The 72,089-nt window shown below is 39.3% G+C and overlaps 1 pseudogene; it reads left to right on the top strand.

Moving 5' to 3' along the window:
- Positions 1-67,794: 67,794 nt before the first annotated feature.
- On the top strand, positions 67,795-71,839 carry LOC115501965 (annotated as a pseudogene).
- Positions 71,840-72,089: the final 250 nt, after the last annotated feature.

Genomic DNA, 72,089 nt, shown 5'->3' with positions numbered 1-72,089 from the left:
TTATATTACTATCTATAATAAACATTCATATACCCATCACGGACTTAATAATTATTAATTTTTGGCCACATTAGCTTAATTTTTTTAAGTATTTTATGGTAAAATAGAGACATCAAATTATTTCTCCTCCGTGTATTTCATTAGATATCTCTAAAAATAGAACATTTCCTGCATAATCACAATAACACCGTCACGCCTACAAACTAACAATAACTTCTTAATATATTATAGATAGTGCACAGAGTCCTATCGTGAGTTGATGCCCATATTAAACAATACACCATTGCCTTCACTATTTCTTACTGCATTGTCTTTGTTCTCAGCGTCCTCTCTCTGGGAAATGACACATTTGACAAAATCATAGTTGGAGGAAGGAAAAGGCAAGGTCATTAAACAAATATCAAAGTTATTCCTAGCATTCTGTTTTGCAATATATCTGATGTCAAAGTACAGGGGAAGGAAAAATCTCTTCCTCTACCCATCGTGGGTCCTCCAGCTGGTGCCCTGTACATTGGACTGACAAAGAGAAAAACACACAGAAGTTTATAAACAAGTGTGTCACATATGTAAAACATGGGAGTCCCTGTTTGGTTATAGCTTCAGTTTATATTGCTTCTTAGCAAAGGAACAATCAATGTCTACAGAAGTGACAAGAACAAAAGACAAGGGCCTTGAGTCTCTGAGGACAAACAGTGAAGGCAAATATATGGGAGACTAACAGTCGATTAAAGCTTGTTAGTAAAGTTTGTTAGGTAGATTCCTCTGGGGCCACTTCTAGATTGATAAGGGTCTAAAGGTGTCTCCTGGGACTAACTTTTATCTTTACTGCTAGATGGGGATGGAGGATGGGGCCACACATTTGTAATGTATATCCTGCTTTTATTTAAATGAGGGAAGGCACAGTGATTTTCTTTTTTTTTTTAATATGTGAAATATATTGTCAAATTGGTTTCCATACAACACCCAGTGCTCATCCCAACAGATGTCCTCCTCAATACCCATCACCAACCCTCCCCTCCCTCCCACCCCCCATCAACCCTCAGTTTGTTCTCAGTTTTTAACAGTCTCTTATGCTTTGGCTCTCTCCCACTCTAACCTCTTTTTTTTTTTTTTCCTTCCCCTCCTCCATGGGTTTCTGTTAAGTTTCTCAGGATCCACATAAGAGTGAACACATATGGTATCTGTCCTTCTATGTATGGCTTATTTCACTTAGCATCACACTCTCCAGTTCCATCCATGTTGCTACAAAGGGCCATATTTCATTCTTTCTCATTGCCATGTAGTACTCCATTGTGTATATAAACCACTATTTCTTTATCCATTCATCCGTTGATGGACATTTAGGCTCTTTCCATAATTTGGCTATTGTTGAGAGTGCTGCTATACACATTGGGGTACAAGTGCCCCTATGCATCAGTACTCCTGTATCCCTTGGGTAAATTCCTAGCAGTGCTATTGCTGGGTCATAGGGTAGGTCTATTTTTAATTTTCTGAGGAACCTCCACACTGCTTTCCAGAGTGGCTGCACCAGTTTGCATTCCCACCAACAGTGCAAGAGGGTTCCCCTTTCTCCACATCCTCTCTAACATCTATAGTCTCCTGATTTGTTCATTTTGGCCACTCTGACTGGCGTGAGGTGATATCTGAGTGTGGTTTTGATTTGTATTTCCCTAAGGAGGAGCAACATTGAGCATCTTTCCATGTGCCTCTTGGCCACCTGGATGTCTTCTTTAGAGAAGTGTCTATTCATGTTTTCTGCCCATTTCTTCACTGGGTTATTTGTTTTTCGGGTGTGGAGTTTGGTGAGCTCTTTATAGATTTTGGATATTAGCCCTTTGTCCGATATGTCATTTGCAAATATCTTTTCCCATTCCGTTGGTTGCCTTTTAGTTTTGTTGGTTGTTCCCTTTGCTGTGCAGAAGCTTTTTATCTTCATGAGGTCCCAATAGTTCATTTTTGCTTTTAATTCCCTTGCCTTTGGGGATGTGTCAAGTAAGAAATTGCTACGGCTGAGGTCAGAGAGGTCTTTTCCTGCTTTCTCCTCTAGGGTTTTGATGGTTTCCTGTCTCACATTCAGGTCCTTTATCCATTTTGAGTTTATTTTTGTGAATGGTGTGAGAAAATGGTCTAGTTTCAACCTTCTGCATGTTGCTGTCCAGTTCTCCCAGCACCATTTGTTAAAGAGGCTGTCTTTTTTCCATTGGATGTTCTTTCCTGCTTTGTCAAAGATTAGTTGGCCATAAGTTTGTGGGTCTAGTTCTGGGGTTTCTATTCTATTCCATTGGTCTATGTGTCTGTTTTTGTGCCAATACCATGCTGTCTTGATGATTACAGCTTTGTAGTAGAGGCTAAAGTCTGGGATTGTGATGCCTCCTGCTTTGGTCTTCTTCTTCAAAATTACTTTGGCTATTCGGGGCCTTTTGTGGTTCCATATGCATTTTGGGATTGCTTGTTCTAGTTTCGAGAAGAATGCTGGTGCAATTTTTCTTGGGATTGCATTGAATGTGTAGATAGCTTTGGGTAGTATTGACATTTTGACAATATTTATTCTTCCAATCCATGAGAATGGAATGTTTTTCCATTTCGTTATATCTTCTTCAATTTTCGTCATAAGCTTTCTATAGTTTTCAGCATACAGATCTTTTACATCTTTGGTTAGATTTATTCCTAGGTATTTTATGCTTCTTGGTGCAATTGTGAATGGGATCAGTTTCTTTATTTGTCTTTTTGTTGCTTCATTATTAGTGTATAAGAATGCAACTGATTTCTGTACATTGAGTTTGTATCCTGAGACTTTGCTGAATTCATGTATCAGTTATAGCAGACTTTTGGTGGAGTCTATTGGGTTTTCCATGTATAATATCATGTCATCTGCAAAAAGTGAAAGCTTGACTTCATCTTTGCCAATTTTGATGCCTTTGATTTCCTTTTGTTGCCTGATTGCTGATGCTAGAACTTCCAGCACTATGTTAAACAACAGCGGTGAGAGTGGACATCCCTGTCGTGTTCCTGATCTCAGGGAAAAAGCTCTCAGTTTTTCCCCGTTGAGGATGATGTTAGCTGTGAGCTTTTCATAAATGGCTTTTATGATGTTAAGTATGTTCCTTCTATCCCGACTTTCTCAAGGCTTTTTATTAAGAAAGGATGCTGAATTTTGTCAAATGCTTTTTCTGCATCGATTGACAGGATCATACGGTTCTTTTCTTTTCTTTTATTAATGTGATGTATCACGTTGATTGATTTGCGAATGTTGAACCAGCCCTGCAGCCCAGGAATGAATCCCACTTGCTCATGGTGAATAATTCTTTTTATATGCTGTTGAATTCGATTTGCTAGTATCTTATTGAGAATTTTTGCATCCATATTCATCAGGGATATTGGCCTGTAGTTCTCTTTTTTTACTGGGTCTCTGTCTGGTTTAGGAATCAAAGTAATACTGGCTTCATAGAATGAGCATGGAAGTTTTTCTTCCCCTTTGATTTTTTGGAATAGCTTGAGAAAGATAGGTATTATCTCTGCTTTAAACGTCTGGTAGAACTCCCCTGGGAAGCCATCTGGTCCTGGACTGTTATTTGTTGGGAGACTTTTGACAACTGATTCAATTTCCTCACTGCTTATGGGTCTGTTCAAGCTTTCTCTTTCCTCTTGATTGAGTTTTAGAAGTGTATGGGTGTTTAGGAATTTGTCCATTTCTTCCAGGTTGTCCAGTTTGTTGGCATATAGCTTTTCATAGTATTCCCTGATAATTGCTTGTATCTCTGAGGGATTGGTTGTAATAATTCCATTTTCATTCATGATTTTATCTATTTGGGTCATCTCTCTTTTGTTTTTGAGAAGCCTGGCTAGAGCTTTATCGATTTTGTTTATTTTTTCAAAAAACCAACTCTTGGTTTCATTGATCTACTCTAGTTTTTTTAGATCCTATATTGTTTATTTCTGCTCTGATCTTTATTATTTCTTTTCTTCTGCTGGGTTTACGGTGTCTGCTGTTCTGCTTCTATTTCCTTTAGGTGTTCTGTTAGATTTTGTATTTGGGATTTTTCTTGTTTCTTGAGATAGGCCTGGATTGCAATGTATTTTCCTCTCAGGACTGCCTTCTCTGCATCCCAAAGCATTTGGATTGTTGTATTTTCATTTTCGTTTGTTTCCATATATTTTTAAATTTCTTCCCTAATTGCATGGTTGACCCATTCATTCTTTAGTAGGGTGTTCATTAACCTCCATGCCTTTGGAGGTTTTCCAAACTTTTTCCTGTGGTTGATTTCAAGCTTCATAGCATTGTGGTCTGAAAGTATGCATGGTATGATCTCAATTCTTGTATACTTATGAAGGACTGTTTTGTGACCCAGTATGTGATCTATCTTGGAGAATGTTCCATGTGTACTCGAGAAGAAAGTATATTCTGTTACTTTGGGATGCAGAGTTCTAAATATATATTCAAGTCCATCTGATCCAATGTATCATTCAGGGCCCTTGTTTCTTTATTGGCCATGTGTCTAGATGATCTATCCATTTCTGTAAGTGGGGCGTTAACGTCCCCTGCAATTACCACATTCTTATCAATAAGGTTGCTTATGTTTGTGAGTAATTTTTTTGTATATTTGGGGGCTCCAGTATTCGGCGCATAGACATTTATAATTGTTAGCTCTTCCTGATGGATAGGCCCTGTAATTATTATATAATGCCCTTCTTCATCTCTTGTTACAGCCTTTAATTTAAAGTCTAGTTTGTCTGATATAAGTATGGCTACTCCAGCTCTCTTTTGACTTCCAATAGCATGATAAATAGTTCTCCATCCCCTCACTTTCAATTTGAAGGTGTCCTCAGGTCTAAAATATCTCTTGTAGACAGCAAATAGATGGGTCTTGTTTTTTTTTTTTTTTTTTTTATCCATTCTGATACCCTGTATCTTTTTGTTGGCGCATTTAGTCCATTTACGTTCAGTGTTATTATAGAAAGATATGGGTTTAGAGTCATTGTGATGTCCGTAGGTTTCATGCTTGTAGCGATGTCTCTGGTACTTTGTCTCACAGGATCCCCCTTAGGATCTCTTGTAGGGCTGGTTTAGTGGTGATGAAATCCTTCAGTTTTTGTTTGTTTGGGAAGACCTTTATCTCTCCTTCTATTCTAAATGACAGATTTGCTGGATAGAGGATTCTCAGCTGGATAGAGGATTTTTTTCTGTTCATCACATTGAAGATTTCCTGCCATTCCTTTCTGGCCTACCAAGTTTCAGTAGAGAGATCCATCACGAGTCTTACTGGTCTCCCTTTATATGTTAGAGCACATTTATCCCTAGCTGCTTTCAGAATTTTCTCTTTATCCTTGTATTTTGCCAGTTTCACTATGATATGTCATGCAGAAGATCGATTCAAGTTACATCTGAAGGGAGTTCTCTGTGCCTTTTGGATTTCAATGCCTTTTTCCTTCCCCAGATCAGGGAAGTTCTCAGCTATTATTTCTTCATGTACACCTTCAGCACCTTTCCCTCTCTCTTCCTCCTCCGGAATACCAATTATGCGTAGACTATTTCTCTTTAGTGCATCACTTAGTTCTCTAATTTTCCCCTCATACTCCTGGATTTTTTTATCTCTCTTTTTCTCAGCTTCTTCTTTTTCCATAATTTTATCTTTCAGTTCACCTATTCTCTCCTCTGCCTCTTCAATCTGAGCTGTGGTCATTTCCATTTTATTTTGCAGCTCATTTATAGCATATTTTAGCTCCTCCTGGCTGTTCCTTAGTCCCTTGATCTCTGTAGCAATAGATTCTCTGCTGTCCTCTATACTGTTTTCAAGCCCAGCGATTAATTTTATGACTATTATTCTAAATTCACTTTCTGTTATATTGTTTAAATCCTTTTTGATCAGTTTGTTAGCTGTTGTTATTTCCTGGAGATTCTTTTGAGGGGAATTCTTCTGTTTTGTCATTTTGGATAGTCCCTAGAGTGGTGCAGAACTGCAGGGCACTTCCCCTGTGCTGTCTTGAATAACTTGCATTGGTGGGCGGGGCCGCAGTCAGACCTGATGTCTGTCCCCCCACCACTGGGGCCACAGTCAGACTGGTGTGTACCTTCTCTTCCCCTCACCTACAGGCGGGATTCACTGTGGGGTGGCATGGCCCATCTGGGCTACTTGCACACTGCCAGGCTTGTGGTGCTGGGGATCTGGCGTATTAGCTGGGGTGGATCGGCAAGGTGCACAGGGGCGGGAGGGGCAGGCTCATTTCGCTTTTCCTTTGGTGATCCGATTCGGGAGGGGCCCTGCAGCACCGGGAGTTAGTCAGACCCGCTACTGGAGGGATGGATCCACAGAAGCACAGCCTTGGGTGTTTGCGCAGTGCAAGCAAGTTCCCTGACAGGAACTGGTTCCCTTTGGGATTTTGGCTGGGGGATGGGCGAGGGAGATGGCGCTGGTGAGTGCCTTTGTTCCCCACCAAGCTGAGCTCTGTCGTCTGGGGCTCAGCAACTCTCCCTCCCGTTGTCCTCCAGCCCTCCTGCTTTCTGAGCAGAGCTGTTAGCTTATAACCTTCCAGATGTTAAGTCCCACTTGCTGTCTGAACACACTCCATCCGGCCCCTCTGGTTTTGCCAGCCAGACTCGGGGACTCTGCTTTGCCGGCGGGCTGCCCCTCCACCCCAGCTCCCTCCTGCCGGTCCTTGTAGCGCGCACCGCCTCTGAGCCCTCCGACCCTCTTCCATGGGCCTCTCGTCTACTTTTGGTTTTGGAGAATCTGTTCTGCTAGTCTTCTGGCAGTTTTCTGGGTTATTTAGGCAGGTGTGGATGGAATCTAAGTGATCAGCAGGACTCGGTGAGCCCAGCGTCCTCCTACGCCGCCATCTTCCTCCCAGAGTGCTTTTCTTACATTTACTACTTCTTAATTGCCTTTAGCTCAAAATAATTCTTTTTTTTTTAATTTTTTTTTCTAACGTTTATTTATTTTTAAGGCAGAGAGAGACAGCATGAACAGGGGAGGGTCAGAGAGAGGGAGACACAGAATCTGAAACAGGCTCCGGGCTCTGAGCTGTCAGCACAGAACCCGACGCAGGGCTTGAACACACAAACCATGAGATCATGACCTGAGCCGAAATCGGACGCTTAACCGACTGAGCCACCCAAGCGCCCTAGCTCAAAATAATTCTTAAGTCAAGGAGGTGTATTTTCAGATGGCATGTTCTGGTGTCTTCAAAAGCATCCTGACATGGGTCACAAAAAAAAAAAAACCCATTTCTAACACCATTTTTCTGCCTTACCAGATATATCTATAAGACCAGAAAAGATTCAAAGCCCTACCATGGATTCATCATGCCATTATTTGTTTATTTTTTAACATTTATTTATTTTTGAGAGAAAGCGTGCGTGCACATGAGGGTGGGGAAGAAGCAGAGAGAGAGTAGGATAGAGGATCCAAAGTGGGCTCTGTGCTGACCGTGGATGTGGGGCTCGAATTCAGGAACCACAAGAACATGACCTGAGCCGAAGCCAGACGCCTAACCAAATGAGCCAGCCAGGTGCCCCCATCATGCCTTTATTTAAGGAGGCTATACCTGCACCAGTATTACAAATTGTGCTTTTGCTAGGTGTTCCATAGGTTTCTAAGCCGTAGCATATTACACCAGCGTGAGATTCAGGTAAGCCTTTCTTTTTGTAAAGTTGGAGAAGGCAGATGGTGAAAAGGAAAGCAGACTGACCTTGCCTGTGGGTGCTTTCTCAGGTAGATAGCAGTTTTAGGAAGTAGTACCCAGGGAAACTGAGGATTTGGAGGCCAATTCTGTAGGAGTTTACTAAATGCTCAACAATATATTTGTCTCCTCTAAAGACGCGTTCTGTAGGAAGGTAACTGCCAATGTCTGTTGGGACTACCAAATGTCTGCCTGCTTTAGGTTGATGTTTCTCCTTTATGATGTGTGTGAATCACCATTTGTAAGGCAGAAAGCCACACACACTTGTGGCTCCCTCATAATTCTGGAAAGTAGTTTGTATGAGCTATCACCTCCTTTCAGTATTTGTGTGTGTGTGTGTGTGTGTGTGTGTGTGTGTAAATATACCTGATAGAAAAAACAAACAAACAAACAAACAAACAAAACAGATAGTTTCATCTAGGTGGTCTCTTCACAGACCCAAAGCCCTGTCAATTTCCAGAATGCATGTTTCCTATTTACAATGTTTATTTTCTACATTGTTTATTGTTACATTCACTGTAACACATATATTTTTCACGATAATATTAATTTTGGCAACATTTCAGTTAAACTCTTTCTAATTTGAAATACCTGATTCATACCTTGCCACTATAATTTTTCATGTCATTTTTAAGATGTTATCCATTCCTCTCCAAATTATTGGCCTCATTAAATTGTAGAAATATCTTTAAAATATCATACGAATCTTTCTCAATAAGTCATGAAATTTAGCCTCAAAATCATACATTTAGGATGAAACCAAGAAATTATACTGTATTGGAGCTAAGAACAGGTACTGTGATAGATGTTTATTTAAATACCACGTCCACCACTAAATAGCTCTGTGAATGCAGGTGAGTGATAAGACCTTTTTGAATTTTAGTTTCATCCATAGTGTGTAGTTTCAGCCATAGTGTGTAGCTAACCACACACATTAGTTTCAGCCATAGTGTGTAGCCGATCACACATATCACTTGTTTTTTTGGAGGGTCAAATGAGTACTTAGCATGTAAAGTGCCTAGCACTGTACCTGATGAATACTAAGCACTCTTTAGATGGTAGATAATAATTATATAACATTGCAGATTCTTGCTCTACCCTACTTTACCTCACTAATAAAATGATTAAGGGGGCGCCTGGGTGGCGCAGTCGGTTAAGCGTCCGACTTCAGCCAGGTCACGATCTCGCGGTCTGTGAGTTCGAGCCCCGCGTCAGGCTCTGGGCTGATGGCTCGGAGCCTGGAGCCTGTTTCCGATTCTGTGTCTCCCTCTCTCTCTGCCCCTCCCCCATTCATGCTCTGTCTCTCTCTGTCCCAAAAATAAATAAACGTTGAAAAAAAAATTTTTAAATGGTTAAGAACAGGTCATTTCATGACATTCTTGGATCTCTTTTTACTGTTTCCAGTAATAGGAACTCCCTGTTGAATGAAGTTGTACAGCATAAAATTAAATCTGTTAATATCTGAATACTTTTGCCAGAATATAAGTGTGTTTCTAACAGGTTTTCAGTAGACATTCACATTCTTAGTTGTGGAAACAGATTGTGTTCTTTCCATCGTGATAGCAGAGTCATTCTAGAACTTAATTCTCTTCATTTCTGTTCTATTCTCATTCTGCTATGCTTCAATATCTTTCGGAATGGACAAGATGAAATACTTACCATAAAGGCAATGCATTAAAAAATAAAGTTGCAAAGACCCAAAGAGAAAAGTAGGGTGAATTGTCCTTCCTGCCCGTGGCTACCATTTCATCTTACAGCTCTGTTTCCACAGATATTTTCCTAAAATACCAATTTGACCACTTTCCTGTTTTAAAGCCTTTGATGACCCTTCTGTGCCTGCAGGAGAAAGTCAACTCCCTGGGAAGACTCCAAGGCCTTTCACATGCCAACCTTCTTTTTCAGACTCTACCCAACATCCAAGGTACTGCTTCCGAGAATTCTGGACCTCATGAAAGAATACGTATTCAAAATTGGGGATTGGCACCAGACTTAATATGCCCAACCCTCCTGCTTTTCAGGCATCAGATCCCTTTCTGTCTATCCTGAGATTCTCTCAGCCTTTAGGTAATTTGACACATGATTGTGTAAGATGTGAAGGAGACAAACCTATTTCAGAATCTGACCTGAGCATGAAAACTTTCTCCTGAAATTTAGACCTATCATTGCCTCTCTTTCTAATTACTAAATCTGAAGATGCTTACATAGTTTTCTTGCAATTAATCTTTTATTATCCCTATATCTAATAAAAGGGAAGTGATGAAGGTGAATGGGACAGATATGTGCAGTTTTTCTGGTTTGGTAAATAAAAAATTGAATCTTACAGATTTAGGAAACATACCCTCAAATGTCTTTGCCTTCTCATGGAGACTGTGCATTTGCTCATGCAGTAGTATTTTCCTGGAAAGCCTTCTCCCCTCTTTTCCTGTAGAAATCCTGACAATCTTTCAAATCCTATTCAAGTATAATCTCTTTCACAATAATATCTTGATAATAATCATCTTCTACCTGTGTGCAATTAATCACAACTTCTTCTGTTTTCTCATAGTATTTTGATGATACCTCTGTTATATAGCACATAACTTGTGGAATTCACTTTCTAGCTCTGTTCTCATCCATTGCACTAAACAGGAGCTTCTTGAGGGCAAGGACAGAGTTTTTTTCATCTCTATCCCTAAGAGAATTGTTTTTCAGTGCAAGCCAATGGGCAACAATGGAGGTTGTGAAGAGGTTACTTATAGAGGCTGTGGAAGAAAACTGCACACTTAGCTCATGTTAAATTGTCTGACACTTAAGAAGGATATGTCAGGAAAGTACACAAAGCCATATTGTGCATGTGCCAAGGCTGTTCACTGGATGAACTGCTAAAGCAAGAAAGCCAGGTTTATCCAGAGATGAGCTACAATCTATACTATAACATCAACTATGGAACAAATAACCTTCGGCCATCTGCAACCACTGGGACAGCCTGGCCTACCCATATCTCTCCCCAAGAGCTCACTAATCCCCAGAAGAGAGCCCAGGGTCTAGGCAAATGACTGTATGAGGCAGAAAGAGACAGTGAAGACTTCGCAGACAGAGTGGATTCCTTTCTCCCTGGACTCTGCCAACATTTGCATCTGTGAGATTGGGTGTGTGGTCACTCTTTTGCTCAAAGAACTGGGATAGTTTGCAGTGCTTGGCAGAATGATTGCTTTATTCTAAGCATTACCACTGGACACACCTGCTTATAAGTCCTCTCTCGTCACTATCACATTCATTTTTCTAACCCTTCATAATATAAATTTGTGTACCACAGGAGAATTTTTTTTCTAATACTGGAGGAAAGAAAATGAAACATACCTGTTGTGTGTTAAGGTTCTCCAGAGAAATAGAAACAATAGGATGTGTATACATGAGAGAGAGATTTATTATAAGGAATTGGCTCACATGATTATGGAGGCTGGCAAGTCCAACTGCAGTGTGGGCCAGCAGCCCAGAGGTTGAAAAGAGCTGACGGTACAGTTCTGGTCTGAAGGAATTCTGCTGAAGAATTCCCTCTTCCTTGGAAAGGCTGGCCTTATTTGTTTTATTTAGGCCTTCAACTGATCGGATGAGGTCCATCCACATTATGGAGAATAAGATACCTCCTCAAAGTTCATTGATTTAAATGTTAATCTCATCCAAAAGTACCCCCCAAGTTGACATAAAATTGACCACCCCATGCTGAGTACTTATGTGAAAGACGCCTCTAGACTTTTTGTCATTTCATTTGATTTTCATGACAACACTATGAAATATGTATCTTACTCTCATTTCATCAGTGAGAAATGGAGGCTTACATGGCTTAACTCTCTTACTAAAGAAATAACTACAAGTGTATTGTAGGCTCCATTTATCTGCTTAAAGGTCTGTATTTTCCCCCACAGTGATAATAAGTACAATATATTGAGAGAAATCTTACTATCCTGACACTTTTTACTGTAGGAAAAATATCCTCATTCTTTTATTTTTTGTGGGGAGGAGAGCATTCCCTGTTCTTTGTTTTTTCTCTCTAGAAACCAGGTTGTGGGAAGCAGCAGATATGCAATCTCCCAGCCTCACCATTATATACTGGATTAAATATTGGGACTATTGTGTTATTTAGCTGGTAATTATCCTAAAATGGCGTATAAGATAGAACACTTTGTGGGCAATCCTTTCTCTTCTGCTTGGGTAGGATTCACTGAACAATTATCCAAAGGAGTGAGGTCCACAAGCTAGAGATTGGGCAAGTCCTGGAAATCACAGCAATTAGGTATAATCTACATTTCACGTGAATCCATTGTATAATTGCTTGGTTAAACCTTGGCCTTTAGTTTTATATAAAATCTTCCATTACCTTGGGGTGCCTGAGTGGCTCAGTGAACTGTTTGAGTTCAGTTCAGGTCATGATCTCATGGTCTGTGGGTTGGAGCCTCGCCCTGGGCTCTGTGCTGACAGCTCAGAGCCTGGAGCCTGCTTAGGACTCTGTGTCTCCCTATCTCTCTGCCCCTCCACTCCCTTGCTCATGTGTTGTTTTTTCTCTCCCTCTCAAAAATAAATAAATGTAAAAAAAAAAATCTTGCATTACCTTTAGTTTGTTGTAAGCTATTAAGGCCAGTGCCGTGTATTCCAAATGGATCAGTGTTAGAACTACAGCTGCTTGATATTGGCAGCTCAAACTAATGAAAGATTGCCAAGGAGAGGGTAAATCTCAGAGGCTGAGTAGACGTTCATAGCATAATTACACCAAACCACATTGAGGATCAACTTTCACTACCCTATTTGGAAGGTTTTCATTTTCTTTTAAAAAGATGGAAGCTTTCTTATATCTTTTATATTACTACGCACCTGTTTTACTGTAGCTTGGGAAATAAAAATCCTACCTTTTTGTTCTCATATCATATTGTTGGTCTAAAAAAAATGATCAATGATAGACTTCCAGGGAAGATGACAGAATAGGAGAATCTTAAGGTCATCTCATCCCATGTATACACCTAGATAACACCTACATCAGTATAAATACCCCAGAAAATGACCTGAAGACTGGTAGAACAGACTCCACAGCTAAATGTAGAGATGAAGCCATATTGAAGAGGGTAGGAAGGGTGGAGACAAGGTTGGGAACTAAATGGACATGCAGGGGTGTCCATGGGAGGAAAGGATGTTGGGGGCACAGAGAGGGGAAAGAAACACACTAACTTTGAAAACCAGAAGGGTGTAATTTTGTGAGTTGTTACAATTGGTGGGATGTAACACTTGGAAATTTAAAACTCAGTGGTCTCAGTTTTGGGAACCAGAGGGTGATAGGAAACTGAATCCCTGCCTTAAAGAGACAACATAATAAACAGTCCTGCTGAGATACAGTATAGAAGCAGCAGTTTGAAAAATACCTGGAGTATGCTGGAGGGAGATTTGTTTGCTAATCTCAGCAAGTGCTGGAAGGGAAGAGATCACTGGAAGACTTCTCCATGAACAAAGATGCTGGTGGGCATCATTTCCCTTCCCCACCCTCCAGCCTAGATAGGGGACAACTATGGGAGCTAGGACAGTGCCAGTAGGCAATATTTGCTCCCTAACTTGCTAACAGTATGCGCCACTCACACATTCTCCTTTAGATGCATCTCCTCCAGCCAAGCCTCAACTCCAGGTCTCCTCCCACAGCAGACTATGTAAACTTTGCAAACACCATGAATTCTGTCCCCATACTCTTCTGTGGATCCATCCCCTACAACACGCATCCTTGTCAGGAGTGTTGGGTGGCTGCAGGCCCCATCTTGCAGCAGACTGGCCCAGACCTTGCTGTCACCATGCACATCACCCCATGTTCTCCTGTGTACACAGCTCCTCTAACACATCCTTGGCTGGATCCCATCCAAAGTGGTGTGACAAGCCTGGCAGGGTGCAAGAAGCCCCAACAGGGTCTAGCACCACTCCAAAGTCATTCTTGCCCCGGGGACATAGAAGATATCCACACACCCCTGTTTGACTGTGGCCCCAGCAGTGGGCTGAGGGCAGACATCTCATCTGACTGTAGGCACCAGCCACCAATGAAACATTTTCAGGGGACAACACAGGGAAGGTGCGATGCAGTTTGGTGTTACTGCAACTCTGGAAAATGCCTGGTCTAGCCCACCTCAAGACCAAGGTAGCTCCAAACTGGCCCACTAACAACACAGGAACCAAACTGTCCACAACAGGCAAAGACAGCCATCACAGATGAATAGACTGAAGGCAAAAATGGCTTAGCTGCAGCAGTAGGGTGCATGCAACACACATAGGAGGCACCCTTGAAGTGCCAGGTACTGATGAACAGAGGACGTTAGGCACTACAGGAGCTCTTCTTCATAAGGACACTACTTTTAAGAGTGCAATATGTAGCTGACTTTCCTAACACATAGAAACAGACACAGAGAGTTAGACAAAATGAGGAGACAGAGGAATATGTCTCAGATGAAAGAATAGGACAAAAATCACAGTGAGAGAGCTAAACAAAATGGAGATAAGTAATATGCCTGGTAGAGAACTTAAAGTGATGGCCATAGAGATGCTCACTGGATTTGAGAAGTGAGTAGAGGACATCAGTGAGACCCTAAACAAAGATAGAAGACATAAAGAGTCAATCAGAGATGAAGAACTCAATCACTGCAATTAAAAATAAACTAGAGGGAATAAGTAGCAGACTAGAATAAGCAGAACAATCAATGACCTGGAGGAGAAAGTAATGAAAAATATCAAGATGAACAGAAGAGGAAAACATAATAATAACAAGTGAAAACAGACTTAGGGAACTCAGCAACACCACCAAGCGTGATAACATTCACATTACAGGGAGTGAGCCCAAGGAGGTCCACATCAAGATACATAGTCATTAAAATGACAAAAAGCAATGATAAAGAGAATGTTAAAAGCAGCAAGTAGAAAGAAAACGGTTACATACAAAGGAAACCTCATAAGGCTACCAGCAAATTTTTCAGCAGAAACTTTGCAGGCCTGAAGGGAGTGGTATGATATAAGTGCTGAAAGGGAAAGATCTGCAGCCAAAAATACTCTATCCAGCAAGGCTGTCATTTAAAATAGAAGGAGAGATAAAGAATTTCCCCAAACAAAATTTAAAGGAATTCATCACAACTAAACTAGCCCTACAAGAAATGCTAAAGGTGACACTTTGAGTGGAATGGAAAGATTACAATAAGTAAGAGTAAGAAATGAAGGAAACACAAAGGCAGTAAAATTAAGTATATCTGTAAAAATGGTCAATAATAACTTGTCTCTGCCTTGTAATTTCCCAGGACTCATAGGAATAATAGCATAGACAGCAATAATTTCTACCTCAAATTTGGCTTTTAACTTGTCTATTTTCTTCTTCCTTATACAATTCTGACTGCTAAGCATAGCCTTATAGTCATTTTTAATTCGTGTCATTAGAATATCATTAGATTTGTGAAAAAAAGTCATGCATAGACATAAGAAATTTGCATCATCATTCCAATGTCTTTTAAATACCTAAAAATGTTCTCTTATCAGATAGAAATGACATGGAAAATCATTCAGAATGGAATAAAATATTAGACTAGGTTAGTTGAATCCAAGCAAGTTTACATTAGCAATGTTGGTGGAAGCTACAGACAAATCTGACCTTGTGATTAGGTAATGTAAGTAAGTGAATCTTGGGGTCAGGGCTGTAGATTACCCCATCCAAATGACATATGTCTAAGTGTCTGTTGACTTAGATGGGGTGCCTGGGTAGCTCACTTGGTTGGGTGTCTGACTCTTGATTTTGGCTTAGGTCATGATCCCAGGGTCATGGGATTGATTTCCGTGTCAGGCTCCATACTCAGCATGGAGTCTGCTTAAGATTCTCTCTTTCCCCATCTGCCCTTCACCCTGACATGTTTGTATGCAGTCTCTCTCTCTCTCTCTCTAAAAAATAAAAATTAAATTAAAAAAAAAGTTTCTGTTGATTTAGAGACTGTAGGAAGGAATTCAAAATGCAATCTAGAATGTGGGCAAATTTGCCCAATATTTGCAGCTTTGCATCTCCTGTTCCAATTAAATATCTGGTTGATATACAATCTCAGCCAGGCATGATGATAATACCAATGGCATATCTCATTAGTGTGTACAGAGTTGCCCATTTATATTTAGACTTAAATACAGAGGGGGTAAAGTAAATTAAACCAGTACTATCAATATTTTTGTTTTAAGTTTAGAAACTATCTGTACATATGCAGCATTTTAATAATTTATTTGGTACTTTAGAGAGTAATTTGGTATACTAGCCTTGGGATTACACTTTAAAATGTGTAAATGAAAAAAAAAAGAGAGAGAGACAAACCAGAAAACTCTATAGTTAAGAGTTAAAAACCATAACTTATAGTTTAACTATATAGTTTGTTCTCTGTTAACTATAGAGAACAAACATGATTGCTGGAGGGGAAGTGGGTGGGGGCATGGGTGAAATAGCTGATAGGAATTAAGGAGGGCACTTGTTGTGATGAGCACTGAATGTTGTATGTAAGTGATGAAGCACTAAATTCTACACCCGAAACTAGTATTACATTGTATGTTAACTAAATGGAACTTAAATAAAAACTTGAAGAAAAAAAAGAAAGAATAAAGAAACTGTGTTAAATGAGCAATTTCTTAGTATATTTAATATAACTTAAAGATTCACATTTCAAATATATAAAAATTTACAATATTGAATTTATAGATTATAGGCATGCTTTGAAAGCTTGTTTTTATTAGATGCTTAAAACACTTAAAATGGAAATGGAATATATTGAATGTATGAAAACAGCTTAAATGATTACAATATTAACTAAGTACTTAAAAATCCTTAATTGTTGAAATTTGTGGATTTATAAATAGTATAATAAGGTTTAAAAACTTAAGTCTATGAAAGAGGTAAGTTTTGAATTTGCAAATGTAATAAAAAAAAATACTGAACTAAAAGCCAAATTGACCCCTGGAATAATCTTTTCACAAAAAGCTACCTTCAAAGACACCAGAAAACTCTTACTGACTTTTTATTAAAGATATTAGTCTCATCTTTTCATAGAACACAGTTTCCCTAACATGTTGTTAGGATGATGAACATTAAGATTATCTTTTTCTCACTCCTTTATTTTGAAACCTGACCTTTGGCTTCCTTCAAAATCTCTATTTCTGGGCTTTGGGTATGAACATGGCTATTTAAGTCACATACTCACCCTTTTAATACTAAAAATAATACAAAAGCAATGGGAGAATAAAACCAACCCTGCAAATTCCATTTTTAGCGAAACTCTGAGACATAAAAAATCTGCATACTCCAAAATACAAGTAAAGCTTTCAAAATCAATTGAGTTTGGCAGTAGCCTCAGGAAAGAAAATGAAGAAGTGGAATGAATTTCAAAACAACCCAGTGGGGGCAGACCTTAGAATGTTCCAGCAATAACACTGTCTTGATGCTGAGAGGCCTGCTCAGAAGTACAAATACTGCAAACTTCTTTAGTAATGAGTGAAACAGCTGGGGGCAATAGGCCTGTTGGTAGACGACTTCCTGGAACCAGGTTCATTAGGGAATTGAACAAGTGAGAGTCAATAGCCACCATATTTATATGAAGCAATGGTCTCTGAGGTGACAGTGGAATGGTGAATTGGGTTATCAATAATCGACACAGTAAGTTATTGGGGTGGCATCTTCAAGGTAACATGGCAGGAAAGCATGTAAACCAAAGATTTTATATCCAATCATATTGTTTTTCAAACCTAAAAGAAGATGGTTTAACATGCAATACTTCAAGAAATACTATGGCTGTCGAATTTTCTTAGGGAAACTTACAGAGGATAAATTTTAACCATCCAACATGTGATTGAGGAAAATGTAAAAAATGAACTTGCAAGGAACATTGAATATATTCAACTCTAGAACTGAAGCTAAAAGAAATATGAAGGGTAGAATTATAGATAAGAATGTAAATAGTATACACCCTGAAAATACAGTTATAAAAAAATTGGTGGGGAAGGGAATGGGGTAGAATAAATTCTGAGGTAGAGTAAGTTCAGTAATTACCTTATATACGTTCACTAGGAGTCAGTGCATATATTGGGACACCTTGGTGGCTAGTTGGCTAAACGTCCGACTTTGGCTCAGGTCATGATCTCGTGGTTCATGGGTTCAAGCCCCGTGTTGGACTCTGTGCTGACAGCTCAGAGCCTGAAGCCTGCTTCGGATTGTGTGTGTGTGTCTCTCTCTCTGACCCTCCCCCACTCACTCTCTGTCTCTCTCTCTCTCTTTCAAAATAAATAACATTTAAAAAAAAGTTAGAAATCAGGGCATATAATTTAAGACTGACAAATCAAATAATAAAATTATAAGCATTTTAAATAGCAGATATGCTAAAAAGATAACATTGACTAGTATTGGAAGTAGAGAAGAGATAGGAAAGAAAAAAGAAAAAAAAACCAGCAGTAAAGTCATTATTTCTCATTTTAGTACACTAATTGAACAAGAAAAAGCAATTATGATGTATACTCAAAACTAAAAGGATAAGATAAATGTTTAAAGTGAGAATATAAATAGGTGGTCAACTTCATTACTTATGAGAGAAATGCAAATTTAAATCATTATGCAATGCAACTACATACTCACAAGAATGGTTAAAATGAACAAGGCAATGCCTATTTTAGGCAATACCTAAAATTGGTGAGGCTGGAGAGTGATTAGAACTCTCATCATTGTTGGTGGGAATGTAAACTGGCATAGCCATTTTGGCAAAACCTGCAGCATATACTAATGTGCACAGAAGCACCTCTGTGATTTAGCATTTGCACTCTTGGATACATATACCCAAGAGAAATGCATGGTCTGCTCCCCAGATGAAACCTATAAGGATGTTTATAGCAGCACGATTCAAGACCAGACCTGGAAACTACTCAAACATTCATGACCCATAGAACGGTTATATGGCATATTCTCTTCAACACCAAACTACACAGCAACTAGAATGAACAACTTACAAGTAGACACGACAATGACAAATCTTATAGGGATAAGTTTGAGCCAAGGAAGTCCCACATAAAAAAGTACAAACTGTATTTTTCTATTTATATGAAATATAAAATAAGATTAAAGGGATAATCTTGACAGAGTGGTAACTGCAAAAGGACAAATCAAGGACTCCTGGGTGTCACTCATGTTTGATTCTTGATAATTAAACGGGAGTGTGTTCACTTGAAAGTTCATCAGGCTTAGGATTTTGTACTTTTCCAGGTATGTATGTTACACTTCATTAACAAATATAACAACAAATAGAAGGAATTTAATGCAGTAAATTGACTATGCAGGTGATAGAGGAGTTAAAAAACTCATCAAACTCTGGCAACTCAGAGATCAGCAGCAACATAAAGCAACTACCCCTCCAAAGCTGGAGGAACAAAGGTGACGTTTTTGGAGTCCAGTTATGAACTTCAGTCCTCTTCCTGTGTCTGGCCAGCTGAGTCCAGTTTTATCAGGAATCCTATCAGGTCAGTTCAGTAAGACTCCCCTCACCCTTGATATCTGATCAAATTCCTCATGCCTCACCCTTGATATCTAAGTCCTTGGTCTGACTTTAGCAAAAATCCTGTTAGTCCAGTTGAACAAGAATTCCCCCTACTCTTGATTCTAATCAAGTTCCCTTTAGTACTTTTCCATTCACTGACCCCTTCACTCTGCTTGTTGGCTCTAAATGTCCAGCTATCTTTGCTGTATTTGGAGTTGAGCTCAGTTTTTTACTGAAGTCTCTCTCCTACTGCAGTAGCTTGAATAAAATGTGTCCTGCTATTTTATACACATGTCTGGTGTATACTTTTCTATACTATACTCTATGGACGGGGGTCTTCCTATAGAAGGAGAAACTGTAGCAGCCATGTTTGGAGACCCAGAAGAAATGAAGCCACGGCCAGAGCTGCCTGCAGTAGGTAGAGAGAGCTGTAGGAGAGGAACAAAAATCTTTCTCCTACCTATCTTAGGTCTTCCAGCTGTGCTCCCTCACCTTTTTAAGGGTTTTATTTTTAAGTAATCTGTACACCCAACATGGGGCTTGAATTTGCAACTCCAAGATCAAGAGTCGCATGCTTTACGGACTTAGCCAGCAAGGCATCCCCAGTTGGGGCCTCTTAAATTAGACTGGCCAGGGGTGCCTGGGTGGCTCAGTTGGTTAAGCATCTGACTTTGGCTCAGGTCATGATCTCACAATTTGTGCCTTGTTTTAGGCTTTTCTCGTGTTTGCTGTTTTCTAATGGCCTTTAGCTCAGCATAACTCATATGCCAAAGAGTCAGCATGTCTGGACTTCTCTGCTGCTGCTCTGGGCATATAGGTCTGCCTGCCTGTGCCCTAGTTGTGGACAGGGGGCTGGAACAGCCTGGGGCTTTGGTATGTTTGCTGCTACAGGCCAATCTGACTTTGTGGTGCTCAGATTGTGGAGGAGTGTGATTGCTGCTGCTGTTAACAGATTGGACCATCTGCTGGTGCCCGATTGTAGAGCAGGGGCTGGCATGGTTGGGACTTTGTTACTATTGGTCTGGGATGAGTGGACGACCCACCAGTATCTAGATGCTGGAGTAGGGGATGGGGCTCCCCACTAGGTCTCTGTTGGGCTTTGCCTTTCCTGGTCCTTTGGAGCTCTTTTGGGACAACACCCATTGGTGCTCCTGGGTTTTAGGTCTCTCTGATACTTAGTCTGGGTATATATGAGATTAAAACAACAACACAGTGAATTTACTGTGTTGTCATTCCTCAAGTCCTGAGGTCCTCCTTGATGAGGTTTTAGGGTGATGGTGGGGTTCATGGGGTTCAGAGCTGATGGCCAAGGAAGAATTCTTGAAGATGTCTTTGGTGCAAAAAAAGGTGATTTATTAAAGCAGGGACAGGACCCATGGGCAGGAAGAGTTGCACTGCAAGTGTGGGGGTGACAGTTTTATGGAGTCTGGGGAGATAAAATCAAGAGGGAGTTTCCAAAGAGACTTTCACATGCTAAAGACTTACTGAAGGCCTAGCTATTGTCAAGCTAAGATTGTTTTTCCTCTAGCAAAACATTAACAGTAAGACTGTAGGGAGTTCCCGGGTGCCTGGGTGGCTCAGTTGGTTAAGCCGCTGACTTCAGTTTAACCATTTGTTTCCTTTGTCCCCAGACAGCCAGGAGTGTCTGAGGAATGTCACATACACCCTACCTGGGTGGGGGGTGGGGGGTGGGGTGTGGGGTGTGTGTGTGTTAGCTTGTATTTTGCCCTCAGCCTGTCCCATGCTCTGCTCCTTCATCACTCCTTAGCGGGTTTACCTTCTACAAAGTTTTCAGTGTTTTTACCATTGTATAATTTCTAGGTAATTAGATGTATTTAAAGAAGAGCAAAAGTGAATCTCTACCATCTTGTTCTGGAACCAGAAACACAATTCTTATTTTGAACATATATGGAAGTATTTTAAACATTAGATCAAATCCAGCAATATATAAATTATATGTTAGGTATAATCCCAAGAATGTAGTGTTGTTAAAAATTTTTTTTTATTACGTTTCTTTATTTTTGAGAGGCAGAGAGAAACAGAGTGCGAGTAGGAGAGGGGCAGAGAGAGAGGGAGACACAGAATCCGAAGCAGGCTCCAGGCTCTGAGCTGTCCACACAAAGCCCAATGAGGGGCCCGAATTCACTAACCGTGAGATGGACGCTCAACCGCTCAACTGACTGAGCCACCCAGATGCCCCAGTGTTGTTTTAATGTTAGAAAATCAACTGATGTAATTCACCTGCTAATAAATTCAAAGAGAAAAATCACAATCTTATCTTATCAATACAGACAGATATGCTAAAATGTAACAATCCTTCAGTATACAAATAATTATCAAACTAGAATTTACTTATCCTGAAAAAACTCTATTAAAGAACCTAGAACAGTCATATTTAATAAATACTGAAAAATTTCCCATCGAAGTCAAGACAAAACAAAGAGGCATACACTCAGTACTTTTATTAAATACTGACAGTTCTAGTCAGCAAAATGGGCAAGACAAAGAAGTAAGAGACATAGGGATAAGAGATTAAGATAGAATATTACTCCTTGGAGGGGCGCCTGGGTGGCTCAGTCGGTTAAGTGTCTGACTTCAGCTCAGGTCATGATCTCGCGGTCCGTGAGTTTGAGCCCTGCGTCCGGCTCTGTGCTGACCACTCAGACCCTGGAGCCTGTTTCGGATTCTGTGTCTCCCTCTCTCTCTGACCCTCCCTCATTCATGCTCTGTCTCTCTCTGTCTCAAAAATAAATAAACGCTAAAAAAAAAAAAAAAAAAGAATATTACTCCTTGGAGACCATCTAATTGTATATATGGAAGTTTTTAAATCTACAAAGAAAATGTTAGGACTATTAATAGAATTTGTCAATATTGCTGAATACAAAATCAATATCTAAAAATTAAGTATATTTCTGTATAATAAGAAAAATCAGAAAACAAATTTTGAAAAAGGATACCTTGTAATATAAAAGCATCACAATATATGATGAGCCTGGGGAAATAATCTAACAAAAGATGTGCAAGAACTCCATGGGTATGATTATAAAATTTTTTTGAAGGATTGAAGGACATTAAAGAAACTTATTTGAATGAAGTTATGTATCATATTCATGATTTAAAATACTTAATAATGCAAGACTATACCTTCAGGGATCATTCCTATAGTTTGTAAAATACTTAATATTGCAAAAAGTTCAATTTTTCCCAAATTGATCTATAAATTCAATGTAATGAGTGTATATATTGACAGTATAAACATGGAAGGGATATAAACAGCTAAGGTTATTTTGAAGAAGAACTAAAATTGGAAGTCTTATTCTGTCATCAGATATCATTACTTATTAAAAAATTATGGTCATTGTGATAAGGTGGTGTTACTGCAATGGTAGAGAACTTGAAAAATGAGATAGAATTGAAAACCCAGAAGCAAGAGTGCCTGGGTGGGTCAGTTGGTTAAGCATCCGACTTCGGCTCAAGTCATGCTCTCACAGTTCGTGAGCCCGATCCCCACATCGGGCTCTGTGCTGATAACTCAGAGCCTGGAACCTGCTTAGGATTCTGTGTCTCCCTCTCTCTCTGCCCCTCCCCCACTCGCACTCTGTCTCCGTCTTCCTCTTTCTCAAAAATAAACATAAAAAAAAAATTAACAAACTCAGAAGCAGATTCCTGCATACATAAACACTTGATTTATGAGAAACTTGGCACTGCAGAATTGGTCTGTTAAATAAATAGTACTGAAACAATTGTATATCCATAAAAAAATGAAATAAAATTGAATCCCCACATGGCACCATACCAAAATTTAATTGTAGGAGGATTATCGACCCAAATTTGACAAGCAAAACTGGAAAGCTTTTAGAAGGTAATGTAAAAGCAAATCTTCATGATCTCAGCATTGGGAAAGTTTTCTTAAACAGGAAACACTAACCATTAATGTTAAAATTGATAAATTAAGCTACATTAAAATGAAGACCTTCTGATAATCAAAAACACTATAAAGACAGTAAAAAGAAAAAAAAAAGACAGAGAATTAGACAAAATATTTGAAGACTTATAACTGGCAAAAGAACTGTACCTTGAAGGTATAATGGCCTCCTATGAATTAACAAGGAAAAAACAAGTTGATTAAGAATGGGTTCATATTGGGACAATTCCTTTACAAAAAAGAAATGCAAATGATCAATGAACACATGAAAAGATGTCATCTCATTATTAGAAAAACACAAGTTAAAACCACAGAGAGATATTGTTGTATATACACTAGATTGCAAACAGAAAATCTGGCAATAATATGTTGACTGAGAAAGTGGACCAATTAGAACCTTCATACACTATTGATGGGAATGTAATTTCAAATAACCACTTTGGAAAACCGATTTGCATTACCTAGTCAAGTTTAAGGTGCACATATCCATTGACTCAGCAATTTCACTCTTCCATATATACCCTGGAGAAGTGTGTGCACATGTGTACTAGTATACATAAATAACAATGTTCATAACGGTAGAGAACATAATGGCCTGTAAACTGGAAACAACCCAAATGCTTATTCATTGTATACTCATACAATGAGAGTGAATTACAGCCACAGGAAATGTGGGTGAATCTTATAAACATAATGCTGAGCAAAAGAAGCAAGACACTATTGAATACAAAGAGACTGTTTCCATTTAAGTAAAGTACAAAATCAGTTAACACTAAACTATGGATGTTGGGATTGTTACTGTGGTAGGCATAATAATGTCCCCTTCCTCCAAAGGTGTTCACAATCTAATCTCAGGATCTGTGAATATGTTACTTTATATGGAAAAGGGACTATGCAGAAGTTATTAAGATTATAGACCTTGAAATGACCCTGAATTATTCTGGTGGACTCAGTGTAATCACAAGTGTCCTTTACAGCAAGAATTAAGAGTGAGAGAAGATGTGACATGGAAGAAGGGTCGGAGAGACACTACATTACTTATTTTGAAGATGGAGAAAGGGAGCCACAGCCAAGGAATTTGGGTAGCTTCTAGAAGCTGGAAAAAAAAAAAAAAACACAAGGAAATGAATTCTCCCTTAGAAACTCCAGAAAGAAACACAGCCCTGCTGACACCTTGATTTTAGCCTGGCAAGACTGGTGTTGAACTTATAACTTACAGAACTCTAAAATAATAAATTTGTATTGTTTCAAGCTCCCAAGTTGAACAATAGTAATAGGAAACAAAGCAGGTATATACGTGGTGAAATTATAAATAAAGATAAGAAAATGGCTGCCATAAGTCATGATAGAGATCACCTCTGAGAGGTTTGTTGAAAGGGTGATGTGAATAGGAAAGGGCCCATGGAAGATGAGGTGGGGGTGCTGGCAATGTTGTCTTTCTTAACCTGAGTTGTTAGTTGCCTAGGACTTTGCTTTCTAACTATTCTTTATACTTTATACATTTATATCTTGTGCCCTTTTACATCTTTGGGTTATGCATCACTTTTTTTTCTTTTTTTCTTTCTTTTTTTTTTTTTTTTTTTTTTTAGAAAAGGCAAAAATAGTTCTCTACCTTCACAGGTAAGGGATAAGCTTCTTTTAAAAGGAAAATGATTTCTGATGTGGAAAATATTGAGGACACTTCCCAGGGGACAACTGAGAAGCCAGACATTATTATCATTCTCTACGCTTCTACGGAAAAGGATAAGTGAAGGCCATCAATCAGTTTACCCAAATGGGCTTCTAGGCTTCTTGGATATCCATTGCTGCTCAGTGTTTCTTGTTCTGTAAGCCCTCTAGCTAGTATTTCAGCATATATAGATAGGGTTGATGCCGCCATCTGGCTAAACAGAGCTCAGAACGGTCCTATTCCCACTTCTTTAAAAAAGGTTTTGGCTGGTCCTTGTGATTGCAACCCATTTTCACTTTAAACAGATTCCAGTTTGTGAGATGCTTAGTTTACATAATGGTCTGCGTCAGTAGTTAAAATTCACTCATTCATTCCAATAATCTTTTCTTTGGTATCCTCTGGGTTCCAGGTACCATGCTAAGCTCTGGGATATAGAGACAAGTAAATGATAGTACTTTGCTCATGGGAATTCTTGAGCCATAGGGAAAGGTGTAAATAGATAAATGGGCATGTGAAAATTACCCCATGAGCAAGACGCTATGGGGACACAGGAAGAAGTGACTAATGTTTCCAGGGAGACTAAGAAAGCCTTCCTGTAGGAGATAAATGGAGCTAAAGAATCAGTGTGGGTTGAGTAAGAAGACTTAGTAGGGAAGAAGTTGTCTCAGGCAAAGGGAGAGCTTGTGAGAAATCAATGATGTAAGAAGGATCATGGCCTATTCAGGGACCTGCTTTAATTCTGTTGGCCAGATGGGACTGAAAGAACTGGAGGAGACCACAGAATACAGGTACAGAGTCTGGGCATCATGTTTGAAATCAAGGTGTCAGTGACAAAACACTAGCCACTAGGGCATACTGGTTAGAAGGAAAAGCTTGGAGCATATGATCAGAATCTAAAGTCAACAGTAGGGATGTTGCCAAGCAAATATATATAAATATCAGAGTCAGATAACCAGTTAGACACAGAGCCTTTTCCTCAGTGGTGATTTTCTAGCTATTTATGTAGCTCCCTTTACTTTTCCTTAGTTTATTCACTCAATAAATATTGATGGAATGCTTTGTATACATTAGGCAGTAGGCAGTGGGTATACAGTGGTGAATGAAGCATTGAAAGTATACTATGTGACCTCGCTATTCATTTTGTACAGCTGTGGGAATTGCCACTCAGCAGAAAAGGCTAGTGATGGGTTTGAGCCCTGAGGATGGGATAGGTGTGCCAAATCGGCTACTTCTCTGGTCCAGACCATACCATTTCTTGCTTGACTGCTATTCTCTCTGCTTCTCCTCTTGTCTGACCCCCTAACAAGAGTAATTTTTTTTTCAGCCATTGAGTTAAGCCCCATTATTTCTCTGCTCAAAACCCTCCTTACAGTGCTCTCAGAAGGTCTTACATAAATTTAGAACCCCCTCACTTTTCTGACTTCATCAGTCACTTTGCTTCAGTGGTTAGCAACTTTCTAGGTGCAGATCAGATCCCATTATTTTCCTGCTTGCAGTTTTTGATCACTTACTATAACATACTATGAGTCAGCTTGGGCTGCCATAACAAAGTACCATAGACTGGGTGGCCGAAATGTATTTTCAGCAGAAATTTTATTTCTCACCATTCTGGAGGCTAGAATTCCCAGATCAAGGTGCTAATTGATTCAGTTCCTGGTCAAAGCCCTCTTCCTGGCTTGGAGATAGCTGCTTTCTTGTGAAGTCTTCACATGGTCTTTCCTCTGTAGAGTGGAGAGGAAGAGGGAGAGATCTCTTTCTGTTCTTAGAAGACCATCTGTTCTATTGGATTAGGGCCCCACCCTTAGACCTCATTTACCCTTACTTACCTCTAATGACTCTAGCTCCAAATACAGTCACATTGACGATTAGAGTTTTGACACATGAATTTGGAGGGGACACAATTTAGTCCCTAGCATGTGCAGAATAAAATCGAGCCTTGAAGCCTGGGAGCCTTGCACTATCTGGTTCCTGCTTGCATCTCCAATCCCATATCTTATCTCTCCCTCACTGTTATACAGGGGTATAACACTAGGTATACTGGAGAAATTCATGGCACACTCTAGAACTGTCACCAAGAAGACACTGTACCTGCATTTATTCAATTCAGATCTTCCTCTGAAGGAGTCTACTCACAGTGATAACATCTGATGCCTCCAATCACACTCTAAGGCCAACCTGTCCTCAGACACAGGCTGAATCTGTTATGGCATGGTGGTGCTTTCTGTCCTTGGCAGTTATTCCTGCTAAATGTACAAGTAAGCCAGCGAATGCCTGGCCAACAGAAGGGTCTCCCGGGAATGACAAATAATTTCAACCGTGCCCTATATTCCAGTAGGGATTACATATCAAGAGCCATAAAAATACTCATGCACTCTGACCCACTTTGGTAATTCCACAACTGGAGTTTTGTCTCAGAGGAGTGATTTAAAATAAGAAATAGAGCTATATGTATGAAGATGTTGATAGCACATAATTTGAAACTGCCAAAAATGAAAGAGTGTTAAACTATAAATACCCTAATTTTAAGGAATAAAGAAATGCATATAAATTACAAAATATTAATATGTTGGAATATTTTAGTTATTAGAAACATGACTGTCATGAAATGCCTGGAAAACACTTTTGAAACAAGTTTAGGTAAATAAAAAAAATAGAGCTCAAAATTAACCTACATTATAATTCAACTGTATATACATTCAAAATGACAATAATTTGTACTAGCTGCAATTTCTTGAGTGTTTCTTTACTAGATGCTATTCTAAGCACCTTACCTCATCTTTTATCCTTCCAAAAATCTTTCAAAATAAACATTATTGTCTCTAAAAAACAAATAAGAGGCTCAGAGAACTGAGTTTAATTTAATAAGCAAGCAGGAGAATAGATTTTGAATCCTGATTTGTTTGACTTAAAATCATATGCATTCCCTTCCCTAAGGGTACTTTTCCAAATTTGGAAAGGACAAACAAGGAAAAAACAAGAACATGAAGAATCTCATTGTCACATAAAGGTGGCATGATTAAAAGACAAAATTTTATTTTTATATTTCATTATATTTTTATTACATTTTGAAATTGACTTAATTCTTTTTGTAAAAGGAACCCAATACACAGTCTGGGTCCTCACTCAAAATAGTAAGAGTGATATGTACGAATTGCCTGAAACATGCCAGGTTCAATGCATGTTCTCCTCAGCTCCATTTACATTTGAATTCCCATAACAACGAGTGACCAAGAGTAATAAGTTGTAGGCATTATTGTAGGAGTACAAACCTTCTTCTGAAGACAAACCAGACTATAGCTCTAAGTTCTGTCATGCAAGCTTTCTACAGAGACATTCTCTGAGGATTTTTTTCTACATATCAAGCCAGAAGAAGGAAGGATTACTCACTCCTCTTCAGACCAACAGAAGGGGGCTTCAGCAGGATTATTTGGAAACATTAGGGGTCTCTACAAGAACAGGAAAAGGACATTTCCCTCCTCTGTTGGATGACTAATGAGCTGCAAAAACTCCTGGACCCATCTTAGTGAGGCCTGGTGTACAGATTTGCAAGGAAGTTCTTAGGAGAGCTTGGTATGTGTGCCCTGGAATCTGGGAGCATCCATGAACCTAGAAACTGCTGCTTCTTTCTCTACTAGAGAACAGAAGGCAATGGGGAGCTGCCTACATATCTACCATCTTGCACTGCAAGTTTACATTTGTTCCCCTTAGGTTAAATGGACATCAAAGAATGCTAACTGGATTATTGGTGATCTTATAAGTAGCCTGTCCCAGAGGGATGCCTGCTAAGGTGAAGGGACCCTGTGAGTCCCACCACTATGGGCAATTCCTGAGGGGGAGTGACATTATAAGAGTATAGGCAGACAGCATGTTGCCCATGTCAGGGTCTGAGCAGAGCCTCTTAAAGAACTCATGAATGCTGGCATCCCCAGAGCAAGAAAGTCAAGAGAGAGCATGTCAGAAGCCAAAATGCCTTCTACAACCCAGCCTTGAAAGTCATATGTCATCATTTATACAATATCCTTATAAAAGTCAGCTGTATTTTATGTGGTAGGGGATTGCACATGTGTGTGAATACCAGGAGATGAGAATCATTGAAGAGAGAGATAGTGTTAAGACAGAGCTAAAATCCAAAGAGGAGAGAGGCTTTGAATAGGACATATGATTGAACATGTAATTTAGACCATACTGGACTTTTTAATACCCTAAAGTGAGCATACTTATGAAAATGGACTTATAACTGGAAAAACTATGGGAATAATTGCAACTTGTGTTAGGTCATTTTCTAAGACTAGAAGTAGTAGCACTTTGACATTTGGCTCCTGAATATGTGTGGAATCTCCCCCAGGTATCACAGTAACTTTATCTAACGTATAAACGACATGGTCATGCTCATGGTAATGGTATAATATTTGCTACTAAGTTATGCAATTACAGTGTTTCTAGGCTTCATATGGGATGAGGCTACAGTCTTCTAAAGTTCAGCACCAGTAAATAAAAAGAGAATATGGAATTTCTCTTGTCTGGATTGGGACCTCTCTATTATATGATGATTGCCCAGATGTGGAGCGTGGGGTATTCAGGACAAGAAGTCCTTATGAGCCCTGAGAACTAGTTTTAAAAAATAAATAATTAAAGGGAGGACCATCCCAAGGCCAAGAGTTAGCAGCAAAGTAGGAAGTTAAGAATTCAGTTGGCTAAGCCTATTGTAGGTTGTCACCTGTAGGCTAGATGATTCCTTAGCTCCTAGCTTGTGCATGTGGTTATATTTCCTTTGGAATCTTGATTCTCTTTTCTGCAAGCCTCAGAAACATGTGCACTCCAAGGAAATAGGCTTTTACATTATTAAACACTTAACATCACTAACCAAAGAAGAAAGCAGGGATATTTGCCTTACATTTGTGTAACTACAGGAAATACATTAGCAAATATATTTGGCTCCACCTCAGAGGTGAGTCAAGATTCAACACTTCTCATGTTTCTTGGGCTCCCATTCTGTGTAAGCTACCATTTTCCTCCAAGGAATTCTTGGATAGGTCTTGCAGCTTCCCTTTTGGTCTTCAGAGTCCAACTGGCACACAAATCCGGAAGGGCCCTTTTAAAACACATCCAGGCCAAGTCACCACTTTGCTCAAAAACCTCCAATGGACTTCCTTCTTCTTTAGTAAAATTGTGTCTTTAAAGTACCATTATTTTGGAATAGAATAGAAACCCCAGAACTAGACCCACAAACGTATGGCCAACTCATCTTTGACAAAGCAGGAAAGAACATCCAATGGAAAAAAGACAGTCTCTTTAACAAATGGTGCTGGGAGAACTGGACAGCAACATGCAGAAGGTTGAAACTAGACCATTTTCTCACACCATTTACAAAAATAAACTCAAAATGGATAAAGGACCTGAATGTGAGACAGGAAACCATCAAAACCCTAGAGGAGAAAGCAGGAAAAGACCTCTCTGACCTCAGCCGTAGCAATTTCTTACTCAACACATCCCCAAAGGCAAGGGAATTAAAAGCAAAAGTGAATTACTGGGACCTTATGAAGATAAAAAGCTTCTGCACAGCAAAGGAAACAACCAACAAAACTAAAAGACAACCAACGGAATGGGAAAAGATATTTGCAAATGACATATTGGACAAAGGGCTAGTATCCAAAATCTATAAAGAGCTCACCAAACTCCACACCCGAAAAACAAATAACCCAGTGAAGAAATGGGCAGAAAACATGAATAGACACTTCTCTAAAGAAGACATCCAGATGGCCAACAGGCACATGAAAAGATGCTCAACGTCGCTCCTTATCAGGGAAATACAAATCAAAACCACACTCAGATATCACCTCACGCCAGTCAGAGTGGCCAAAATGAACAAATCAGGAGACTATAGATGCTGGCGAGGATGTGGAGAAAGGGGAACCCTCTTGCACTGTTGGTGGGAATGCAAATTGGTGCAGCCACTCTGGAAAGCAGTGTGGAGGTTCCTCAGAAAATTAAAAATAGACCTACCCTATGACCCAGCAATAGCACTGCTAGGAATTTACCCAAGGGATACAGGAGTACTGATGCATAGGGGCACTTGTACCCCAATGTGTATAGCAGCACTCTCAACAATAGCCAAATTATGGAAAGAGCCTAAATGTCCATCAATGGATGAATGGATAAAGAAATTGTGGTTTATATACACAATGGAGTACTACATGGCAATGAGAAAGAACGAAATATGGCCCTTTGTAGCAACGTGGATGGAACTGGAGAGTGTGATGCTAAGTGAAATAAGCCATACAGAGAAAGAGAGATACCATATGTTTTCACTCTTATGTGGATCCTGAGAAACTTAACAGAAACCCATGGGGGAGGGGAAGGGGAAAAAAAAAAAGAGGTTAGAGAGGGAGAGAGCCAAAGCATAAGAGACTCTTAAAAACTGAGAATAAACTGAGGATTGATGGGGGGTGGGAGGGAGGGGAGGGTGGGTTATGGGTATTGAGGAGGGCACCTTTTGGGATGAGCACTGGGTGTTGTATGGAAACCAATATGACAATAAATTTCATATATTGGAAAAAAAAACAATAAAGTACCATTATTTGATCCAGAAATCCATATACCCAAAAGATTTGAAAGTAAAAACTTAAATATTTATACATCCATGTTAATAGCAGCCTTATTCATAATACCCAGAAAGTGGAAGCAACCAAGTAACCTTTGGCATATGAATGGGTAACCAAAATGTGCTATACACATATAACAAAAATAGTATTCAGCCTTAAAAAGAAGGGAAATCAAATAAAAAGGGGAGGGGGCAAAGGGTGGTGCCTGGGTGGCTCAATCAGTTAAGTGTCCAACTCTTGATTTTGACTCAGGTCATGATCTCATGGTTTGTGAGATCAAACCTCTCTGATGGGCTCTATGCTGGCAGTGCAGAGCCTGCTTGGGATTCTCTCTCTCCCTCTCTCCCTGCCCCTCCCCTGCTCGTGCACACACACACTCTCTCAAAATAAAAAAATAAACATAAAAGAAAAGAAGGGAAATTCTGACATATGCTATAGCATGTATAAACTTTGAAGACATTATGCTAGGTGAAATAAACTAGTCAAAAAAGGAAAATAAATAACCATTCTCTAGCCAGAAAACAAAGTTCCTTCTTACCAGAGGCTTACCAAGTAAGCCTCTATCAACAGCTTTCAAGAAGCCAATGGTTTGAAGTTAATATTTTGTTAACATGTGACTTTTATGGTTGCAATGCCTCCCCAATGTTCAGGAATATGTAAAACTTGGAAATTGGGCAGAAAGCTGTTTGCATGGTATTTTAATTTATGACAAACCAACTGAAGGGTCCTCAGGCTCTTAGAATATAATTCAGGTTGACTTGGAAACTCTTTTTATAATTCTATCAAATTATAGGTTAATTTATAGAAAACTGATGAGGTGAAATATTATTCTTTGTGTTCAGAGAAAAGATTACCCTACAGGTTTGGGTTCATTGCCTTGTAGTTCGTTAATCAATTTTGTTTCCAATTTGACAATTTTATGTTTAGAATTCCTTCTTTCACTTACTAATCCACTTTCTCATATTCTCCCAGAACCTGCATTGTTACCCAGCTGGTTTCCTCATTAATGAATTGATTAAAACATTGATATGGGTTTATTATTTATATAAAAGTGTGTTTATAACATCTTTTTCTAATACATAAATGTTTATTAATATTTCTTCCAAGAGCTATCTTAGATTTCTTTAGGCATAGCTTTTTATTATATATCACAAAAGGGAAATATAAGTGAAAGCAATGAGTTAGAAGTTTCCAGATCCTCTTTCTAGTCACAGGCTAACTCTTCTAATACACTTTCCAGCTCAGAGACATCAATGTTTGTGTTTTTCCACAGGTAATGGTGATGTAACATTTTGTTTTTTCTATGTTACTTATTTATTTGTTTTGAGAGAGAGTGAGAGTGAGAGCATGGAGAGAGGGGCAGAGAGAGAAGGTGAGAGAGAATCCCAAGCAGGCTCCATGCTGACATGGGGCTCAAAACCATGAACTGTGAGATCATGACCTGAGCCAAAATCAAGAGTCAGATGCTTAACTGACTGAGTCACCCAGTCCCCCCACCACTTTTTAAAAATATTTTTTTGTATGTGTGTGACAGTGGTGATGTAACATTTTTTAAAACTATGGTCCTGAATTCAGTCATCTTCAAAATACTGAGATTTGGCAAGTTTTGATGCTTGCATTTTTTTCGTTTTGCTTGTGATCAGTAATTCTTCTTCAAGTAGTTTAGTAATGAAGTATAATACAGCTTTATCTACAAGATCTTTTCTTAGGTCCTATAAAACATTACATTATTGCTTTGCTGGACAATGTGGAATTGTGGTCATTTTGTTTATTTCTCCAAGGAAAATATTTACTTTGTTACCATTGAATTTATGTCTTCCTCTTTCATTTTTGTGCATTTCTCTATATACATTAACTTTGTGTATCTAATAGCTTTATTGGGGATTAATTAACATACACAAACCCCCATATGTTTAAGTTGTATAATCTGGAAAGATTTGACCATATGTATACCCATGAAACCATCACCAGAATCAAGATAATGAATGTAGGAGCACCTGGGTGGCTTAGTCAGTAAAGCATCTCACTATTGACTTTGGCTCAGGTCATCATCTCATGGTTGGTGGAATGGAGCCCTACATTGGGCTCTACATTGACAGCATGGAGTCCACTTGGGATTCTCTCTCCCCCTCTCTCTCTGCCCCTACCCCGTCTATGCTCTCTCTCTCTCTCTTAAAATAAATAAACTTAAAAAAAAAGATAATGAATGTATTCATCACCCCCCAAAGTTTCTGTGATGTGTTTATCACATTTTGAGCATCATATTTTGACACTAATATGAAGAAGCTTTCAATGTAAATTGTACTCAGTTTTTAACAGTCTCTTATGCTTTGGCTCTCTCCCACTCTAACCTCTTTTTTTTTTTTTTCCTTCCCCTCCCCCATGGGTTCCTGTTAAGTTTCTCAGGATCCACATAAGAGTGAAACCATATGGTATCTGTCTTTCTCTGTATGGCTTATTTCACTTAGCATTACACTCTCCAGTTCCATCCACGTTGCTACAAAAGGCCATATTTCATTCTTTCTCATTGCCACGTAGTATTCCATTGTGTATATATACCACAATTTCTTTATCCATTCATCAGTTGATTTAGGCTCTTTCCATAATTTGGCTATTGTTGAGAGTGCTGCTATGAACATTGGGGTACAAGTGCCCCTATGCGTCAGTACTCCTGTATCCCTTGGATAAATTCCTAGCAGTGCTATTGCTGGGTCATAGGGTAGGTCTATTTTTAATTTTCTGAGGAACCTCCACACTGCTTTCCAGAGCGGCTGCACCAATTTGCATTCCCACCAACAGTGCAAGAGGGTTCCCGTTTCTCCACATCCTCTCCAGCATCTATAGTCTCCTGATTTGTTCATTTTGGCCACTCTGACTGGCGTGAGGTGATATCTGAGTGTGGTTTTGATTTGTATTTCCCTGATAAGGAGCGATGCTGAACATCTTTTCATGTGCCTGTTGGCCATCTGGATGTCTTCTTTAGAGAAGTGTCTATTCATGTTTTCTGCCCATTTCTTCACTGGGTTATTTGTTTTTCGGGTGTGGAGTTTGGTGAGCTCTTTATAGATTTTGGATATTAGCCCTTTGTCCGATATGTCATTTGCAAATATCTTTTCCCATTCCGTTGGTTGCCTTTTAGTTTTGTTGGTTGTTTCCTTTGCTGTGCAGAAGCTTTTTATCTTCATAAGGTCCCAGTAATTCACTTTTGCTTTTAATTCCCTTGCCTTTGGGGATGTGTCGAGTAAGAGATTGCTACGGCTGAGGTCAGAGAGGTCTTTTCCTGCTTTCTCCTCTAGGGTTTTGATGGTTTCCTGTCTCACATTTAGGTCCTTTATCCATTTTGAGTTTATTTTTGTAAATGGTGTGAGAAAATGGTCTAGTTTCAACCTTCTGCATGTTGCTGTCCAGTTCTCCCAGCACCATTTGTTAAAGAGACTGTCTTTTTTCCATTGGATGTTCTTTCCTGCTTTGTCAAAGATGAGTTGGCCATACGTTTGTGGGTCTAGTTCTGGGGTTTCTATTCTATTCCATTGGTCTGTGTGTCTGTTTTTGTGCCAATACCATGCTGTCTTGATGATTACAGCTTTGTAGTAGAGGCTAAAGTCTGGGATTGTGATGCCTCCTGCTTTGGTCTTCTTCTTCAAAATTCCTTTGGCTATTCGGGGCCTTTTGTGGTTCCGTATGAATTTTAGGATTGCTTGTTCTAGTTTTGAGAAGAATGCTGGTGCAATTTTGATTGGGATTGCATTGAATGTGTAGATAGCTTTGGGTAGTATTGACATTTTGACAATATTTATTTTTCCAATCCATGAGCAGGGAATGTCTTTCCATTTCTTTAAGTCTTCTTCAATTACCTTCATAAGCTTTCTATAGTTTTCAGCATACAGATCCTTTACATCTTTGGTTAGATTTATTCCTAGGTATTTTATGCTTCTTGGTGCAATTGTGAATGGGATCAGTTTCTTTATTTGTCTTTCTGTTGCTTCATTGTTAGTGTATAAGAATGCAACTGATTTCTGTACATTGATTTTGTATCCTGCAACTTTGCTGAATTCATGTATCAGTTCTAGCAGACTTTTGGTGGAGTCTATCGGATTTTCCATGTATAATATCATGTCATCTGCAAAAAGCGAAAGCTTGACTTCATCTTTGCCAATTTTGATGCCTTTGATTTCCTTTTGTTGTCTGATTGCTGATGCTAGAACTTCCAGCACTATGTTAAACAACAGCGGTGAGAGTGGGCATCCCTGTCGTGTTCCTGATCTCAGGGAAAAAGCTCTCAGTTTTTCCCCGTTGAGGATGATGTTAGCTGTGGGCTTTTCATAAATGGCTTTTATGATCTTTAAGTATGTTCCTTCTATCCCAACTTTCTCAAGGGTTTTTATTAAGAAAGGGTGCTGGATTTTGTCAAAGGCCTTTTCTGCATCGATTGACAGGATCATATGGTTCTTCTCTTTTTTTTTTGTTAATGTGATGTATCACGTTGATTGATTTGCGAATGTTGAACCAGCCCTGCATCCCAGGAATGAATCCCACTTGCTCATGGTGAATAATTCTTTTTATATGCTGTTGAATTCTATTTGCTAGTATCTTATTGAGGATTTTTGCATCCATATTCATCAGGGATATTGGCCTGTAGTTCTCTTTTTTTACTGGGTCTCTGTCTGGTTTAGGAATCAAAGTAATACTGGCTTCATAGAATGAGTCTGGACGTTTTCCTTCCCTTTCTATTTTTTGGAATAGCTTGAGAAGGATAGGTATTATCTCTGCTTTAAACGTCTGGTAGAACTCCCCTGGGAAGCCATCTGGTCCTGGACTCTTGTTTGTTGGGAGATTTTTGATAACCGATTCAATTTCTTCGCTGGTTATGGGTCTGTTCAAGCTTTCTGTTTCCTCCTGATTGAGTTTTGGAAGAGTGTGGGTGTTCAGGAATTTGTCCATTTCTTCCAGGTTGTCCAATTTGTTGGCATATAATTTTTCATAGTATTCCCTGATAATTGTTTGTATCTCTGAGGGATTGGTTGTAATCATTCCATTTTCATTCATGATTTTATCTATTTGGGTCATCTCCCTTTTCTTTTTGAGAAGCCTGGCTAGAGGTTTGTCAATTTTGTTTATTTTTTCAAAAAACCAACCCTTGGTTTCATTGATCTGCTCTACAGTTTTTTTAGATTCTATATTGTTTATTTCTGCTCTGATCTTTATTATTTCTCTTCTTCTGCTGGGTTTAGGCTGCCTTTGCTGTTCTGCTTCTATTTCCTTTAGGTGTGCTGTTAGATTTTGTATTTGGGATTTTTCTTGTTTCTTGAGATAGGCCTGGATTGCAATGTATTTTCCTCTCAGGACTGCCTTCGCTGCGTCCCAAAGCGTTTGGATTGTTGTATTTTCATTTTCGTTTGTTTCCATATATTTTTTGATTTCGTCTCTAATTGCCTGGTTGACCCACTCATTCGTTAGTAGGGTGTTCTTTAACCTCCATGCTTTTGGAGGTTTTCCAGACTTTTTCCTGTGGTTGATTTCAAGCTTCATAGCATTGTGGTCTGAAAGTATGCATGGTATAATTTCAATTCTTGTAAACTTATGAAGGGCTGTTTTGTGACCCAGTATATGATCTATCTTGGAGAATGTTCCATGTGCACTCGAGAAGAAAGTATATTCTGTTGCTTTGGGATGCAGAGTTCTAAATATATCTGTCAAGTCCATTTGATCCAATGTCTCATTCAGGGCCCTTGTTTCTTTATTGACCATGTGTCTAGATGATCTATCCATTTCTGTAAGTGGGGTGTTAATGTCCCCAGCAATTACCACATTCTTATCAATAAGGTTGCTTCTGTTTATGAGTAATTGTTTTATATATTTGGGGGCTCCGGTATTCGGCGCATAGACATTTATCATTGTTAGCTCTTCCTGATGGATAGACCCTGTAACTATTATATAATGTCCTTCTTCATCTCTTGTTACAGCCTTTAATTTAAAGTCTAGTTTGTCTGATATAAGTATGGCTACTCCAGCTTTCTTTTGGCTTCCAGTAGCATGATAAATAGTTCTCCATCCCCTCACTCTGAATCTAAAGGTGTCCTCAGGTCTAAAATGAGTCTCTTGTAGACAGCAAATAGATGGGTCTTGTTTTTTTATCCATTCTGATACCCTATGTCTTTTGGTTGGCGCATTTAATCCATTTACATTCAGTGTTATTATAGAAAGATACGGGTTTAGAGTCATTGTGATGTCTGTATGTTTTATGCTTGTAGCGATGTCCCTGGTACTTTGTCTCACAGGGTCCCCCTTAGGATCTCTTGTAGGGCTGGTTTAGTGGTGATGAATTCCTTCAGTTTTTGTTTGTTTGGGAAGACCTTTATCTCTCCTTCTATTCTAAATGACAGACTTGCTGGATAAAGGATTCTCGGCTGCATATTTTTTCTGTCTAGCACACTGAAAATCTCGTGCCAATTCTTTCTGGCCTGCCAAGTTTCAAAAGAGAGATCAGTCACGAGTCTTATAGGTCTCCCTTTATATGTGAGGGCACGTTTACCCCTTGCTGCTTTCAGAATTTTCTCTTTATCCTTGTATTTTGCCAGTTTCACTATGATATGTCGTGCAGAAGATCGATTCAAGTTACGTCTGAAGGGAGTTCTCTGTGCCTCTTGGATTTCAATGCCTTTTTCCTTCCCCAGTTCAGGGAAGTTCTCAGCTATTATTTCCTCAAGTACCCCTTCAGCACCTTTCCCTCTCTCTTCCTCCTCTGGAATACCAATTATGCGTATATTATTTCTTTTTAGTGTATCACTTAGTTCTCTAATTTTCCCCTCATACTCCTGGATTTTTTTATCTCTCTTTTTCTCAGCTTCCTCTTTTTCCATAACTTTATCTTCTAGTTCACCTATTCTCTCCTCTGCCTCTTCCATCTGAGCCGTGGTGGTTTCCATTTTGTTTTGCATTTCATTTAAGGCGTTTTTCAGCTCTTCGTGACTGTTCCTTAGTCCCTTGATCTCTGTAGCAAGAGATTCTCTGCTGTCCTCTATACTGTTTTCAAGCCCAGCGATTAATTTTATGACTATTATTCTAAATTCACTTTCTGTTATATTATTTAAATCCTTTTTGATCAGCTCATTAGCTGTTGTTATTTCCTGGAGATTCTTCTGAGGGGAATTCTTCCGCTTGGTCATTTTGGATAGTCCCTGGTGTGGTGAGGACCTGCAGGGCACTTCCCCTGTGCTGTGGTGTATAACTGGAGTTGGTGGGCGGGGCCGCAGTCAGTCCTGATGTCTGCCCCCAGCCCACCGCTGGGGCCACAGTCAGACTGGTGTGTGCCTTCTCTTCCCCTCTTCTAGGGGCGGGATTCACTGTGGGGTGGTGTGGCCCGTCTGGGCTACTTGCACAATGCCAGGCTTGTGATGCTGGGGATCTGGCGTATTAGCTGGGGTGGGTAGGCAAGGTGCACGGCGGCAGGGGGGGCAGGCTTAGCTTGCTTCTCCTTAGGTGATCCACTTCAGGAGGGGCCCTGTGGCAGCCGGAGGGAGTCAGATCCGCTGCCAGAGGTTTGGCTCCGCAGAAGCACAGAGTTGGGTTTTTGCGCGGAGCGAGCAATTTCCCTGGCAGGAACCGGTTCCCTTTGGGATTTCGGCTGGGGGATGGGCAGGGGAGATGGCGCTGGCGAGCGCCTTTGTTCCCCACCAAACTGAGCTCTGTCGTCCGGGGGGCTCCGCAACTCTCCCTCCCTTTGTCCTCTAGCCTTCCCGCTTTCAGAGCAGAGCTGTTAACTTATGACCTCCCAGACGCTAAGTCGCGCTTGCTGTCGGAACACAGTCCGTCAGGCCCCTCCGCTTTTGCAAGCCAGACTCAGGGACTCTGCTTGGCCGGCGAGCCGCCCCTCCGCCCCGGCTCCCTCCCGCCAGTCCGTGGAGCGCGCACCGCCTCGCCGCCCTTCCTACCCTCTTCCGTGGGCCTCTCGTCTGCGCTTGGGTCTGGCGACTCCGTTCTGCTAATCCTCTGGCGGTTTTCTGGGTTATTTAGGCAGGTGTAGGTGGAATCTAAGTGATCAGCAGGACGCGCGGTGAGCCCAGCGTCCTCCTACGCCGCCATCTTCCCCTCGACCTCAATGTAAATTGTAAATAAATAATGAGTAAACCGTAAAAGAAATTTCCTAACTACAGTCTTAAAGAGGGAAGAAGGATCTTGTATTAGTTTCCTTGTTGCTGCTGTAACAAATTACCACTAACTTAGTGGCTTAAAACAACAGAACTTATTTTCTTACATTCTGGAAGTCAGAGGTTCAAAATCAGTTTCACCAACCTAAAGTCAAGGTGTTGGCGGAGCTGTTGGAGCCTCTAAAGGGAGAATCTCTTTCCTTGCCTTTGCCAGCTTCTAGTGACTACCTATATTCTTTGACTTGTGGCCCTTTCCTCTCCACTGCAAGCTATGTTCTACCATCATGTCACTTTCTCTCTGACTCTGACTCTCCTGCTTCCTTCCTAGAAGGATAACTGTGATTACGTTGGACCTACACTGATAATTCAGGATAAGCTTCCTAACTCAAGACCTTGAACTCAATCACATCTGCTAAGTCCTTTTTTTGATGTAAGATAATGTTCACAGGTTCTGGGGATTAGTATGTGGAAATATTTGGGCGGAGGGTGCATTATTCAGTTTACCACAGACCTCAAGGAGTTAGTTGAGTCCATCTGTATCCCCTACTGCCTATTCTGCATGTAGGGACACCCCCTCAACATTCCACTGGCCAGACTTCTATTGGGCTTATGGGAACCCTAAAAAGTCTCCAAGAGTACAAGAGACAGCAAGGCAAAGCTTTTCTGTCCCAGTAGGGATGCTCCAGCTGGTGACTAGTTCTGGAGGTACAGATGTTGACGGCAAGAAGTTTCTTCCCCAATGGAAGACTCAACGCTACTTCTGGGTGAAGCTGGTAACATGTATCCTTGTAGTGATATTTCTCTTGGCATGCTCCATGATCACTCCACTAACTCTCTTTTCCCTTCTTCTTCATCCACTTCTCTCTATCCCCCTCATCACCTGTGAGCCCTGTAGGGTGCTGCCCACTCATTCTTTGTTCTCAAGATAAAAGTTCCTTGCACATTTTTTCTTTCTTAATAGCTCTCAGGAAGAGCCTAAATCTTTAGCATGAAAAATAAACTTCCTTTTCTGTAAGGGCAGGGAAGGGAAACGAAGGGCAGGGCAGATTCTAGCAATTTGTATAATCCATCCAAGAGAAGAAGAGAGGTTTCCCTTCCATCCTGGAGAACGGTTCTGAATGATTCTATTAAAGAAAACAAAAAAGCAAAGCAAATATTTTGCATACTTAAAAACAATGGAACTATTATAAGTGCAGTCTTGAAAACTCACACAGGAGGGAACATAATGAAAGATATTTTCTGGTGACTCTTAAATCATGTTAAAAATAGAAGTGCAGAGGGGGGAATTCTACTGGTATGTTTCTAACATTTGAATAGCATCAGATCAGGATGAGCCTCAACTTTATTTCCAGTGTTCTGGTCCTACATATCCAACACCTTATGGAGCATTTCCACTTGTGTTCATTGTAAGGGTTAATTGTTTTTTTCTTTTTTCTTTTCTCTTTTTTTTTTTTTCTGGAGGGATGCAGCTTCCACCCCACTCTCCTCTCTTTGGAGTGTCTCCTTGAAAATATAATAAGCTTCATGAGAGGCCCTTATCTTTGGGATTTATAATGCAAGATCAGGGCCTTGTGATACTTGGAGCTGTGAAAACCTACCTCCAAAATTGATTCAGAAAACTCTCAGGAGGGAAAAGGAGACAATCACAGGTACATCCATTTATCTCCTAAGGAGGTAAGAGACTTTTTCATTGTTCTTTCTTCTTCTGTGCTGTATAAAATTATGTAATTTTCAAACTAGACTATAGTCATGAAAATTATACTCATTTTCATGTTACCTTCTATGTGCATAATTCTGATCATGCTTACTCAGTAATAAATTGCTTCTCTGTCTCTTGTATCTTGATACTGTTAAAGTAAAAAGATTGGGTCCAGGTGGAGTCACTCATGCTAAGCCCCATGTCAGCAAACCAAAACTTAACTAAGTTTCTATGCTGGCTTTCCCGGAAATGGAAGGCCCAGATCAACCAATCAGCGTGTGTCTGCTCCACACAAGTTACCTGACCAGGCTCCAAGCCTTCCCTTTGCTTCATATGAGGGGAGTAACTCTGCTTTAGTCAATCAGCAAACTCCCAGTGCAATTTCCTTGTTCCTGTTCACTTTGATCTGTAAAAATCTCTCACTGTGTTTAGCTCTCCAGAGCCCCTTTCTATTTGCTAGGTTGAAAGCTATTCAACTCATGAATGCTGAATAAAGCCAATACAGTCTTTAAAATTTTGTCAGTAGAATTATGTTCTTTTTTTTTTTTTTTTTTAATTTTTTTTTTCAACGTTTATTTATTTTTGGGACAGAGAGAGACAGAGCATGAAGGGGGGAGGGGCAGAGAGAGAGGGAGACACAGAATCGGAAACAGGCTCCAGGCTCTGAGCCATCAGCCCAGAGCCCGACGCGGGGCTCGAACTCACAGACTGCGAGATCGTGACCTGGCTGAAGTCGGACGCTTAACCGACTGCGCCACCCAGGCGCCCCAGAATTATGTTCTTTAACAGTATAGAGAGCTGTTTGTTGGTAGGTGTTGAGGAGGAAATTTTTTTTCTCTATTCTTTCAGGTTCTGGTTCTTTTGGCTGATGTATACATTAAGTTGACATAAGACAGATTGATAGGAGAAAAACAAATTTAATTATGTACGTATGGGAGCTGCCTAAGAAGATAAGATCCATAGGCAGTTAGGCAATTGAGGCTTACCGACCAGCCATTCTCAGCTAAGGAGAAAGGGGTAGGAGTCTGTGGCTCCAAAGGGGAGGAAGACAGCTCACAGGAAGATGGGAAGAACAAATGTTTGATAAACAAATGCTTGCCATGCCATGTACAGACAATGGGACACAGACAAGAGTTTGGTCTCCAGGCCTGCTGAGCTTCCCCCCAGCTTTCCACACCAGCCCCATATTCTTTGTAGTTATCTCTGGTAATAGCTCTCTTCCTGGACCAGGCCGTTTATCTAAATTCTTTTAAGCAGTTAAGGGGGAGGTAAAGCTCTTTCTGATTCTCTTGGGCCTTGATTGACTTCAACTCAAAGTCATCCACATGCCAAAGTGGCACATTTTGGTGTAGCTCATTCTGAACCCCGCCATGGGATTGTTCAATTTCCTCAAAGAGTGTTGTCGAACATTTCAAACTCAATGCGCTCAAACCAGAATTTACCAATTTCCCACTTCCTCCACCCCAAACTTCCTCTTACTCAGACTTCCTCTTAGGCTTAAAAATAACACAGTCTGATAGAGGTTTCAAAAGACTTCCTGAATCACCTCACACTGCACCAGCGGTCTTTCCGTGCTTTCTTCCTCTTCCTCCACCACCTCTTCTCCTTTCTCTTCCTTCTATTTCTTCTTAATGAAGTAAATTAGCCTGATTGTTCTGCTTGTAAAAATGCCATGTACATATCGTGACAAATTCAAACAGAATAGACAAAATTTTTTAAAGTAAACGTTGAGTGAAATCTCCTGGGTCACATTTTTGATACATTTTGCTGGTATTTTGGTACATACAGAGAAGGTTCCCAGAGTATAAATCTACTTGCTGTAGTCCTTGAATTGAAGCCCTTTAATACCTTTTCATTTCTCTTTGGATAAAGTTCACACCCTCTACACTGAGCTCTTGCCCCTCATTACTTCTCCATTCTGTTCTCTTGCAAGACACCCAGTGCCCCATTACCCCCACCCAGCTAAGACTTCCCCATAGTTACTCACACACTCTGCACCTGCCTCAGTGCTTCTAATACCCAGCCTTCCCTGTGGACTGAGAAATAGGAGGGTAGGCAGAGAGGCTTGCTTGCCTTGGAATCCCAGCACCTAGTCCACAGCTAGGTACATAAGAGGCACAATCATTATTTTTGAATCAATTTATGAGAGAGCTTTTTTTTTTCTAGATAACCCATTCAACAGACATTTAAGTGTTAACTGGATGGCAGATTATATCCTGTTATTATCAAGATTAAAGATCTGTAAGTCAAGGCTCTCCTCCTCAAGGTTTTCAGAGTGTCCTCCTGGTCTTTTAGACAGAAATGTCTCTAAACTAGAGAATGATGGTTCTTTTTTTTTCTTTTTTCAAAAAAAAATTTTTTTTACATTTATTTATTTTTGGGAGAGAGAGAGAGAGCAAGCAGAGGAGGGGCAGAGAGAGAGGGAGACACAGAATCTGTAGTAGACTCCAAGCTCTGAGCTGTCAGCACAAAGCCTGAAGCGGGGCTCAAATCCATGAACCGTGAGATCATGACCTGAGCTGAAGTTGGATGCTTAACCAACTGAGCCACCCAGGAGCCCCAAGAGTGAATGACAGTTTCATGGGCTGTGTCAGCTTGATACCAATACCCTTTAAAGATATCACCTGTAGTTGTAATTCTGGGATTCTAAACACTCTTATGATCTGTTATTTTGTCTACTATCCATTTCAAGATAAATCAGTGCAACAAGGCTGGACAAGGCCTCCCAATTCTTTTTTATTGTGGTAAAATATATATAACATACCCCCTGTAACCATTTTAAGTGTACAAGTTAGTGGCATTAATTACATTCTCAATGTTGTGCAACCACCACCAACCATCTATTTCCAAAACTTTTTCATCAGCGCAAACAGAAACTCTGCGTCCATTAAGCAAGAACTCCCCACTCTCCTTCCCTTCAGCCCCTGGTAACCTCTAATCTACTTTCTATCTTTGTGAATTTCCCTGTTCTAGCAATTTCACATAAGTGAAATCATACAATAAATATTGTATGTCCTTTGCTGTCTGGCTTATTTCAATCAACATAATGTTTTCAAGGTTGCAATGAGCCTTTTTATTTTCATTTTTACTCTTTCTTTTTTTTTTTTTTTAATATGGGGGGGAAATGTTTCGTCTGCTACCTGTTTAGAAATAAATCAGAGAAACAATGTTTTCTATTTTTATTTTTGCTTGAATATCTTTCATAACAAGGAATAAATGCTTATAAACCCTACTCATTTTTTCTCCTCCTTCCTTTGGAGAAAATGTAACATTTTCGCACATTTATGGTATATTCTTTCTTCAGGGGCCTTAATCTATCCCCCATTCCCACTTCACAATTTTTCCCTGCTCCTGTGGATGTTTGCTGACACTAACCAGAGTAATAAGGGTTCTTAACCATAGGCTGATGGAACAGGTGTCATTATTCATTAGGTATCCTGTTTCTTTTCCCCAAATCTAGGAATAGAATATTTTGAAGTTGGGGCTGAGAGAAAATTTTGGATTGTCTGCTGTTCATTGCCCTCTAGTTGCATTTCATGTTCAGTCATAATTTTTCTATCAGTGGCTAAAGCCAAGATTGTGACCATCTCTTCAGGTTCTTCAGTTCTTCTAAGTGTTTTATTATCAGCTTTCTTAAGCATGGCCACAGCTGGCTGGCACAGAAATGACTAAGATCCTTCCTGCTCTTTCTTCTTAGCTGGCTGGCATTGGCCTCTGCCTTAACTCTTTATCTCTTTTGGCAATACCAACAAAATAAAAGTAGTGATAATTGTGTAGGAGAGGAAAAATAATTTCTCCTGTACTCTTCATTATTTTTGACTGAGATCTTCCCATCCTGTACTAAAGGATGGATTAGCAGGAGAAAAACAAACACATTTAGTAACATATATACAGTAAAACCTTGGTTTGCAAGCATAATTCATCCCAGAAACATGCTTATAATCCAAAGCACTTGTGTATCAAAGTGTATTTTCCCATAAGAAGTAATGGAAACTCAGATGATTTGTTCCACAACCCACAAATATTAATGTAAAAATGATTACAACACTGTAATATAATACAAAATCATAAGGAAAATACAAAACATAAAGAAAAATAAACAAATTAACCTGCACTTGCCTTTGAAAACCTTCATGGCCAGTGTGAGGGAAACGAGAGAGGAGGGTTACTATGAAGGAGGATGTTCACTATCACTAACAGAATCACTGCTACCTATTGCCTTGATGGAATCTTTTTCTTTTCCTGCAACTTTAGCAAGGAACCTATCCAATGATCCTTGTTTTTGCCTCCTTTTGAGGATTTTGCAGAAATGTGTCATTGCATTTTTATTAAACAGATTCATAGCTCGCATTGCTACAGTCTTATTCAGGTGGTGTTTTGTACAAAATTTTGCACTGTTTCCCACATTTTACACATCTCCCTAATCTCATTTGAAGTAAGGGATCCCTCTGCCTTTTCCTCTCCTCTTCTGCAGACGAGACTGCAGATGATAGGCAGATGTAGACTTCTTATAAAATCTTGCAATTTCCACTACTTGTGTACCTCATTCATACTTCTCGATAATTTCCTTCTTAACTTCCACTGTAATCATCTCCTTCTTACCACCTTTCTTTTCAACCTTTTCTACAAACCTTTTGCTTTATTTTACTTCATTGTATATGCTCGCATCAATGTTGACTACAGTATAGTATTAATAAACTCTTGTCATATACTGTATTTAATGTAACTGGCAATAAAGCAGCAGAAGAAGAGGTCTCTATCTGTAGGCAGCCTGACCTACAATGAAGCAAACAAAGCATTTTAAGCTTTCTCTTGTATGGAAAAGCAAAGGACTGTCCATAGGTGCTTTGAAGTGACAAAAAATACACGAGTGCCAGTTCTGGACACCTTCCAATGTTCTGAAAAATCACTGATTTCTGCCAAACACCGTGGCCTAAGACCAAGCATCTGAGCATAGGAGGTGATCACCCACAATCCTGCAGAGAGAGAGAGGGAGAGAGAGAGAGAGAGAAAGAAAGAGAAAGAAAGAGAGAACCATTCTTTCATTTGTGATCATGTGATGTTCAGCATCAGGTACTACTCGTATTTCAAGACCATTGCTTGCTTATTAAGTTAAAATTTATTAGAAATATTTCTTCGTCTTGCAGAACACTCACAGAACAAATTAATCACAATCCAAGGTTTTACTGTACTTCACATATACATGGGAAATAGCTAGGAAAACTGATTAAGAGTTCCCACAATTGGCCAAGCCACCTCCTTAAATACCATCTTCAGCTGAGGACAAAAGGAATATGTTGGGGGGGGAGGGCAATCTAGTTATGAGAAATTTCCAGGAAAGCACAGTGAAAAAAGACTAAGGTTTGTTGTGCAGATTTAAGTGGGTGCCTCCTCCATTGACAAGATTCTCTTGTGATTTAGAATCATCCTTCTCTTCTTGGTACAGAGAGACATGTACAAGGAGAGATTTCCTTTATAAATTTTCCTTACAAAAGGGTAAATTTTACTATTTTTTGATTCTCCTCTGTCTGCCTTTTCTCAAAAATAATCAGTTCATAAAATCCATATGCCTAAGAGGCATATTTTGGGGTGACATATTCTGCTACCCTTCATTTGGCTTTATAATGTTTTACATTTTCAGTGTGATTTCCTATGAAGTCGGGGAGGAACAATATTTCCATCTACCCTTTCAGGTTCTGTAGCTAGGGCACAGGGGTGAACAAGCCTCTGGAGATCCCAAACAGACCAGGTTCAGCCACTGCCACTGACAAAATCCAAAGGCAGAGAAATGAGGGGTGGCGAATCAAGGAATTTATTTCAAGGAGGCCAACAATAAGAAGACAACAGACTAGTGTTTCAAAGACTATTTCCAAAGTACTGAAAATACTTCAAGGCTTATATAAGAAAAAATATAGCAAAGGTGAGTGTGTTGATGCAGGTGGGCAGTGAAAGTCAAATAGATCATGGTCTTTGAGCCGATCATGGGCAGGGTCTTGCCGGCTCAGGGAAATCCTTAGGCTTGAGGGGGTAGTTTCAGTTCCTGTGGTTGGGGGAGGGGTGCTCTGCCCTCAGGGTCTTCTGCCTAGTCCAAGAGAGGAGCTGGAAAGAAGAACACAACTAGAAAGTCTGGGGTCGAGGGGCGCCTGGGTGGCTCAGTCAGTTGGGCGTCCGACTTCAGCTCAGGTCACGATCTCACGGTCCCTGAGTTCGAGCCCCGCATCGGGCTCTGTGCTGACAGCTCAGAGCCTGGAGCCTGTTTCAGATTCTGTGTCTCCCTCTCTCTGACCCTCCCCCGTTCATGCTCTGTCTCTCTCTATCTCAAAAATAAATAAACGTTAAAAAAAATTAAAAAAAAAAGTCTGGGGTCGAAATGATGGCAGTGAAAGTCCTCTTTCAGTTCTGTGATTACTCTAAGAATTAAACTGACATTAAACAGGACAGATTAAACAGGATAAAAAACCAATTAAAAATTTTTATTAAGTTTACTTATTCTGAGGGAGACAGAGAAAAGTGTGAGTGGGGGACGAGGCAGAGAGAAAGGGAGAATCTCAAGCAGTCTTCCCACTGTCAGCACAGAGCCTGATGTGGTGGGGCTCAAACTCAAGAAACTGTGAGATCATGACCCCGGCCAAAATCAAGAGTTGGGTGCTCAGCCAACTGAGCCACCTAGGCATCCCAAAAACTCAATTTTAATCATATACATACACACTGGAGCTCCACAAAGATAAGCCACCACCAAAGGTGGCCAGGTGATGGAGACTTATGTACATACCATCCTGAACTAAGAAAAGGGATATAAGTTTGGGGCTTGTAGGTGGGGGGGAGGCAATTCACAGGAAGGTGAGAGAAGAAAATGTATGGTAAAGGAAGTATGCCCTGTCAGGTAGCTAAGTCTCAAAGGTGAAAAACTTATTTCTGCTAATACCTTTCTTCCTGGTACCCAGAGAAAGACACCTTTACAAATGGAGATTCCCTTTATAAATGGAGATTTCCTTTACAAATATAAACTCCCCCTACAAAAGGTAACTTCTCTGTTTTCAGAGCTTCTCCAGTGTCTGCTTTTTTTTCCTCAAAATATTTAGCTCAAAATAATCCTTATGACAAAGAAGCATATTTTGGGGTGGCGTACTCTGGTACTCTTTGATATGCATCTATTTTCTCCTGAAAACAATCTTACAAAGGAGGCAGGGTGGGGTTTATCTTTCTCTCTTTACAGTGAAGAGATTTAAAATATAGAAAATCTAGGTTGATCTGCACCAATGCACGCAGTTAGTAAGTGGCAGACCAAAAACTGTGACTATGATTTGTGATTGGCTTTGAAGGCCCTGTCTCAGTTAGACAAAGAGACCACTCAATAAATATTTGTTGAATGAATGAATGATATGCTTGCGTTTGCTCTTGCCTGACTGACCATGCTGTTGGCAGGCTCTACAAAAAGCCAGCTGTTTCTTAGAGTAAGCAGAGCTTTCCCACCCTGACTTCCTTCCCAGGGTCTTAGTAATGCTGTTATTCAGACACACTTTTAGATGAATAGTTTACCTTTCCAAGCAGCAGAATATCCTTCATTTATAAAAATTCTCAGAAAATTGTTATAGGAGAATAACATGTGAGAAAGTGGAGGTCTTGGTTCACGATTCATTCATGAAACACTTGTAATTAAGAGCATATACCCGACACATTAGACTAGGAAGGAGGAGAAGGGCTAAGGGAGTTGAGTGTGGGCCAAAAGGAGAAAATATTTTCACAATTAAATGGAAGAAGGCTACTCATGGATCTATGGTAACAGCAGAATTATGAACTGAAGAATATGATAAACTTTGCACCTGAGATCCACAAAGAAAAAAACATCTTCTATATTTCTTTCCCTCTTATCCCCCATGCAATAACGGAAGGGAAAACAAAAAAACCTAAGCCCAGCTAAAAAGATGTTGTTTTTGAATTTCACTTTTATTTTGTAAGTGGCATCCTTTTGGAGAAGTGCAGTCTCTGAAGAGAGAATTCCTTACAGAGCTGCAGTCCTAAAATGCAAGCCATTTCTGCCAGTTGCTGGCAGATCTTTTCTGCCACCTGGGGAGTTGCTCTCAATTGTATTGACTTTCTGTGACCTTCTTTTATCATGCAAACCAAGGCAGTCTAATTGACTGAGCTGGGTCCTCCCCAGTCCCCAGCAGATGGTCATTACTCATAGCAAGTGAATGGTAGGATTACTGTTGGGCTCTGGCTCTCCCTACCTTGAACCAGTAAACAGGTTCAAGGTCCCAAGCTTAGACCGATATTTGCAATGGCTGATATTCTGTCATTCTTTCTGGAACGGATTTCTATTTTGAAAGCTTTACATTTTCCAAATCACAGGTGAAGGCTGATCCAAAATATTATATACGACTTGGTCTAAATTCTTAAATCATTTACATGTAGCAGTAAGGACAAAATGGTATTTCAACATTAGTCGTGAAAGAAAACAGAAAACAAACTTCAAAAAATCCTTATTTTGAAAGCTTTTATGAAAAACCATTTTTAATACAGATAACATGTTTGCAAATGCTAAGACACTGGAAAAAAATGGGAAAACAGAAATCCCAAGGGAAAAAAAATCTGTTTTAGAATCACAACACCCAGAGACAAGATACATAACCCTTGGTTGAATTATATTTCTTTCCAATTTCTTGTCTTTACACTTGTACTTTTACTAAATTAGAACTCACAAAATATTCACTTTTTATTTTTGCTTTATTTCACGGCATATTATGAATCATTAGCATGTTTCATATTACTAACAACTTCACTGAGCTGTTTTCGAGTACTGCTTTACGGTTTATCATGTGGATAGGCCATTAAAAGTATGAAGTTACTAAGTATTAAAAGAAACTTTCCCACAGACAATGTACTGATACAGTAGGCTTTTATTCAGCGTTTCATGAGTTGGACTGCGTCTAATCTAGCAGATAGAAAGGAGCCACAAGAGCTGCACAAGGCAAGAGATTTTTTTTTTAAGTTTATTTATTTTGAGAGAGAGAACATGAATGTGAATGGGGGAGGGTCAGAGAGAGAGGTAGACAGAGAGAACCAAGCAGCCTCCATGCGCAGTGCAGAGCCTGATGCAGGGTTTCACAACACAACCATGAGGTCTTGACCTGATCTGAAATCAAGAGTGATCAATGGACTGAGCCACCCAGGTGTGCCGGCAAGAGCTTTTTATAGCCTCGAATGAACAGGAATGAGGGATACTTGTGGATACTGTTAAGGACATTTTTTTCTTAAATATTTATTTATTTTTGAGACAGAGAGACAGAGACAGAGCACAAGTGGGGGAGTGGTAGGGAGAAAGGGAGACACAGAATCCAAAGCAGGCACCAGGCTCTGAGCTGTCAGCACAGAGCCTGATACGGGGCTCAAACTCACCAGCTGTGAGATCATGACCTGAGCTGGAGCGACCTGAGTCGGACGCTTAACTGACTGCACCTGGATACTGTTAAGGACTTTACTTGGAGTTTGATGATGGTACATGTTAATTTGGTCTAACTTCAACTAAACACTTATGGCTTTGGTTTTCATTCTTTTATTAATTTTTTAAAAAATGGATATAAGTACTGTGAGAAGTAAGGGAGATAATTCATTTTCAGAAATACCAAATAAAAGCTGTGCTGTCTGTTTAATAATAGGTTTACAACCTATTGGAAATATTTATAACCGCCCCCCCCCCCCATACACACACACACAGTGGAGTCCTAAACCCTTAGACACTTCACTTCCTGGTTCTTCTTCCCCTCTCCATTTCGTGGGCTTATTTTTCACAGGCTTTGCAATGAGTATGTACCAAGGAACTGAAGTCTCTACATCACCTCAAAGAATGTACATTTGTTCCATTCAGACTACTTGTTGCCTTACATGAGCATAGGAGACTTCCAGGTAAGGCTGTAACGTCTGTAGTACTCAGCCAATGAGGAATCAGGGGAGGGACTTAACGCTAGGAGATAAATTGCCTGCTGTAACTGCCCCGTGTGCCAGTCCATGAGGCACAGGCTCTTGCAAGAACGTTGATTAGAGCCTCACTTCACTGTGCTCTGAGTCTGCATGTCCCTCTTTTGATTGGGGCAGTGGGATTATTTTTCACAACTACAGAGAACCATATCTCTGTATGGTTCCTATTGGTCCCTATCTTTGTATCCATTACTCAGAATTAAACAATGCCAACCTTTTGTCATTTGTCTCCAAAAATTTTAATGAAAGAAATGGGTTTTTACAGAGATAGTTGAATTCTACTTTATTTTCCCCCACATTTCCTCATCACAAATCTGATGTAGAGTCAATCGATGTTTTTATACTTTCTGTAGATATATAGTTTATGATTTAAAAATTATATAATTGTTGGGAAACCTGGGTGGCCCAGTTGGCCGAGCTTCTGACTTCAGCTCAGGTGATGATCCCATGGTTCTGGCCCCACACTGGGCTCACTGCTGTCAGCTTGTCAGCACAGACCCTGCTTCGGATCCGCTGTCCCCTCTCTCTGCCACTCCCCCACTTGTGGTCTCTCAAAAATAAATACATATTTTAAAAATTATATAATTGTATCATACTCTGTATATGATTCTGCAACCTGCATCTCTTGCTCAGCATTATCTTTTGAAATCTACTGATAGCACATAGATTGTTTCATTGAAATGGTAATCAGTATACTAGTCTACTCTATAAATATGCACAATTTATATATCCATCTTCCAACTGATAGAAAGTAAGTTGCTTGAAAATTGTTTTCCTTGTTACGAATAATAGAGCATATTTAAGTCTCCTAGTATGCATGTGCTAGAGATAGTACAAAAGTGAAATTCCTAGGTCATCGGGCATCCTAATATCAATTTAAAAATTATTACTACAGTAATTTCAAAAACAGGTCCTAGCACCTTGTAAGTTTCCTGTTCTTCCCATCCTTGTAAACATTTGTTATTATAAGACTTTTTAATTTTTGTCAATCTAATAGATAAAAAATATCTCTGTATGTTTCATTTTGCACATCCTGGATTACCAACAAGGTTGAAGATTGTTCTATATGTTTGTCTTAAAAAAAATACAGAACTTATAATGTGATTGTGTCTTTTTTGTTTTCATTGATTTGTTCTTATTATATTTTGAATACTAATGCTTATGGCTTATCTTAAAACAGGGCTTATGACATTAATTTTGTTTGGAAGTTTCAATCTTGATGTACCACAATTTATACATTTTTTTCTTTATGATCTATCTCTGTTTTTTATTTTATTTATTTATTGATTGACTGATTGAGAGAGAGAGAGTGGGAGACAGGGCAGAACGTGACAAAGGGGGAGAATCCCAAGCAGGCTCCACACTGTCAGCACCTGACACAGCACTTGAACTCAGGAACCTTGAGATCATGACCTGAGTCAAAATCAAGATTTGGATGCTTAACCAACTGAGCCACCCTGGTTCCTTATGATCTTTGGTTTTTTGTTTTGTTTTGCTTTTAACTTTTTAAATGTTTATTTATTTAGTTTTGAGAGAAAGAGAGCACGCAAGCAAGAGAGAGACAGAGAGAGAGGGAGACACAGAATCTGAAACAGGCTCCAGGCTTTGAGCTGTCAGCATAGAGCCCAATGCAGGGCTCAAACTCACAAACTGAGATCATGACCTGAACTGAGATCAGACACTTAACCAACTGAGCCACCAAGCACCCCCATTTTTTTTAATGTTTATTTTATTTTTGAGAGACAGAGAGAGAGAGAGAGAAAGAGAGAGAGAGAGAGAGAGAGAGAGACTGAGCACAAGCAGGACAGGGGCAGAGAGGGAGGGAGGCACAGAATCTCAGGCAGGCTCCAGGCTCTGAGCTGTCAGAACAGAGTTGGACATGGGGCTCGAACTTACAAACCTCTAGATCATGACCTGAGCTGAAGTTGGACGCTTAACTGGCTGAGCCACCCAGGTGCCCTCTCTGTTTTTTAAAACTGTATTTTGTTGTTAAGAAATTCTTTATTACTCCAAAGATATAAACATATTCTCCTATGTTTTCTTCCGAAATTATTAATTACTTTTACAATTAAGGCCATAATTCTTTTGGAGTTTTTATCCTCCTGCTGATATGAAAGGAAAATATTTTAATGTTTCCCATTTGGTAATCCGGTTGACGCAGGATCGTTTGTTGACACGTCCACTATTTTTCTTGTTATTTGTATTGATATCTCTTTAGCATATAAAGGCCTCATATATGATTGGTCTTTTATATATTTTATATATTTATTGGTCCCTATATCATACTATGCTTATTTATATGACTCTATAGTAGCCCACGTTTTAGTTTCCAGGATTATTTCAGACTCTTATTCTTGTATATGATTTATAAAACCATTGATATTGCCTTCTATTCCTACTTTGCTGAGCTTTTATCGTGAATGAATATTGAGTTTTACTGAGTGCTTTCATCTCAAACTATTGAAAAGATTATATTGACTTCTTCATTTTTTATCTAACATGGTAAATTATATTGATAGTTTTATGTTGACCATCCTTGCATTGATGATACTTTACCCGAATCTGATACATTGTTTTATACATACACACACCATATTTATATTATACATACAGTCAGTTCTCATTATTCATGGTAGTTATGGCCTATATAGTTGGTATAGAAACTGAATAAGTGAATATTGAATCATTCCTAGAGGAACTACAGTTAGGTTCCTGCAGGACTCTGGACACATTTTAGTCAACCCATCAATATATAATCTTGTTTTATATGTATTTTTGTCTAAAGACACCTTATTTAATATATATTATTGATTCATTAGTGCTGAATGCATGGCCAAATAAAGATTATCTAGCATATCAATTTTTCTTGTATGGCACATCACAATCTTTTGTGCCAACAGAGCTAGATAGTACTTCAGCACTAGGCTTGGGGATCATTTTAAGCATCAAAATCACCAACAAAAATTACAGAAATATGAAAAAAATGTGACACTAAGATGACAAAAAGTATATTGGTTTACTGCAAAAGAGCTAAAGCAGAAGGCAGAATATTGCCATGCTTAACTTCACCTGAGAACCTGTGAGACATACAACTCAAATTTTTTGCAACTCTGCGCATTTCTGTGAATGATCATGAAAGCACTTTGAGTATTGATTTTGGGATTACAAATAGATTTTGACAAGTAGGTGGATTCATAACTATGGTATCTGCAAATAATGTAGATTGAATATAGTATAGAATTTGATGTTATTTATTTATTTATTTATTTAATGTTTATTCATTTTTGAGAGAGAGACAGAGCACAAGCAGGGGAGGGACACAGAGAGAGGGAGGCACAGAATCCAAAGTAGGCTTCAGGCTCTGAGCTGTCAGCACAGAGTCCCATGTGGGGCTTGAACTCAGGAGCCACAAGATCATGACCTGAGCTGGAATCAGATGCTTAACTGACCGAGACACCCAGGTGCCCCTGATTTTCTTTTCAAATCATTATGTATGTTTTTTTTTTTTTTTTGTCTAAAAATATGTATGAAATTATCTTTTTTTTCTTTCCCTTGTGGTTGAATTCTACCACACTATGAATGAATTCGGTCAATTTTTAGAAGTATTTCATTATAGGCTAAAAATAATAACTAAGTGCAACAACTACCCCTAAACTGGATACTCTTAGGGGAAAAATGTTATAAAGGATATTATTAGGTCAACTGACAAAATTTGAATATAGACAGTTGATTAGAGTATCAATATAAGAATTTATAAAGTTGATAACTGTATGGTAGTAATATGTAGAATATTCCTATGTTTAGGCAATACATATTGAGGTATTTAAGGGTTAATGACCACAATGTGTGTAATTACCTTCAAATGATTTAGGAAAAAATTTACACACACCTATATACAGAAAATGATCAAAGAAATGGATAAAATGTAAATAGTAGGTGAATCTGAGTAAAGGCTATATACATGTTCTTTGAAATATTTCTATTTTTTCATATTTAACTTCCTGTATATTTAAAATTATTTCCAAATAAAAAGTTTTAAAAAGTGTTTTATGATTCTCAAAAATAATGTGCATTTTCTATTGTTCAGGTGCAGTATTTTATATGTATTAGATTGAATCTTCTTAGCTTTGTCATTCACATCCAAACCCTTAATAACAGTCCTCTTGGTGTGCTTCATCCATCAGATTCAGAGAATTACAAAACAAAAAACAAAAAAAAAAAAAAAAAATGGGGCATCTGGATGGGTCAGTTGGTTGAGCATCTGACTTCGCTTCAGGTCATGATCTCACAGCTCAGCTCCTGGGTTTGAGCCCCACATCAGGCTCTGTGCTGACAGCTCAGAGCCTGGACCCTGCTTGGGATTCTGTGTCTTCCTCTCTCTTTGCTCTTCCCCCACTCATGCTCTGTCTCTCTCTCTGTCTGTCTCTCTCTCTCTCAACAATAAATACATGTTAAAAAAAAAAAAGGAACCCCAATAGCTTTGCATTGTTTGAGTTCCTAGTTAGGTTTTGCTTTATACATTTTGAAAATATATTGCTGATAAGGGAGTGTGGGGCAAGCTGAGGGCAAAATACAGGCTGGTACACCACCTCCCACCCCCCTGGTGGAATATGTGTGATATTCCTTGGACACTCCTGGCTACCCAAGACCAAAGGAAAGGGGTTTAACGGCTTGCCATGATAATGTGGGAAACTAAGGCAAATGAAAAATTAAATTCCCTTACTGCCCTAAATTCCCATTGACAAATCCTTGAAACTGGCAGAGTGACCCCCTTCCAGGAGCTCAGCTGCCAGGATGATGACACCTTGCTACAGGCAAAAGAGAATCTTAGCCTAACATTATCCCAACCTTGAGAATCCTATAGTCTACTTCCTTTATCTCAACTGCCCTAAGATACATGCTGGCAATCACACTCCAAGCTTATGGCCCCATGATATACATCTGAAGGGTCTCATGACTGAGGTTGTATTAAATGGTAATAAATGGTATTTCTCTAGCAACAGCTAGCCCTTCAAGGTTCTAGAAAACTTGCTTCCAAAATTCCTTAGAGACTTACTCCATCCCAGACTCCCTACCAACCTGAGGGTATATAATGAGTTACCTGTCATGACCCCATGCAGCTTCCTGCCCCTGGGTCATGTCCCCATGCTTCAATTAAGTCATCTTTTTTGCACCAAAGATATCTTCAAGAATTATTTCTTGGCTGTTGGCTTTGGACCACCCCATCATCACCCCAGAACTTCATCATTGCTATGAACATCATTATTTTTCTCTTTATTGTCAACTTTTATGTAATTTCACCTACTATAAAAACAAAAAACAAGTAACACCCATTGGCCAAATCTGCGATAAGTTGTATAGCAAAGTAAGTAATGATAACAGTACATCATAACTTAAGGAATAAAGAATCCATGAGTCCATGCTGATATAAATAAATAATCAAGTAAATAAATAAGAGAGAAGGGCAAGGTCATCTTCACATTGGAATGTCGACTAATAAATGTAGTTGACTAGAAAATGGTCATTTGGCAGCCACCACAGAATTATTTTAGGGAAAAATCATTAAAACTAAAGTGAATGGGTGAGTTTGATGACAAAAAGGACATTGACATAATCTCAAAGAATCTCTCTATAAGTACATATTAATTACAAAGAGAAAATAGTAACTTCTTAGTGGAGAGACAGAGACCATCTTGACCATGTAATCACATTAAATTCATTAGGAATGGGATAAATCAATATTTTGCCATCTAGATCATGAAACATCTCCAATTTATACTTGGATGGGCATATCCATTCCATGATATTTTCCCCTGGGTTATGCCCATAAATCCATAGATTCCTGGTTTGTTTACCATAAGCAATCCAACCAACCAGATTCATCCTGTTAAAAGCATTCCAGATAAGGCTTTCTCTGTTAACAAATACCTTTAACTCTTTTTCTAGGAGGTATTCATTAGTATTTTCACAAGGAGATTAGGCCTAGACATCTGCCTTATTTCTGCCCCCACCCTCTTTTCCCATAATAAAAGGAGAGGAAAAAACCTGCTTCACCCTTTTTTGCCATAGACAATACAAATACATACACGTATTCTCCTCTATGATTTCACTGCTGGTGTCCCTCATTGAATAGAAATCCTTGGTCTTGATATAATTGTGTTCATCAATAGTTGGCTCTATGGTTTGTATTTCTGAACTGTTTAGGAAATTGCTCCCCAGCTCAGGTTGCAATGATATTCTCCTTTATATTCTTCTCTCAACTTTATTGGATAATGTTTCTAAATCTTCCTGTCAGAGTTGGAGCAGCCCTCCCGATCTAGCTTCCTGCACGCGGCCCTGGTCCAGCTCTCTGTGCACAGGATGTGGGCTATGCTGTCCTTCCTGAGCAGGTGTTCTCCCTCTAGGCCCAGCATTTAAAGTTCTACTGGCTCCAAGAACTCTGTGAGCCATTTTGGTTCAGCGTCCTCGTGCTCTTAGACTTCAAGTTCACTCTCTTTTTGGCACCTTAGGTTTTTGCCTTTAACTTGGCTATGCTTTTCCCCTCTCCCTATTTTTTTTTTTTTTTTAAGAAAAATTGTTGCAGCCTTTCTACGTATGCAGTCTTGGTGATAGGCAATCTTTCCAGGTAAACCTTGCCTTCTATACTGATTAAGCAGTTATAATTTTTTTTACCCTTGTAACATCATAGGAAAGAAAACAGATACCTCCTGGGGTAAAGAAACTGGGGGAGAATAACAGAAATATCTAAGGAATTTTATCAATGTGATTTGTGATGTGACTTTTCCTCAATGGATCTCCCCCAATGTTCAGGAAAATGTTCTCTTTTCTTCAGCGTCTTTCACCAATTGCCTGAACATGGATTTGGGTAAGAACAGAAGCTCTTCATAGAATTCATTCAGGTTACAATTTGAGGTTCACATTCCACTTTTTAAAAATTTAAGTTTATTTATTTATTTTGAGAGGGGTTGGGGAGCAGCAGAGAGACAGGAGAGAGAGAATCCCAAGCAGGGTCCACACTGTCAGCTCAGAGCCGATGCCAGGCTTGAACTCACGAACTGTGAGCTCATGACCTGAGCTGAAATGAAGACTTGGATGCCTAACTGAGTGAGCCATGCAGGCGCCCCCCACTTCTTTTAGTAGCTGTGTGACCTTGGACAAATTACATAACTTCTCAGAGCCTCGGTTTCCTTATCTCTCCCATCAGGGTATGCACCACACAGATTTTGGGGTTAAATGAAGGTCATGGACATGTCCTTCTCCCCCCTCACCCCCTAGCTGAGGAAAAGCAGAAGAGTCGGATGGAAAAATTTCAGGGAGGGTCTGATTTGTTACTAACTTGCATTGCAGTATTGTCGGACCCAACCTACCAGTTTCGCCATATACAAACCAGTCGCTAAGATTCTTTCCAAATTAAAAAGTCCATGAGTTAAGGTTTTATCATCGTATTTAAAAGACTGACAAGTCTCCTGTGTAGTTCATTTTTTATTCGCCAATATTTATATTCATAAGTTTACTGAAATGAGAGAAGGGATTTGCTTTACGAGTTAAATATCTCACAAGGTAGCATATAAGTTCTCTGCCTTATCCCTATACACAGGTATGTTGCAAGAGGTATGTCAAGTAATTTGCTCCTCAAATTAGGAATTGAAGTGATAAGTACAATGGAAGGGGAAAAGAAAGCCAGGAGGGGAGATCAGAAATGCTGAAGAGTTGTTTGGGTGAGCACGGAGGCATTGACTAAAGTCTGCTTTTACTTTGTTTGGAAGTTTATTTCAACATTTAGTCCCTAAAAAACAACATTGGGACTAATTAATATCTTCTGGTTTTAATTTGCCCAATTTGATGATCACGTGAGAGTCCTGGTAACCAGCAGAAACCAGTTTTTCTTTCTAGCTCCAAATGACAAAGAACCAAGTGAGATAGAATGGATGAGTCTCTGTCTGTGTGTATTTTTACTCTTTTACAAGGTCATCGATCTTCGATGAGATTCGCTTTCCTACAAGCAATCTAAATTGATCCATGGTTATTGGGAAATAACAGACTATTCTTAAATAACTGTGAACAGGAGGTTCAAAAGTAGCTCCTGTTGGAAACAGTTGCAGAATGTTCAAGAAATATGCACATGCACACACACAAAGAGGCCTCTCCCAGCAATGGAGGAGCAGTCAGACCACATCACTGCAGAAGGCCATCGATCACATTTATTACACCGCAGACAGCAGCGATTTTAAGTGAGGCTGGGTTTCCCGAATGAATTCCAATAATTCAAGTTATGATTCCTAAACTGTGTCTCAGACTAATTCAATATTACTTGTGTGCCCTCCCCCCCCCCAAAAAAAAGTTTAAATCATTAGTCTTTATAATATGGGTCAAAGAACTGGATTTTATTACCTTAATCATTAATAAAGACATTACAAACCATTTGGTGATTCTTAAAAAATAAAAGAATGAGAGAAATTGCACAAACCGTAGGAACTGCATCCCGATGGCATAAACGATCAAGTGCTTTTTGTTTATTTGTTTGACATCAGAAACAGATATACTTTGGAGTGTACTTCAAACACTGAAGAACACATTTTTTTTTCGAGTTTTTCCTTTTTTTTCAAAATGGAAATGATTTATTGCTTTGTGGATTATAAAAGTAACTCATGGTCATGAAAAAGAAAAGAATACAGGTATATTGGAGGGAGGTGGGTGGGGGATGGGCTAGATGGGTGATGTGGTTAAAGAAGGCACTTGTGTTTGGCACTGGGTCACTAAATTCTACTTGTGAAACCAATATTACTCTGTATGTTAACTAAGTAGAATTTAAATAAAAATTTGTAAGAAAAAAATTTTTAAAAAAAGGATACAAGATACATAAAGTGAAATTTTCCCCAGATAACACTTTTTTTGGATTTTTAATACACAGCTTTTTGCCCATCCATCCATCTAGCCATTCATCCATCCATCCATCCATTGATGAATCTTTCCATATTGAAAAATAGAGAGGTGGGAGAAGGCGGGACAGAGGGGGTTCCTGTTCCCATGGAGTGGAAGATTTATACTTTTTATGTAACCAGGGCACTTCTCAGGATCCCCTGTGAGCAAAGAAAGGCAGCCCCCACTGTGGGGTGTTCAGAGCTGTGTGCTGGGAGTTTGGGTTTCCATGTATGTCCTCTTTTCAGTTTGGTTTTTAACTAATGTGTGACCTCATTATAAAATGTATGTTCTATGCATGTTATTACACCTTCAGTTAAATACTGCTCTATAACTGTGTTTTGAGAAAACGATCAATTCTTTTAAAAAATATTTTATTTTGAGTAAGCTCAACACCCAACATGGGGCTTGAACTCACTGTCCCTGAGATCAAGAGTCATATGCTCTATGAACCAGCCAGGCACCTTGGGATCATTAATTTTCTTAAATAAATTTTTAATTAAAAAAAATATTTATTTATTTATTTATTTATTTATTTAAGTAATCTCTGACCCAACATGGGGTTTGAACTCACAACCTCAAGATCAAGAGTCACACGCTTTTCTGACTGAGCCAGCCAGGCCCTCATTAATTTTTAATGAAAGATGATTTCTATTTACAGGATTGTCCAACTGGTGGGTGCTCTGAAATATTCTGACCAATTAAAGGGAAAAAACCCTCATAATGACCACTCAATTAGCCTCCTTCAAGCTCAGCTTCAAACACTTGATGTTTTTGAGGAATAGAGGTGAAACATGCTTCTGTGGGTTCTGAGAAAATGCTTCAAAAAATTGATCATGTCCTGTCAGTGATAAGATGATAATGGCATTGGGATTACTAACACAGACAAGAGTTTGGGAGTGGTTGTCTATGCAGGCTGAATCTCAAAGATGTGGTTTTCAGGAATACAGAGCTGAATGAACCTTCCACAGTCTAAAAGCCCATCTTTGGGAAACAAATATCTGGTTGCCATGGAGACACTCAAGGTGGATGAAGGATGGATTAATCAAAATACAGTAAATCCTTTTTACGAGCTTCCTAAGAAATCTAGTGTGATGTGAACCCTCTGGTCTGTCTTCTCCTGTTCTTCCCTCCATCACACAGGAAATCCACTATGGATGTAAAATGACACACGTTTATTGTACTGAGTTCTATATACATACTAGTGAATGACACCCTCTCCTGCTTGAAAGGCATCGCCATACAAGCACAAGTGCTTCTCAAACATTTATGTTTTAAAATAGTTTTTGAAATTTAAGGAAAAAAATGTATCTTATTCTCTCTACAACAAAAAGAAAAGAGACTGGTTAGAAACAGCCTCTGAAAATTGTGACTATTTATTAACTGAGCTGTGTTCTCTGGGGAATAAAGAATATGAAATAATTTGTATTGAGATAGAAGCAGCATCCACCTTGAGTCAAAAAAGACACCTGATCTGATCATTTCAACCATTAAATTTAGTTCAAAGCAAGTTACCTTAATCTAAATATTAAATAAATAAATGAATGAATGTGAATAAATTATTAAGCTGAATAAATGAAGTGAATAAATTAATTAAGTGGCTATTCCCTTCCTTCCCAACAAACTGACAGGTCAAATTAATCAAAATAGTTAATCCAGTTGTGGGAGACATTTCTAGGAGCCTGCAGTAAATCATTCTTGGGCAGCCAATTCGATTTTAACCCCTGGTCTTGAATAGCCACTGCATCAAGTTGATTGGATGAGCTATAGCACATAGAATCAAGCCGATGTAAGTAGGATTTGGACACCCTCCAAGAACAGAAAAAGGCTCACAGGGAGAATGTCAGTTACTGCAGGCACGGGGCCTACAGGAAGTCCAGAGGGACCCAATAGAGTGCACAGGCAGGGAGGTTTTCCACATCAGCACTTTGGGTCTGAGACTCTGCGTTCTCCCAGACTGAAAGGCGGACAAAGGGATGCAAACTGCAAAGGAATTTAGCAAAGGGCGAAACCGTGATTCTCAGCTGGGGACGATTTAGTCATGACTGGGGGTAGGGAGGGCTGGGAGCGAGGACTACTGGCATCTAGTGAGTAGAAGCCAGAGACGCTGCTGAACATCCTCCAGTGCACAGGACAGCCTCCTGGGGGGCGGAAAAAGTCAGTAGTGCTGAAGTTAAGAATCCTGCAGCAGAAGAAATAGTTAACAGATTCTAAGTAGCACTTGAGAAGGAGCACCGATTCATGGATTTACATGGGCAGATGAGCAGGGCTGAACTGAGCAATAAAGTAATCAGCTCTGGCTTGGAATTTGAGGACCTGGAACGCGATCTAAGCCTTGCTGTTTATTATTACCTATAACATGTCAGCCTCCTTGAGGCCCATTTATTTCATCTGTTAAATGGTTACAGTAATATCGACCTATCTTTTAGCACTGAGTGAGATAGGAGATGTGAAAGCACGGAATAACAGAGTCAGTGTTCAAGAAATAATGACTGGAAACAAACAAGCCCGTTTATCTTATCTTTATTTATTTTTAATTATTATTATTTATTTTACTTTTTTTTTTTTAAGTTTATTTTGACAGAGACAGAGAGAGCACAAGTGGGGAGGGGCAGAGAGAGAGGCAGAGAGAGAATCCCAAGTAGGCTCTGCACTGGCAGCGTGGGGCTTGAACCCAAAAACCATGAGATCATGACCTGAGCCAAAATTAAGAGTCGGATGCTCAACTGACTGAGCCACCCAGGTGTCCCTATTATTCTTTATTTTAATTTTAATTTCATTTAATTTAATTTTGAGGCAAGATGAGTCAGTTTTGACCAATGGTGACAAAAGGACAAAAATATTTAAAAGTCATTACTTTGGATCTTAATGTTTTGTAGGGGAGGAAACAGTTTTCTTCAATCCTTTTAGGGTCCCTGGCTAGGTCTGAAAATTAAACTGACCTAAAACAGATTAACAGGAGAAACACATATACGTTTCATTGAATTTTTACATGTACATGGGAGCCTTCACAAGAGAATAAAGACCCAAAGCAGTGACCAGAGTAGGGAGCTTTAAACCTCTCAAAGAAATAATGAATCTATCGGGGCGCCTGGGTGGCGCAGTCGGTTAAGCATCCAACTTCAGCCAGGTCACGATCTCACGGTCCGTGAGTTCGAGCCCCGCGTCAGGCTCTGGGCTGATGGCTCAGAGCCTGGAGCCTGTTTCCGATTCTGTGTCTCCCTCTCTCTCTGCCCCTCCCCCGTTCATGCTCTGTCTCTCTCTGTCCCAAAAATAAATAAACGTTGAAAAAAAATTAAAAAAAAAAAAGAAATAATGAATCTATGAAGAACTGACAAGACAGAAAGGTTTGGGCTAGGGGTGGTCAATGGTGAAGAAGTAACTAGGAAGATAAGAGTTAGTTTAACAAGGTTTATTTATCAGATTTCTCAGCCCCCAATTCCATCTCTAGTGATAAAAATGTCTCCCTCCCTTCTGGTACTGGGAGGGGACCTTTCACATAGGAGATTTATGACCTGTTCCAGGGAAAAGGGGGGGAGAGGGGGAGGTCACATTGACCTTCTTGCTTCTGCTGCTTTCTCAGACTCCTTCAGTGTAAGGTATCTAATATGACAAGGTGCCATATTTGGGGGTGGCATGTCTTGAACCCTATCAGCATGAAATACCTTTTTTTTTTTTTTTTTAACTTAGAGGCTGCTGGGTATGAGGCTGCAACATGGTAGGAGGCTGTATTTCTTTGCACTAGGAAAAAGAAAGACGGGGAACATATGTGTGGAGGGCCAGTGAGAAAGCTAGACGGGAGCACAGGGTGTGCGGATTTACCAGGATCTCAAAAAAGATGATTTGCTGTGGAGGTGCGTTGTAACCCTCTCCTCCGTCTCACCACAAAATCATCAGCGAAGTCTTCCTTCCTCCTTTGTGATTTGCGGGTTAGAATTTGGTTTTTTGGTTTTGGCTTGTTTGTTTGCTTTGTTTTTTGATACAACAAGGGCTGAATCCTGCTTCAGTGTGAATATACAGGGCTGTCACTAGTCCATGTTAAGAAAATTATCCCAGGGCGCCTAGGTGGCTCAGTGGGTTGGGTGGCGGACTTTGGCTCAGGTCATGATCTCACAGCTTGTGAGTTCGAGCCCATCAGGCTCTGTGCCGCCAGCTCAGCGCCTGGATCCTGTTTCGGATTCTGTGTCTCCCTCTCTCTCTGCCCCTCCCCAACTCATGCTCTGTCTCTGTCTCTCGCTCTCTCTCTCTCTCAAATAAATAAACATTAAAACCATTAAAAAAATAAGAAATATTAAAAAAAAGAAAAATTATCCCAAACTTGGAAATAAGTCAAAAGGTAATTAATGTCATGCTAAGAACATTTTCAAACAAGCCCACCTAAGGATCATCTGACTCTGGGAACTTAAGCTTGTTCATACAATTCATTATCACCCAGAGATTTTATACTTCTGAATGCTGATTTGGGACCAAGATTTTTTTTGGTTGTTTAGTAGGAAGGATAAACCCAAAGGTTATGGTTTTGTTACCCTGTAGGATTTTAACCACTGTATACCTTTGTCTAAATGAGCAATTTTATTTCAGCATGACTTTTCTCCACATTTATTGTAAAAACCCCAGTTTCTTAAATTCTCCATTAAACTGTTTTTGTCATCCTGCTAGCTCCTTTATTAATAGGTTTAATATCCTTGATATGGACTTATTATCTGTTTATACAAAAATTATGTTTTTAACATTTTGAGAGTGTGCTTTGGTACCCATATGCAGCCTTTGTGTGAATTAGGAAAAAAGTGTCCCTTCCTTGAATACAGTTAGTTTTCTTTTCCTCAAGTACAATTTTTGAAAGATAGTATATTATTTATGTTTTGATAATAAAATTAACAGCAAGCCTGAGGTCATTCTACATAAATTCTACAAATTAAATTATTGAACACACAATAAAGGAAGTACACATTTTTAATCATAAAAATAACTCACTAGAATACTTAAGAAATGAGTAGGATTTAATCATTAGTGATAAAATAGTTTTATGTCTTACTTTCACAGAGATAAAATTCTTTATGACAGTTTCACTGCCTACTGGCCTTAGAGTCTTGTTTTCTAAAGAAATGAACAGTTTTTCTCATGACATTGTATACCTTTAATAAATTTTATTTTCACAAAGCGATAAAATTGCCCATTGGCAATTGCTACTACAAGGTGAAATTTATACTGGGAGCTACAGAACATTATTGGAAATGTGTCACATAAATCATTGTTGCAAATACGTTGTGATACTTCAACTGGAGTATTCTAAAGTGGAGATTTTAGAAATCACCTTAGGATTTTAGTTCCCTACGCATGGAATCCCCATCACTATCATTTCCCGTACTTTTCCGCCAGGCAAAGTACCTATTAGTCAATAGCTCCCATTCATTGCAATTTTTTGAGTTACCCATGCCATCTGTAACACTGAGAGGCCACTATATTCTTTCAGCATTTTAAGACTTTCTTTTGAAGACGATAGTGTTATAGCTGGTTTAAAAAAAAGAAAATTGAATTTAGAATCGAATTTTGGTTTTTTTGTTTCGTTTTAAATTTTTTGAATGTTTATTTCTGAGACAGAGAGAGACAGAGCATGAGTGGGGAAGTGGCAGAGAGAGACACACAAGAATCAGAAGCAGGCTCCAGGCTCTGAGCTGTCAGCACAGAGCCCAATGTGGGGCTCGAACTCACAAACCATGAGATCATGACCTGAGCTGAAGTTGGTCGCTTAACCGACTGAGCCACCCAGAAGCCCTTAGAATTGAGTTTTGGATGGTAGATGGGATTCTAAGTTGAGTCAACACTTTCTACTCCTTTTTTGGTACTGCCTCTACTGGGAGACTTGCCGTCAATGTCAAGAGATTCTGCCATTTGTTCAGTATCAATATATTTTTCATAAACGCGACTGCTCTGACTTCAAAAAATGTATAATTCCTTTGATGTTTTCAAGTATATCGTGTATAGTGATTTTTTTTTTCCTGTGTCATTTTGCATTTAACATCAATTTTTAGCCAGGCTATTATGCCACATTGGTACTGAGCAAATAAGTGTAAAACTGGTTATTTTCAAGACCAACGTCTACTTGTGTTGCAGAAATATGTAACAATTAATGTCACAAGGATTTCTAACAGAGCATGGCCTTCTTCCCTGAAGTGAGTTTCTAGTGTCGTGATAGCTTCAGCTTGACTTTCTTCTCATTTTTTCAAAAATGGCTTCAAATTTCTCTTTCCTAAAATTATTTTCAATAAAGTCTAACACAGATGACAAAAAAGGTTTTGCACATTTTCTATCAGGTTTAAACAAAATAAGGAATATAGTATGTTTTATAAATTTTTATTTTTAGGATTTGCTGCTGCAATCCCTTGTGTTTCCCATGTGTACTTGTGGCGTTGTCATATCCCCTAGTCATTTGAATTATTTTATCTAGATTGTAGTTTTTGTTACACCTGTCAGAATGGCTAACATTAACAACTCAGGCAACAACAGATGTCGGTGAGGATGTGGAGAAAGAGGATCTCTTTTGCGTTGTTGGTGGGAATGCAAGCTGGTGCAGCCACTCTGGAAAACAGTATGGAGGTTCCTCAAAAAACTAAAAATAGAACTACCGTACAACCCGGCAGTTGCACTACTAGGTATTTATCCAAGGGATACAGGTGTGCTGTTTTGAAGGGACACATGCACCCCCATGTTTATAGCAGCACTATCCACAATAGCCAAAGTATGGAAAGAGCCCAAATGTCCATCGATGGATGAATGGATAAAGAAGATGTGGGGTGTGTGTGTGTGTGTGTGTGTGTATATATATATATATAATGGAGTATTACTCGGCTATCAAAAAGAATGAAATCTTGCCATTTGCAACTGGAGGATGGAACTGGAGGGGATTATGCTAAGTGAAATTAGTCAGAGAAAGACAAAAATCATATGACTTCACTCATATGAGGACTTTAAGAGACAAACAGATGAACATAAGGGAAGGGAAACATAAATAATATAAAAACAGGGAGGGGGACAAGGCATAAGAGACTCATAAATATGGAGAACAAACAGAGGGTTACTGGAGGGGGTGTGGGAGGAGGGATGGGCTAAATGGGTAAGGGGCATTAAGGAACCTACTCCTGAAATCATTGTTGCACTATAGGCTAACTAATTTGGATGTAAATTTAAAAAATAAAATAAAAAACAAAAAACAAAAAAAAATAGATTGTAGTTTTTGTATACCTTGTGCTGAGAATTGATATTATCTATGTCAACATAACTTAACTGTTTTTCTCCAAGAAATTCTCTCTCAGGAAAATAAGATTGCAACCCAATAAATAACTAACTTTATCATGTGCTTCAGGAAATTCTGCAAACTGATTTATCAAGGCAAACAGTTGCTTCATTGTGGCAAACAGCTAGTCTTATCAAAAAAACTGTGTGCTCACCTGCACAAACACCTTGCTTATCAGCACAAGAGTTTGCTTATCCAGACTTGTTTTAAGACCCACTGTGTCCACCAATCCTGAAGTACTACATCACAAACTTTGGCCAATCTTCACCTATTCCCTGCCTTGAAGGACTTGCCTTAAGTTACCTGAGCCCAGACCCTAAAGCTTTCCTCTACTGAGACACTAAGACTCTGTTAAGATGGTGCTCTCCCTTGCTGCCTTAAGCCTAACACACTTGACTTTGCTTGACCAACAGGTTATTCTGGAAGTTTTTGTAGGTAGTCAGCAATCAACAAGAGTAAGAGTACATATAGTCTTTTCTACTCATGTCATTACTGAACAAATGCCCACAAAATATTCACCTACAGACATGTTTGCCTTTTTGGAATTTGAAAATCTGGTAATAATTACTATCTCTTCTACATAGATTATATTAGAAGTTGTATCTAAAGGGGTACCTTTAGAGAAAGGGGTACCTGGGTGGCTCAATCGGTTAAGTGTCTGACTTTGGCTCAAGTGTCTGTTTTCAGCTCAGAAGATGATCTCACACTTGTGGGATCAAGTCCCACATCAGGCTCTATGCTGACAGCTCAGAGCCTGGAGCCTGCTTCAGATTCTGTGTCTCCCTCTCTCTCGGCCCCTCCTGCGCTCATGCTCTGTCGTTCTCTCTTTCAAAAATAAATAAACATTACAAAAAATTTTAAATAGGTGAGAAATATTTAGCACTTCTTACCTAACCAAATAACATGCGTGTGCTGCTGAGGCTTGTATTCTAAGAAAATGTTCTACCTTCAATGTTATTATTTGTTATGGTTCATACCAGATGACGAAAATTCCATTATTATGCTGATAAAGTTCTTGGATGATCTGAATACTAGCATTGCTGCACAAAAGATGAATCCTCTCCCTGTCATGAAAATGGACCTAAAGCTCTTGCCCCTCCCAAAGCCCAACCTAAAGCAAAAGCTTTGAAGGCCAAGAAAGTGGTGCTGAAAGGCATCCAGTCACACATGAAAAAAAAGATCCTCAAGTCACCTACCTTCCAACTACCCAAGACACTGCATCTTTGAACGCAGCCCAAATATCCTCAAAGAGCACCCCCAGGAGAAGCAAGGTTGACCAGTATGCCATCATCAAGCACTATCAAGTTCCACCCCGCCCCCTGACCCCCGACTCCTGAGTCAGCCATGAATAAAATAGAAAACAACAGGGGCGCCTGGGTGTCTCAGTCGGTTGAGTGTCCGACTCCGGCTCAGGTCATGATCTTGAGGTCCATGAGTTCGAGCCCCTCATCGACAGCTCAGAGCCTGGAGCCTGCTTCAGATTCTGTGTCCCCCTCTCTCTCTGCCCCTCCCCTGCTCATGCTCTGTCTCTCTCTGTCAAAAATAAAATAAACATTAAAAAAAATTAAAAAAAAATAGAAAACAACAATACACTTGTGTCTATTGTGGACATCAAGACCAACAAGCACCAGATCAAATAGGTTGTGAAGACAGTCTATGACATTGATGTGGCCAAGGTCAACACCCTGATCAGGCCCAATGGAGAGAAGAAGGTATATGTTCGACTGGCTCCTGACAACGATGCTCTGGGTTTTGCCAGCAAAATTGAGCATCTGCAATTCAAACTGAATTCAAACTGGATTCAAACTGAATCCAGTTGGCTAAATCAAAATATAAGTTTTCACCATAAAAAAAAAAGAATCAACTCTATTGTGTTTAACAATGGCACATGATATTTGATCTTACTTTCCAATAGTTTGTTTTGTACTATTAATAATATAGCTATATTTTAGAATCAGAGGTCAATTTTAAATGCTTAACACTATTGTTATGCATTTAATTTTCTTCATGTTTACTAAAAGCATGTGATAAGTGCTGCCGTTCTTTGTACTATTGTCAATCTCCAGTTGATTCTTTTCTTCTCCCAAAGACAAAATACAAAGTCTTTTGAAGTAAAAAGTTTTAGCACTTTTTTTTTGTCATTTGGAAGAATTTGTGTGTAATGTTCCTCAAAACTTGTTATCTATAACGTGAGGTGGATAATTATCAACTAGTCCTCTGAATATTGAAGTTATATGGATGTGTACTTGCATTCATACAAAATACATTAAGTTTAATGGGGCCTTTGGGTTTTTTCCTCTTCTAGTCTAAGTGGAAATTCATTTCTTATGATTGTCACAGAGATAGAATTCATATCCTGCCCAATCTGTGACATTTCAATCCTACATTCTTCTGTCACTATTAACTCTGGGTCTTTTCCTTCTTTCCTTCTGCATCTCATCTATTTTCTCCAAAAATTTGTTCAATTGCACAAATAAATTTCTTTCATTTTCTCTAATGTATTTCTATTTTCTTATTCTTGGTGATTAAGAAAATATTTTTGACATCTGGGAAGAAGTTATGAGTAGTTTAATATTTTATCTTAGAATGTGAAACATTAAAGAATAATACATTTGGGGAAAATATGACCTTATAGTAGAGAAACCTGGAAGACTACCTCAACTGAGTGATGGATGTTAACATCCCAGTAATGAGACATCGGCATCATGTGCCTCTTGACATGATATACTGAGAAGGGCTCCACATCACTTCTCTGGTAATCTTACAAAAAATCATAACCTAAATTTATCATGAGGAGATGTCAGGTAACCTTGCATGTCATTTCCGAAGACCAATTTTGTGTGACATCAGCTGTGTGTCTTACAATTCAATTCAATCATGACACTAACTGCCTGCAGTTAGCATAGATCCCATAGGTGAAGGGGCTCAGTCCCAAGAGACTGTCCCCACTTCAGATACCAGCTGCAATTCATGGGTGTCCCCAAACGAACTTGTCTGGTCAACCACAGATTTGGGGTTTCCCAACCTTCCCCCAAATTTGATCATTCTCTAGAATGGCTCATGGAGCTCAGGAAAGTGCTGTACTTAACAATTACAGTTTTATATAAAAGATACAACTCAAGAAGAACCAAGTGGGAGAGATGTATGGGGCACGTATTGGGTGGATGGGGTAGGAGGAATGTGGAGCTTCCATGCCCTCTCTAGTGCCAGTGTCCTGGCACATTGATGGGTTCACCAACCCAGAAGCTCCCAGAACCTTGTTATTCAAAAGATTTTTGCCAAGGCTTCATTATGTAGGCATGAGTAATTAAATCATTGGCTATTGGTGATAAAACTCAATCCCCAGACCCTGTCCTCTCCACAGGGGCTGGAAGTTCTAACCCTCTAATCACATGGTTAGTTTTAGATTTTGGTTTTATTTTTGTTTTTGTTCTTTCCTTTGATAACATGACCAATTCCGGGTTGAGTAACCACATTAACATAACAAAGACATTGCTACTACTCAAGAAATCCAAGGGTTTTAGGAGCTCAGTGGCAGGGACTAGGGACAAAGGCCAAATGTATTTTTTTATTACAACACAACCCCAAATTATGGGACATTCCACCAAGTAAATGGCTCGTGATCTTCAAAATTGTCAAAGTCATGAGGGGGGGAGGGGAACACAACAAAACAAAGCAAAACAAAACTATTCTGTATTGAAAGAGACTCAGGAGTCATGACAACCAAATGCAATGTGGACCCTGGTTTTGATCTTTTTTTTCTGGATCAGGAAAACACATTAGTAAGATGATTGGTAACATTTGAATAAGGTCTTTGATTAGTTAATAGTACTATATCAATGTTAGTTTTCTGTTTTTGATCATTTATGATGGTTATGTAAGATGTTAATATTAGGGAAAGGTGGTGAAGTGTATATAGAAAAGTTTTATACCATTTAAATAGTATAAATGCCATTTACTTAAAAACAAAAATAAATTTAAAATAATATCCTTATTATACACTCTAAATTTTAATAGCAGTTATTTTTATACTGATGAATTTCCGTAACAGACACTTTCTATAAAATATACACTGGATAATGATTTAGAGACTTCTAATTTATGTGTATGAAATACTGCTTTGTGAATTTTTAGTGGCAAATGAGTATTAGTTATTATACAATGATTTATATCATAATGAAAGAACTTAGACACTGTTGAGAAAACAAAATTCAACTGAGTAAATTTAAAAATCTTATTGGTTTTATTCAATGATTTACAAATTGAGCAGCATTCCATTTAGCAGATAGAAAGAAGTTCCCAGGAGCTGTAGAAAATGGAAGACTTATAGACAAGAGAAGGCAGGACAAGAAAGTTACCAGCAAAGAATGGATTGTTTCAGGCAAGGTCACCTTCCTTTAGGGGTAGGTAGGGATCTATCATATGGGTTACCTCAATAGTGCTGACCAGGAAATTCCAGACTGACTGGTTAAGATTACATTCCTGGGAGAGGCTGAAACTACAGTTAGGTTAGGTGATGTGGGCCTTGGCACAAGTGACTCTATTTGGGGCCTTTCCCTAATGTTAACATCTTGTCTTTTTTTTTTTGAAACAAGATCTAAGTTAGAAACTCAACAATGCCTTTCTAGTATAATAAGCAAATAGCTGATGA

This window comes from Lynx canadensis, chromosome A2 (assembly GCF_007474595.2).
Source record: "Lynx canadensis isolate LIC74 chromosome A2, mLynCan4.pri.v2, whole genome shotgun sequence".
Classification (NCBI taxonomy): Eukaryota; Metazoa; Chordata; class Mammalia; order Carnivora; family Felidae; genus Lynx; species Lynx canadensis.
This window is presented reverse-complemented; position numbering and strand designations above follow the sequence as displayed.